At 44.8% G+C, this 60948-nt stretch overlaps 1 protein-coding gene across 2 annotated transcripts; it reads left to right on the forward strand.

Moving 5' to 3' along the window:
• The first annotated feature begins 20809 nt into the window (after window positions 1-20809).
• Window positions 20810-60239, forward strand: LOC146019766 (serine protease 27-like). Of its 2 annotated transcripts, XM_083152304.1 has the most exons (6): window positions 20810-20878; window positions 41686-41712; window positions 44923-45091; window positions 47711-47985; window positions 50085-50254; window positions 58874-60239. In XM_083152304.1, the coding sequence occupies exons 3-6, from the start codon at window positions 44970-44972 to the stop codon at window positions 59288-59290; spliced, it is 984 nt and encodes a 327-aa protein (XP_083008430.1). In that variant the 5' UTR covers window positions 20810-20878; window positions 41686-41712; window positions 44923-44969; the 3' UTR covers window positions 59291-60239. The 2 variants fall into 2 exon arrangements, with proteins under 2 accessions (XP_083008430.1, XP_083008431.1); XM_083152305.1 differs by lacking the exon at window positions 20810-20878 and having other exon boundaries at window positions 40547-41712.
• Window positions 60240-60948: the final 709 nt, after the last annotated feature.

The raw sequence follows: 60948 nt of genomic DNA on the forward strand, positions 1-60948 counted from the left end.
TCCATTTGAATGCCTAGTCATTGTTGACTATCTCAGACTGGTCGGGAGTAGCAGGAGAGCTAGCTCCATGTTTTGAACGATATATGTCTAAATACTTTACTGGAAGTCCGAATTCACAGGTTAGCCATAAGGTGCAAAAGTCACCTAAGGCTTTAATGGGTTCTGTCACTTGTGATAATTGTGTTGATGTTGTCTCCCCACGTTTGTCTTTTGTCCCCTGGTGTGCCCTCCCAACCCTTAGAAGTGTTAGTGCAGAGAGCATGTTTCAACTTATCCACGGTGCTCCATGTCCACTGTTAAAATAGGAACATGGAACATAGGGGGATTCAATTCCCCTATTAAAAGAAAGAAGGTGTTAATCTATCTGAAGAAGACGGGCATAGATGTAGCATTGTTGCAAGAATCGCATCTTAACGCAGTTGAGACCGCTAAGCTTAACACCCTAGGATGGACAGTAATAGCTAGCTCCATATATATACGTCAAAAGCTAGGGGTGTTGTAACCCTAATCAGAAGTTCTCTGCCCCACGTAATCCATTCTGTTATGTCGGACACTGAGGGTCGCCTTTGCATAGTTGATGTCACCATAGGGGTGCAAAGGATGATACTGTGTAATTTATATGCACCCAATAAGTATACGAAATCATTCTATTTAGACATTATAAATAAATTGACGACTCATAAGAACTCCTCATTAGTTATTGGAGGGGATTTTAATTTGGTTGCATCACCCACCTTGGACCGAAATACATCCCACAAGCGACGCTCGAACTTACCCAAAGTAGGAATACATACCTTCATAGATGACTTAAAGACCACAGATGTATGGAGGGCGTGTCACCCCGTGGAGCGGGAGTATACATGTTTATCTGCCGCCCATGGTACACTCTCTAGGCTAGACTTTCTGTTAATATCCGACCACTTATTCACAAGGGTGATTGACACAGCAATCGAGCCAATTTTGCTATCGGATCACGCCCTCTGCTGGGTTAAGATGGCAGCGAACCCTGACTCTGGCCCAACTCGCAGATGGTGTTTTCCGACACACCTTGCATCCTCGATCAAATTTCGTGAAATGCTGGAGGCAGCATGGGAAGATTATAAATTTCATAACTCAGAAACAGCACTAAACAACCCTATAATATACTGGCAGGCCGCCAAGACGGTCTTAACAGGAGTAATCTCATCCTATACAGCTGCCCTACACAAACAGTTAAACTCGGACTATATGACCGCTCAGGCGGAGGTATCTAGAGCATATCAGGACTTTATTAGATTCCCCTCCCAGACTGCTAGGGCCCATTATAACCAATGCAAATGTATCTTTGATAATATCCTAAGTAGGATGGAGTCTCGGTACTCATTCCACAAGGAGTCCAGATTTTTCAAGCATGGGAACAGAAGCAGTAAACTGCTTTCTGCCCTTCTGAAAGGCAAGCATCAGTCCTCTGTGATTAAAACCCTTAGGCAGGAAGACGGTAGGATGGTAAGAGCTAATGCTCAAATAGCAGAAGTGCTAAAGTCATATTACCAGACGTTATACTCTGAGCAGGAGCTGGATACGGCACAGAGAGACACTTTCTGGGATGATGTCCAACTTCCTAAGATGACGGACACCCAGGCGGCCTCACTGATTGCTCCAATATCTGTGGACGAGCTACAGCTCACTATTAAGGAGCTAAAGGCCGGCAAGGCGCCAGGGCCTGACGGATACACAAATGAGTTCTATAAGATTCTGTCCAAATCGATTGCGGAACCTTTGTCGAAAGCCTTTAATCTCATATTGGAAGGCCAAGAGCTACCGCTACACTTTAATTCCGCCATAATTAAAGTATTGCCTAAGCCAGGTAGAGATCCCGAGCTGCCAGGGTCTTACCGACCCATCTCGCTGCTTAACTCTGACTATAAGCTATTAACAAAAATAATTGCCAACCGCCTCAAATTATTGATGCCCTCATTGATACACCCGGATCAGACCGGGTTCATCTGGGGCAGACAATCGGTGGCTAACATACGTAAGCTACTGTTGGTGAAGCAGTGGCGGGAGCAGCGAGATGGGGAGGAGGATGACATAGTGATTTCCTTAGATGCGGAAAAAGCATTCGACCTGGTAGCTTGGGATCATCTCTTTAACACAGTACACAGATTTGGAGCAAACAAGGAGTTTGTAACTTTACTTAAAAACTTGTACCACAACCCAGCGACACAGGTCCTGGGTAATTCATATCTATCCCCCCCGTTTCACATTAAGAGAGGCACCAGACAGGGGTGCCCGCTGTCCCCTCTCTTGTTTGCTCTCGCGCTTGAACCTCTTGCCGTCTCCCTAAGGCAATCCACATTGTACAGGGGTGTTAAAATCAGAGGACAGGAATGTAAACTATCCATGTTTGCGGATGACATGTTATTATTTGTCTCCAATCCGACTACCTCGGTGCCAGCTATAACCCAACTATTAGATCAATTCGGATCTTTTGCTGGCTACAAAATTAATTATTCAAAATCTGAGATCCTCCCTCTAAAGGGACCAGTGCCGGGACTCCAAACACGATTACATACATGCCCAACTGTGTCAGCCTTCCATTTGGTCAAAAGTAAGCTGAAATATTTAGGGATTAATGTACCACTCTCCCTAGCTAACTTATATAAGGAAAATGTAACACCAAAGATTACCGCGGTCATACAGACCATTAGAAACTGGCAGTTGTTACCTCTCTCTTTGCTAGGCAGGGCGACGGTGATAAAATCTGTATTATTCCCAAAGATATCGTATGTATTACAAATGCTGCCTTTATCCCTTACTAGCTCAGACTTGAAAACTATAGAAAGGGCCTTTAGATCCTTTTTGTGGGCAGGCAAAAAACCCCGCATAGCTTACTCTAAGTTAAAACTGCCTAGAACGGAGGGTGGGCTGACAATTCCTGATCCTGGTACCTTTGGAAAAGCAATCCATTTTAAATATATTATGGACTGGATCTGGCAGAGGTCTGTATATGTGAATTATGAGCTGGAAATGGAAGCATTTCATCCCTTCTCCTCAGTAGCATTGTTGCACATGCCTAAGAAAGATATCCCACTACATATATCACATCATGTACTATTCAAAGAAACATACAGAGCATGGATGTGCACTAACAGGCGACTAAGGAGAAACCCCTCAGTGTCTAGGCATACGACGATATGGGGAAACCCTGGCTTTCTACCTGCTTTTAATAACACTTTGTTCGGTCAGTGGCGATCGGCTGGCATTAGTGCTATCAGGGATGTCTTTGATCCAGGAGGCAAACTAATGAGCTTCCAGACCTTAAAGGAAAAATTGAATCTTTCCACGAAACACCATTTTTTGTACATTCAAATTAGGCACTTTATTTCAAGCATGCCCAAAGCATTCGAGACGATGGGATCACAAGACCCAATTGAAAGCTTGATCGCCTTAACCCGCACTGTTCCCTTTAAAGTAAAATATTATTACAGCTACGTTAATAAGCTTCCTGTCCACAAAATATGGGGAAGATCATACAGGGCCTGGAAAGAAGACATCCCTGACCTCAATAGCATAGAAGATATGCTTAGATTTATAAATACGGGCACGAAGGCTTTGTTTTCTGCATCGTTACAGGAAACATATGTTAAAATGCTAAACAGAGCCTTTGTGTCGCAGGCCCAGAGGGCACACATGGTGCAGGATGCCTCGCAGAGTTGCCCAAAATGCAAAATAAAGATAGCAAATTTTTTCCATAATGTGTGGAAATGTGGCAAAGTAGCCCTTTTTTGGAACAAAGTGATTCAATTCATCAATAAAACCTTTCACATTTCTCTGGTGAGGCTCCCTCAGGCATGTTTGTTACTCAACTTTAAAGGGTGGGACTTGGGTCCCAGACAGAAAGAAATTGAAAGGGTACTGCCAGTCATTTTAGTTGTTGCTCAAAAATGTATACTACTTCATTGGATTAACAAGTCTACCCCTAGGCTATCTGACCTAACGAATATGATATTGAGAATAATTTATTACGAGAGGCAAGCCATTATGCCAGATGTTGAAAGCGGGGTTATTACCTTTTACAAAAAGTGGGGAATATATTTAGAATCACTAGATGAATCCGTCCGACAACATATCCTACGCCTTTTTGATAACACCACTTGGGCCCTTCTACGTAAAAGTAACACTGGCAAATAGGAGAAACTTCTGAGATGCGGTACTTACCAATTCTGGCTTACGATGCCAAACCATGTGATAGGATGGCTGGCACACGACACATCTATCATATATGTTAAATGTATGTTTCATGATTTTTACGTCTTATACAACATGTGTAATTAAGCTCTCTCATAATGTAATATAACACTAGTATGAAGATCAAGATGTAACCCCCCCTATAGGTTATTGTCTTTTCCCTTTGTCATGTTTTGTCGTATTGCATTGTAAACGTACTTACGTACACAGGTTTTTGCAAGTTTGACAGTAGAAATATTACTGTACACTCCATATCTCAATTTTGTATTTCTGCCGATTATATATGGTTGCAAGGCTTTGGAAAACTCTTATTACGCCATGAGAAACTCAAGATATCGCTATCTCTGTAACTGTCTGTTCCCACCTAAGATGTTTATACAATCATTGTACGCAAAATGATATGGAATTATTGTATACTTCTAACAAAAATTTTTAATAAACAGTTATTGAAAAAAAAAAAGAATGAAGAAATCTGCTCCCCCAACCTAGAGGTATTGTCTCTGCAGGCAAATGGAACAGAAAGCCTATCCACTGCAACAGAAGATAATGCCGATCAAAACCGAATAGATATAGGCAGAAAGATGAACATAGCTAGCAGCAGGAGAAGCACAAACACAACTTTAAGAGATATGTGTGCAAATGCTAGGAGCTTAGGAAATAAAATCCCAGAACTAATTGCAATAATGACAAGGGATGAACTGGATATTGTGGCTATTACAGAGACATGGTGCAATGAAAATCATGACTGGGACATAGCTATACCAGGATATACTTTATTTAGGAAGGACAGAATGGGAAAAATTGGAGGAGGGGTTGCAATATATGTGAAAAAATATATAAAGACTACCTTAATACAAAGTATTGAAGAAAAAACGGAGGCCCTTTGGGTGACCATAGAAACAGGGGAGAAGGCGAACTAGACAAGAGCCTATTGCAGGACATCAATAAAATGGCATTAAAAGGAGAGGTGATAATCATGGGAGACTTTAATCTACCTGATGTAAACTGGGAGCTGCCTGTTGCAAGTTCCACCAGAAGTAGGGACATGCTGAATTCCTTGCAAGGAGCATCCCTCCAGCAATTGGTGAGGGAGTCCACTCGTAAGGACGCAATATTAGACTTAATACTTACAAATGGTGACAGAATATCTGACATAAATGTGGGTGAAAATCTGGGATCCAGTGACCATCAAGCAGTATGGTTCAAAATAAAGACAGAGACTGACTCATCGCACACAAAAACAAAGGTTAGGAAGGCTGATTTTGTAGAGATGGGAAACTCTGTAAGGGATTCTTTGGCAGAGTGGAAGAACTTGGAAGGAGTGCAGGATAAGTGGGAAAAATTAAAAAGTGCAATTCTAAAAGCAACAGAACTTTGTGTCAAAAGAGTTAGGAAAAACACAAGAAAAAGAAAGCCATTGTGGTTTGCAAAAGAAGTAGCAAGTATTGTGAAAGCAAAAAAGTTGGCCTTTAAGAAATTTAAGCAGACGCAGAAGAATGAGGACAAAGAGGTGTATCTTGTTAGACAGAAGGAGGTTAAGAAGGTAATCAGATGTGCAAAAGCACAGGCTGAAGAGAAAATGGCCCAGTCAGTGGGTAAAGGGGGGAAAACTTTTTTTAGGTATATAAGTGAAAGGAGAAAAACAAAAAGTGGAATAATTAGACTGAAGACAGAGAGTGGAAGTTTTCTTGAGGGGGACAATGTAATAGCAGATAATATTAATAATTATTTTTGCTCAGTATTCACTGCTGAAAGAGAGGGGAAGGGGCCACAGTTAAGTTGCAAGTATAGTCAGAAAACTGAGGGAGAGACAAGTACATTTACAGAGGAGAAAGTCCTCACAGAACTCTCAAAACTGAAAGTGGATAAATCAACGGGGCCAGATGGGATACATCCAAGGATACTAAAAGAGCTTAAAGGGGAGCTGGTAAAACCAATAACAGAATTATTCAACCAGTCACTAGCTACTGGAGTAATCCCAGAGGACTGGAAAACAGCGAATGTAGTCCCACTGCACAAAAGTGGAAGCAAGGAAGAGGTAAGCAACTATCGACCAGTGAGCCTTACATCAGTAGTAGGGAAATTGATGGAAACACTCTTAAAACAAAGAGTTGTAGAATATCTCAAAACCAGCAATTTACAGGATCCAAAACAGCATGGGTTTACTGGGGGAAGATCATGTCAAACAAATCTTATTGACTTTTTTGACTGGGTGACTAAAGTAATAGATCAAGGTGGGGCTGTAGATGTAGCTTATCTAGACTTTAGTAAAGCTTTTGACACTGTCCCACATCGCAGACTGTTAAATAAACTTGAAAGCTTGGGATTGGATTCTAAGATAGTTGAATGGATAAGAGCGTGGTTGCAGGACAGAAAACAGAGAGTTGTAGTAAACGGAGTACAGTCAAAGGAGGGAAAGGTTACAAGTGGAGTACCCCAGGGATCTGTACTTGGACCGGTGCTTTTTAATATCTTTATTGGTGATATTGCAAATGGAATTGAGGGTAAAATGTGCCTTTTTGCAGATGACACAAAGGTATGCAACAGGGTAGACACACCAGGAGGGGTAAAACAAATGATTGAGGATCTAGGCAGATTAGAGAAATGGTCAAGAGAATGGCAACTACAGTTTAATGCCAAAAAATGCAAAATCATGCACTTGGGTCTCAGAAATCCAAAGACTCAATATAGTATAAATGGCACTATAATGGAAACTACTGAGGAAGAGAGGGATCTAGGTGTCACTATTTCCGGGGACTTAAAAGCAGGTAGGCAATGTAACAAAGCAATGAAGAAGGCAAGTCAGATGCTTGGTTGCATAGGGAGAGGTATCAGCAGTAGAAAGAAAGAAGTAATAATGCCACTGTATAGGTCATTGGTACGACCTCACCTAGAGTATTGTGTTCAGTTCTGGAGGCCATATCTCCAGAAGGATATAAATACATTAGAGACTGTACAAAGAAGAGCAACTAAAATGGTGCATGGCCTACATCACAAAACGTACCAGGAAAGACTAAAAGATCTTAATATGTATACTTTAGAACAGAGAAGGGAAAGGGGGGACATGATAGAAACTTTCAAATATATCAAGGGCTTTAACAAGGTACAGGTGGGAGACATTCTTCACAGGAAGAGGAGCAACAGAACACGAGGACATGCACTGAAACTAGAGGGAGGAAGATTCAGGGGAAATGCGAGGAAGAATTTTTTCACAGAAAGAGTAGTAGATAAGTGGAATAGCCTCCCAACAGAGGTGGTAGACGCAAATACAGTAGTACAATTTAAACATGCTTGGGATAAGCATATTGATATCCTTACAAAAAAATAAGGATCAAATATGGTTTGAGGTAACATGTTTAAAAAAAGGGGCAGACTAGATGGGCCAAGTGGTTCTTATCTGCCGTCAAATTCTATGTTTCTATGTTTCTATAATGTATTGTGAGATGGTTGGTAATAATCACAGAGCTCAGAAATCCCACTGCTGAGAGTCAATGATGTGTAAGATTAGATAAGTGGACTCGTATTTAATTCCATACAACTGTTTGCAGTACACTTCTTGCTTTTGCAATGTATTGCAAGAAAAATGGTAATTATGACAGAGCTGAGCAATACCACTGATGAGAGTCAAATCATACATACATGCCTACATACAGTGGTGGGCAGAGCCCTCAGCCGGGACGACTGTTTAGGATGGCCACGGCGAAACCCTACACTCACTCTATTGGCCTTCTCGGGCAGGTGACCATAGTCTGCGGTATGCTGGGCTTCTCCTGTAGTTGCCGCATTCAAAGGAGCGAGATAAGCCCACTCCGACCCCGACGCAACCAGGTTTTAAGATGTTACAAGTCTACGGCTACCGTCAGAGATAGGACCAAGAGGAAATACTAGCTAACAGGCACTAACTGGACAGGACATCCTGGCTAACGGCACCAGGCCAAGGATGGGAAGTATGACCAAGTCAAAGGCACTGGACAAACCAATAACGGGGTGCCACCAAACAGATACACGCCAAAACAAACAGTGGATACACTTAAACTGACGGTACCCCAAAACAGGCATGAACCTACAGCTGTGGGACTCTCCGAATCCTGGAGAGTAGGACTAAAATAATAACTAAAACAAAGGATAAAGGGCAGCTTGCCCACAGAAATAAAGAAGATAAGGAACCAGGCTCCACTGGAGCACTTACGTGACCGGACAGTACACACCGGCAACACAGGATGGAATTGTGCACGCCAGGAGTGACTTGGCAGGACTGGACAGCAATAACGCTGACCAGGACCGAACTGGATCAAGACTGGCCAGGACAGGATAATGACTGGACCAAGACAGGACCGTGACTGGACCAAGACAAGACTGAGACTGGACCAGGAGAGGACTGGACACAGACTGCACCATGATAGTAACTGGACGATGACTGGACCAAGACTGTAGCAGGACGAGAATCCAACAGGACCAGGACCTGACAGGAAAGGGACAGCAGAGTGCAGCAAACACTCTGCATGGAAACAATATCACCGGCGGAGCTGATTAATGCTGAATCCTCAGGACTCGGCCCACCTGTCCTAATGGCTCTCAGGTGGCCGAGGGCGCGCTCCCCGGCAGCCCCTGTTACCAGGCAACTGCAGCCACAGCAGCCTGAATGTCAGCGCTGCTTACAACTTGATGGAAAATAGAAAATTGCAAATGTGTAGACATTGGACGATCAAGCCATATAGTGGTGTTATTGTTTATTAAACGTTCACCTAACTTGCTGGAAAAACACAATGTTACTGAATTTCTTTTGGAAGCTCGGAGCAGATCTCAGTGCTGCCCAAATCATCCGCTGCTCCTTGGCTATACGTATTTAAATACCCATCAACCAATAATGTAAAATCATCTAACATGACATCCAACATTGCTAGGCACAGAGCCAAGTGGTGTAAGACTTCCAGAGCCAATTCTTTCAGTAAATGTGTAGACATTGGACAATCAAGCCATATATTGAGGTTATCATTTATAAAAGTTTGCTTGTAAGTCAAGAATGAAACTTGTGAAGACGGCATGTTGAGATGTCGAGTCAAACATTCCTTAAGTGAACACGTATGATTAGGAAGGAATCCCCGGTACCAAATTCTGGCATTCCCATGGTAATGTCCCAATGACACGGATGCCAAAGGTGGGCAGCTGCCCGCCTGCATCCCGCACAGGGTGCTGGCAGATGTAAGACACCAGAGGTGTCTTACATCCTCGAGCGCTGTAGAAATCATGCCATGGTCGGTGACCATCAAATAATTTCCTCCCCACACAAGCTGCAAATGCTAAACATTAGGGGTGTGCTCCGGGCACTTTTCATGTTCCGTGAAACACGTTTTGGGTCTGTATCTCGGGCATTGTTTTGGATCTGGATCTGTTCCAAAACATCACCATTTTTGTGTTTCGTGTTTTGTGTTTCATGTTTTGGTATCTGATTTTTTTGTTAAAAAAGCATAAAAACAGCAAAGCAAAAGTTAGTAGAGGTTGGGACATTAACCATCGAGGCACCTTCTTCCCATTACATCGTTGGTAAATCATTGGTAAATTAAAGTAGATATCAAAATCTGAATAGTCCTGTAAAAAAATAACACGCAGTACAGCATCAGCTGCCAGCAGTTTGGACAAACATCTAACATTTCCATCACCAACACCTCATCATCCGCCTCCTTCACAATGATCGGAGGTAATCCTTCCACAAAATTAGTTTGTGGGGCCCCAAACAAACCAAACACTTCAGCCACAAAAAATGTAGCCCTTGCCACTGAAGTGATTGGTTTGTTAAACTGTGCAAGTACTTTTTAATATCCAACATAAGGGTGGAACAATCCCTTCTTGCGTCACTTTTCTTTTTATTATGAGCTGTGTTTGAGGTTGGGGGGTACTGGTAATGAGGTTTTAGCATAGACAACATTTTTATTGGTTATAGCTCATTACTAATTTGCAATGTGTGTGCATTTCTGCTGCTGCTTTGATGCTTAGTTTAGCCAGCCCTCAGCATACATTGGTGAACAACATTGTTAGCTGTGAGGTGGAAAAATTGGCTGAAAATGACTGGAGATGAATGCTATTGAAGTTAGTAATCCTGCAGGAACAAAAGCAGGCCCATTTAAAAAAAAAAAAAAAAAGTCAAGATCCGACCATAACCAAAGAATCTGACAGTGGCTTTGCCCAAGGGGAAAATATCAAAACAGTGCAGTTGTGTCAAAAGCAAAGCACAGGGTCTGGCCGCTTCTCTAAGCCAATCGACAGTAAACAGAGCTGGATCCGGAAAATGCCATAATTGGCGGTTACAGAACCTGAGTCACGTACGATTACTGGATATGTCACATGAATTCAGGCCGAGACTGTTCTAACTGTGACTAATTAATTCTCCACCAAATGCTAGATGGCCTGACCTGCGTCTGACCCATGTATACGTGCTGCATTCGCAGGACACACTGAGGAGTAGTATGGGGCTTATACCCTCACGTCTTTGTCCTCTCCCGAAGGCTAGCCACACTTGGCTTCGGCACGCTCCTATCTTACTGGCTGGAAACTAAAGAGAAGGTTGGTGGAAGAAGAATAAAGTCCCCCGATTCAGACCGGTTCGCCAGGCTGCGTGTGTTTGCAGCCTAGCCGAATGCCCCCGACCATCATATGATTTTTCCAGCCTTTGGTCTAATAAGTAATCTATACTCAGATGGCCACTGATCTCCAAATTCGGGATGGGCGCTGACGTTATGTGATGTCATTGCCACGTCTGCATTAGCAGGGGAATGTCCAGCATTTTTATGGGGACCCCCTGCTGCTGCCCCCTTTCATCAACTTACTGAGCGAACGGCTTTGCCAGTGTGAAACTCGCTGTTACCGTTTGCCCCCAGGGTTTGCGCAGGCTTATATTTGCAAATGCGCAAACCCCGAACATCGGGGATGGGGACAAATTTGGGTCGGAATCAGCCCCTAAATCTCTCTGGAGGAGGAATAAGTGACAAACTCCAGCTACATCATGTCACTGTGTGTCCACTGATCTGAGAGAGGTCACATTGTGCCACGGACATGAGCCTTACATTGTGCCACGGACATGAGCGTTACATTGTGCCACGGACATGATCGTTATATTGTGCCACGGACATGAGCCTTACATTGTGCCATGGACATGAGCGTTACATTGTGCCACGGACATGAGCGTTACATTGTGCCACGGACATGAGCGTTACATTGTGCCATGGACATGAGCGTTACATTGTGCCAAGGACATGAGCGTTACATTGTGCCACGGACATGAGCGTTACATTGTGCCACAGACATGAGCGTTACATTGTGCCACAGACATGAGCGTTACATTGTGCCACAGACATGAGCGTTACTTTGTGCCACGGACATGAGCGTTACTTTGTGCCACGGACATGAGCATTACATTGTGCCACGGACATGAGCCTCACATTGTGCCACGGACATGAGCGTTACATTGTGCCACAGACATAAGCGTTACATTGTGCCACGGACATGAGAGTTACATTGTGCCACGGACATGAGAGTTACAGTGTGCCACAGACATGAGCGTTACATTGTGCCACGGACATGAGCGTTACATTGTGCCACAGACATGAGGGTTACATTGTGCCACGGACATGAGCCTTACATTGTGCCACAGACAGGAGCGTTACATTGTGCCACAGACATGAGCGTTACATTGTGCCACAGACATGAGCCTTACATTGTGCCACGGACATGAGCCTTACATTGTGCCACAGACATGAGCGGTACATTGTGCCACGGACATGAGCGTTGCATTGTGCCACAGACATGAGCGTTACATTGTGCCACAGACATGAGCGTTACATTGTGCCACAGACATGAGCCTTACATTGTGCCATGGACATGAGCCTTACATTGTGCCACAGACATGAGCGGTACATTGTGCCACGGACATGAGCGTTGCATTGTGCCACGGACATGAGTGTTACATTGTGCCACAGACATGAGCGTTACATTGTGCCACAGACATGAGCGTTACATTGTGCCACAGACATTGTGCCACAGACAGGAGCGTTACATTGTGCCACAGACATGAGCGTTACATTGTGCCACAGACATGAGCCTTACATTGTGCCATGGACATGAGCCTTACATTGTGCCACAGACATGAGCGGTACATTGTGCCACGGACATGAGCGTTGCATTGTGCCACAGACATGAGCGTTACATTGTGCCACAGACATGAGCGTTACATTGTGCCACAGACATGAGCCTTACATTGTGCCATGGACATGAGCCTTACATTGTGCCACAGACATGAGCGGTACATTGTGCCACGGACATGAGCGTTGCATTGTGCCACGGACATGAGTGTTACATTGTGCCATAGACATGAGCGTTACATTGAGCCACAGACATGAGCGTTACATTGTGCCACAGACATGAGCGTTACATTGTGCCACGGACATGAGCCTTACAGTTTGCCACAGACATGAGCGTTACATTGTGCCACGGACATGAGCGTTACATTGTGCCACAGACATGAGGGTTACATTGTGCCACAGACATGAGCGTTAGATTGTGCCACAGACATGAGCGTTACATTGTGCCACAGACATGAGCGTTACATTGTGCCACAGACATGAGCTTTACATTGTGCTACGGACATGAGCCTCACATTGTGCCACGGACATGAGCGTTACATTGTGCCACAGACATGAGCCTTACAGTGTGCCACAGACATGAGCGTTACATTGTGCCACAGACATGAGCGTTAAATTGTGCCACAGACATGAGGGTTACATTGTGCCACAGACATGAGTGTTACATTGTGCCACAGACATGAGTGTTACATTGTGCCACAGACATGAGCCTCACATTGTGCCACGGACATGAGCGTTACATTGTGCCACGGACATGAGCCTCACATTGTGCCACAGACATGAGCGCTAGATTGTGCCACGGACATGAGCGTTACATTGTGCCACAGACATGATCGTTACATTGTGCCACGGACATGAGCGTTACATTGTGCCACAGATATTAGCCTTACAGTGTGCCACAGACATCAGCGTTACATTGTGCCACAGACATGAGCCTCACAGTGTGCCACAGACATGAGCATTACATTGTGCCACGGACATGAGCGTTACATTGTGCCACGGCCATGATGGTTACATTGTGCCACAGACATGAGCCTCACAGTGTGCCACAGACATGAGCATTACATTGTGCCACGGACATGAGCGTTACATTGTGCCACGGCCATGATGGTTACATTGTGCCACAGACATGAGCCTCACAGTGTGCCACAGACATGAGCATTACATTGTGCCACGGACATGAGCGTTACATTGTGCCACGGCCATGATGGTTACATTGTGCCACAGACATGAGCGTTACATTTTGCCACAGACATGAGCGTTACATTGTGCCACAGACATGAGCGTTACATTGTGCCACAGACATGAGCGTTACATTGTGCCTTGGACATGAGCGTTACATTGTGCCACGGACATGAGCCTTACATTGTGCCACGGACATGACCGTTACATTGTGCCACAGACATGAGCGTTACATTGTGCCACAGACATGAGCCTTACATTGTGCCACAGACATGAGCGTTACATTGAGCCACGGACATGAGCATTACATTGTGCCACGGACATGAGCCTCACATTGTGCCACAGACATGAGCGCTAGATTGTGCCACGGACATGAGCGTTACATTGTGCCACAGACATGATCGTTACATTGTGCCACGGACATGAGCGTTACATTGTGCCACAGACATTAGCCTTACAGTGTGCCACAGACATCAGCGTTACATTGTGCCACAGACATGAGCCTTACAGTGTGCCACAGACATGAGCATTACATTGTGCCACGGACATGAGCGTTACATTGTGCCACGGCCATGATGGTTACATTGTGCCACAGACATGAGTGTTACATTGTGCCACAGACATGAGCGTTACATTGTGCCACAGACATGAGCGTTACATTGTGCCACAGACATGAGCGTTACATTGTGCCACGGACATGAGCGTTACATTGTGCCACGGACATGAGCCTTACATTGTGCCACGGACATGACCGTTACATTGTGCCATGGTCATGAGCCTTACATTGTGCCACAGACATGTGCCTTACATTGTGCCACAGACATGAGCGTTACATTGTGCCACGGACATGAGCCTTACATTGTGCCACAGACATGAGCGTTACATTGAGCCACGGACATGAGCATTACATGAGCATTACATTGTGCCACAGACATGAGCGTTACATTGTGCCACAGACATGAGCGTTACATTGTGCCACAGACATGAGCGTTACATTGTGCCACGGACATGAGCGTTACATTGTGCCACGGACATGAGCGTTACATTGTGCCACAGTCATGAGCCTCACATTGTGCCACAGGCATGAACGTTACATCGTGCCACGGACATGAGCCTTACATTGTGCCACAGACATGAGCGTTACATTGTGCCATGGACATGATCGTTACATTGTGCCACGGACATGAGCGTTACATTGTGCCACAGACATGAGCGTTACATTGTGCCACAGTCATGAGCCTCACATTGTGCCACAGGCATGAGCGTTACATCGTGCCACAGACATGAGCGTTACATTGTGTCACAGACATGAGCAATACATTGTGCCACAGACATGAGCGTTACATTGTGCCACGGACATGAGCGTTACATTGTGCCACAGACATGAGCATTACATTGTGCCACAGACATGAGCGTTACATTGTGCCACAGACATGAGCGTTACATTGTGCCACAGACATGAGCGTTACATTGTGCCACAGACATGAGCGTTACATTGTGCCACAGACATGAGCGTTACATTGTGCCACAGACATGAGCCTTACATTGTGCCACGGACATGAGCGCTACATTGTGCCACAGACATGAGCGTTACATTGAGCCACGGACATGAGCGTTACATTGAGCCACAGACATGAGCGTTACATTGAGCCACGGACATGAGCGTTACATTGAGCCACGGACATGAGCGTTACATTGTGCCACAGACATGAGCGTTACATTGTGCCACAGACATGAGCGTTACATTGTGCCACTGTCATGAGCCTTACATTGTGCCACGGACATGAGCGTTACATTGTGCCACGGACATGATCGTTACATTGTGCCACGGACATGAGCCTTACATTGTGCCACATACATGAGCGTTACATTAATGAGTCTATGTTACGTGTTGCTCATGTAATGCCGTCAGACGTGTTCTCCTCTGTTATTGTATGTTACATTCATCGTTTCACATTTATAGGTTTTAAATGTCAATTTTTACAGTTTTGCTCTTTAGTTCCACGTCATCATGAATGACGTTCCTCCCTGCACCTCCGGCCCCGGCTCACGCCTATCCTGGATATCTGCCCTGCGGGATAATTGGATTTCCCCAGTTTGGAGGCCATGAACATGTTCATAGTGCAGTGATGGACAGGTCCTGATTAGTATATGCTGAGATGTATAGTACAACATTGTGCCACTGTACAAATAGGGAGTCAGTGGGCCAGAGGATGGCCTGGGAGCCACACACAACAGATTTATCACCACATAGGTCATGAGCATTACATTGTGCCACTGTACAAATAGGGAGTCATTGGGCCAGAGGATGGCCTGGGAGCCACACACAACAGATTTATCACCACATAGGTCATGAGCATTACATTGTGCCACTGTACAAATGTGCTGACGCATTTCATAGGGAGTCAGTGGGCCAGAGGATGGCCTGGGAGCCACACGCAACAGATTTATCACCACATAGGTCCCATCCTATATATCGGGGCATCACTTCTAGGGATGAGCTCATCTCCCAATGTTCAGCTTCAGCAATTACTGTTTGTGCTGAAACATTCACACTTTACACCCTGGTTCATATAGAGACCTACCCCCCCCCCCCCCCCATATATATTAATTACAGTTTTTACCTACAGTACATGCTCATTGCTAGGGGTTTCATGCTTGTTGCCATTGGTTTCTTACTCATTGTCAAGGATTCTTGCTCGTTGTCAGGGTTTCTTTGCTTGTGGTTTTGAGGAGTTGAAGAAAAATTAATAATGACCTTCGACTCCATATTTCTTATAAATTATGTGATGTGATTTATTTAGACAGACAGGGAGACTGGGCATCGTTCAAGGTGGTATCATGGCCCTTCCCATCTCAGCTCTCACCCAGCTCAGCACAGCTCAGCCCAGCTCAGTTGTGCTGCTGAATGCATACAGGGAGGTCGGACGTGATCGTATGTACTGACGTCCGACCTCCCTGATCCGGTCCTATGCGCACGGGACCGCGCATCAGATCGGATCAGATATCACACACCTGCGATTTTGGGCCGATTTCACCCGGTTATCGGCCCAAAGTGCCGAAATCGGATAAAATCGGCCCAAAATCGCATAGTGTATGGGGGCCTTAAGCCTGGATATATAATACAGTATAGGAATGAATACCACATGTTCAAAAGAAGCAGTTCAAGCCAAGTGTCTCATTTAAACCATATGGACTAAGCGTGTTTAGTATAAAGATCCACCTAGATTCTTTTTGTTATCAAATTTTTGATCTGTTGCCTCCTCGTAACCAGTGGAGGCACATGGTCAACTATAATATGTTTTAATGCTGTGGGTGAATGACCCACCTGGGCATAATGTTGTGTGTGTGTGTATATATATATATATACACACATATATATGTTTCGGATTTTAATCCGTTATCAAGGTGAGAACACAGACAATGAGACAAAGCACTTACATTTAACAGTGTGGACCGGGATCAACCTCGCGCTGCCCTCTCTGTCACTCACTACTCCGAGCCCCGACTTCCTGTTTGGTCATCTGACTCAGCCTGGTGGGCTGACGTCATTGGGATTTCCATAGGACGCGTCTGTTGCTAGGAGACAGCGGTGCTAGAGCCGGGACAGCAGCTCAGATGCGGCCAGTTACTGAACACCTAAAAGAGAAGTGAACACCATTAAGTTAATCACACCAGGGGAACGAAAGGACAAGGAGGGTGGGAGAGAGAGGGACAAGGGAAGTGGGGGAACGGTACAAAGACTGTCAACACGTCATGGGCACCATAAAAACATCACAAAAGAAAAAAAGAAAAAATATCACAAAAGAAAAAACAAGCAAGAAGGCAAAAAACAGCATGTGTCGACTATGAGCAGGTCGGCACTTAGTTGCATCAGGGAAGGGTCAAAAAAACATGTTAAATGTCAGTTGTTCGTTGAGACCTCTTGGATTAACGGTGTCAAGTCTAAATATCCATTGCGTCTCAATTTGTAGTAGTCTCTTTCCTCTGTCGCCACCTCTCATGTCGTCAGGGACATGGTCGATGATGGTGTATCTTAAGTTTGCAAGGCTGTGCTTGGCAGCTAAGAAATGCTTGGCGACGGGCTGTTCAACAGGTTTATTAAGCAAAGCAGCACGTATAGCAGTCCGATGGAGGGCAATCCGTTCTTTGAACGTCCTGATTGTCTTTCCCACATATCCTAAACCGCACGGACAAGTTATAAGGTATACCACGAATGATGTAGAACAAGTGAGTACGTGCTTGATCGGTATCGAGCGTCCAGAATGTGGATGGGTGAAGGACTTGCAGGCTATCAGCGAGCTACAAGTGGTGCAGCCAGAACATCGATAGCATCCTGCTGCTTTACGAGTGGTACCCATCGGAAGTCTGTTGGAGATATCGGTGCGGACCACCATATCACGTATATTGCGCCCCCGGGTGGAGCACGGCATGAGGCGAACATTTTTGAGGGTTTTAAGATCCCTGTCTTGTTGGATAACCGGCCACAGGCTCTTAGAGGTGTCTCGAATGTGTCCATCTGCGGTGTTGTAAGATCGTACCCACCCAAGGGTATTTTCAGGGAACCCTTTGGCTTTGTTTTGCTGGAGGAGTTCACATCTAGGGATCATGTCCACTTTACTTCTGGCATGTTTAAATATAGTGGGAGAGTAGCTCCTGGCAGAAAACTTTGCTTCCATATTATCCAAATCTTTAGGCAGTCGATCTTCTGAGCTGGTTATGCGTTTTACCCGCAGGAGTTGCGAAAATGGCAGTCCTCTTATCAATGCGGGCGGATGGTGACTGTGTGCTAGCAGCAAAGTGTTGCGATCAGTCGCTTTGGAATAGATAGAGGTGACCAACTTTCCGTTCTCAACCGAGATACAGACGTCTAAGTAGTTGATAGATGTTTGGCTCATCGAGTACGTGAACTTTATAGGGCAGTCCAATACATTGACATCTTTGATGGCCTGGGACAATTCGAGATCAGTGCCCGTCCAGAGCAACAGGACATCATCGATGTATCGGGTGTAGAATAGGATCCTGTTGGCCAGTGGAGTATCCAGGAACAGGGTCTTTTCAGTCTGTGCCATGTATGCGTTAGCATATGAAGGTGCGACTGGCGATCCCATCGCGCAGCCTGTGCGCTGTTGAAAGTATTGGCTGTTGAACAGGAAAAAGTTGCGGTGTAGAATGAGGAATAGCAAAGACATAATCAAGTTGAGGGGAGGTCCTTTGTAGTTCACATCATTCTCAAGTAGTTTTATAGTAGCCTCCATACCTTCTTTGTGGGGGATACTGGTGTAGAGACTGCATATATCCATGGTCACCAACCAGGTCCCTGTCGGCAGGGTCTCAAGATCTTTGAGTTTGTTTAATAATGCAGTAGTATCCTGTAAGTAGGTAGATGTATTTTGGACCGCTGGCTGCAAGAAAAAGTCTAAGAAGGATGAGGTATTACTGAATAACGAGTTGCGGGCAGATATGATGGGTCTGCCGGGTGGGGACCTAAGATTCTTGTGAATCTTAGGCAGGCAATACAACAATGGCACTCGTGGAGTGTCAGTCACAAGCCAGTCTCTGACTGATGTGGGCAACTCTTTGTTAGCAACTGCTTCATTCAGGATCAGGTCCAGTTCAGCTTTGTAGATACTCGTGGGGTCACGACTGAGGCGTTCATAGGTGTCCGTGTGGAGCTGGGAGTACACTTCAGTTTTGTACTGGTTAATGTCCCAGGTGACGATACCTCCCCCCTTGTCGGCAGGGAGTATCATGATGTCATCGTATGATCGCAAATTCTGGAGAGCTGTCCATTCATTTTTAGTCAAGTTGGAAAATTTTGTGGAATCTTCACTATTTTGCAGTGTGACCACTGGATTCTAGGATCCTTGTGAAGCTGTGTATGGTCTGGTTGGATGAAGCAGGGTCAAACCTGGATTTGTTCTTAAAATGATCATAGATAGACGGGGGCTGGTTGGGAGACATGGACTCTGAGTGACTGAAAAATTCTTTCAGCCTGAGTTTTCTGTTCAGTTTAATATTTTCAATTTTCCAATCAAAAGGTTTGAATTTGTTTGTCGGCACAAAGGACAGTCCTTTGTTCAATACGGCCACTTCTGTGGTCGTTAGCGTGCGGTTGGAAATATTAAAAGTTACGTCCTCTTGCCTCGTACTAGATTTTGCGAGGCAATGATTTTGTCCACCTCTTCTGGTGGGTCTTTGTCTTTTTCCCGGACCGCACGGGTCCTGACGCCTGTTTAAGGGCGCTGGTAGTTTTTTTGACGCCGGATTTTTAGCACCGGCTTCACCAGCTGAGGAGGCAGCATCGCTAGAAGATTCTCTATCAGTGGATGTGCGGTTGCCCCGTCGTTTATATCTGCGATCTTTATTCAGTTGTCTATGTGGTCCAGAGACCCACCTATAGACATTTTGTTCAGAATAGTCCCGGTTAACGCTGTGGAATTTATTCTTTTTAAAGGCTATGAGTTCCTTCTTGAAAGTAGCCAGTTGTATATTCATTTTGGACAGCCAGTCGGTGTCATGGTCCTGGGTTAGTTTGTCCAGATGTAAGTCCTCGTAATCAGTAATACGTTTGCGCATACTGTCCATTTCCCTCGCCGCCTCGTTGATGACAAGAGTCATCAGATCAAATGAGCAGGTATTCAGGATGGCACACCATTTCCTGCAAAACTCTTGGTTGTAGCGGCCTATGGTGGGGGTATTTCGAACACGAAATCCTCTGGGGATCTTTTTTTCTCTATAATACTCAGAAAGAGTCACCCCATGTAAAAGAAATTCAACTTCTTTTTTCTTTAATTTGTAGAGGTTATTGTAGATATCTTCAGTAGATAGGTCCCCGTTAATCCAAGAGGTCTCAACGAACAACTGACATTTAACATGTTTTTTTGACCCTTCCCTGATGCAACTAAGTGCCGACCTGCTCATAGTCGACACATGCTGTTTTTTGCCTTCTTGCTTGTTTTTTCTTTTGTGATATTTTTTCTTTTTTTCTTTTGTGATGTTTTTATGGTGCCCATGACGTGTTGACAGTCTTTGTACCGTTCCCCCACTTCCCTTGTCCCTCTCTCTCCCACCCTCCTTGTCCTTTCGTTCCCCTGGTGTGATTAACTTAATGGTGTTCACTTCTCTTTTAGGTGTTCAGTAACTGGCCGCATCTGAGCTGCTGTCCCGGCTCTAGCACCGCTGTCTCCTAGCAACAGACGCGTCCTATGGAAATCCCAATGACGTCAGCCCACCAGGCTGAGTCAGATGACCAAACAGGAAGTCGGGGCTCGGAGTAGTGAGTGACAGAGAGGGCAGCGCGAGGTTGATCCCGGTCCACACTGTTTAATGTAAGTGCTTTGTCTCATTGTCTGTGTTCTCACCTTGATAACGGATTAAAATCCGAAACGTCGGTACCCCCTTGTGTTGTCTGCCTCCCACTGCTATATATATATATATATATATATATATATATATATATATATATATATATATATATATATATATGTAGTGCATAGCTTATGTTAACCATTTCCCTAGATGATTAGTGACAGGTGTGTTGGTAGCTGCTCACCTATAAAAGCACAGTCTGCTGTGAGCTTCAGACCAGATACCATGCCTGGAATCAAACATTGATGTGATAGCTATGTGTATTGTAGCCATATTGAGCGATAGTGTTAGGACCTGCAGAAAAGTGGGGTCCCGTGAAGGGGGCTGCAGGCTTAAATGCATTGATCAGTTCATGAACCAAGTCTCCACTATTTATTATCAGTTAATTTAGTGTGTGCAGAGCCCATCCAATGTCTGTTTAAACAATGTGGTCACAAGCCATAGGGCACCCCAAAACTAGGAAAGGTGAGTGCCGATGTTAAGTGTATATATATATATATATATATATATATAAAAAAAGGGTACCCCTATCTGCGCACGCTACTAGAAATAGAGCAGTTCAGAGGGCTAAGGCTAAGATATATATATAATGGTTTCGGGGGCGGCACTCCAAGCGTGCAAACACTGTCCGTGAACGCAGAATGAGCCGGTGCCCTCCACTGACAGCCCTAAGCTGTCAATATTTGCGCATCTTTGTGGGGTCGGCGGCACTCGGAAATGAACACGCACACACCAGGTTGTGATACCAACGTTTCGAAGCACGCTTAACGCACCTTGATAAAGAAGCCGCCGTGCTTCGAAACGTTGGTATCACAACCTGGTGTGTGCGTGTTCATTTCCGAGTGCCGCCGACCCCACAAAGACGCGTATATATATATATAAATGTCCGAAATGGCACAGCACAGCCGATAACAAAAGTAACCTTTGCCCGGTGCCAGCTGTAAGCCCTAGGTAGGGCTAATATAATATACTCACGCTGCCTTAGGAAGCAGCTACAGCAGCACCCGGGATTCAAAAGACGAAGATAGGCAGGTACACTTGCAACGTTTCGATTTTATTCATAAAATCGTCATCAGGCATAAAAAACAGACACTTACAGTACACCTTATATCCCCAAACCCTAAGTGAGCGTCCACTTACGTTTCCCGCGTCTGGTGCCGCTCTCCGTGCAGCGCGAATCCTGGCTGCGTCATCTCCCTGCGTGCAGTGAACGTGAGGCATTCCATCCGTCACCACGGCAACCGGCGCACGGCAGTGACAAACTCACACGTGTGTCCAGACATCCAATGGATGCCCTTCCCCACGAAAAGAGTCAATACCGTGTCCGCTGCCATGGTTACTGGACAGACGCCCACAGACACCGCTGACAGGAAGAGATAGCACAAACCAAGTAACACTGTGCCGGGCGTGCTAGTGATCCCAGGCGGGACGCAAGTGCAGGCAATAACAGAAAAAAAATAAAAATGGCAAAAATGGCGGAATACACATATTATAAAATACAAATACAATAATACAATTAATGTACATAATGCGTATAAAGGATTCATGTAAATACAGCGCCAGACAATCAAGAGCATCTCAAAGAAAAGAATCAGAACACCAGACAAAAAAATTGAATTGGATAATATATGTCAAAAAGGGGCAAATACAATATAAATAAAGGAAAAAGATTACAACCATCAAAAAGTTATAATCAACCGCATAGATAATAATATTTAATATTTTATAAGAATGCATGCAGACCAAGGTGGTCATTAAGACCGTGGGGAGACATAGTCCTTAGTCTAAATATCCACCTCGACTCACATCTCAGGAGAGCCAATGACCTATCACCTCCACGAAGTCTTTGAGGGATATGATCTATAATGATATAGCGTAAGTTGGCCATGCTGTGGCCAGCCTGTGCAAAATGCCTTGCAACAGGCTGGTCACTGGACCCTGAAAGCAAAGCTGCCCGGATGGCAGATCGATGTCCTGCCATTCGATCCCGTAAGTTTCGGTCAGTCTTTCCTACATAATGTAGTCCACAGGGACAAGAAATTAAATAAACAATAAATTTGGTGGTACATGTCAACCTGTGGCGGATGCTGTATCTCTTGCCACTGAAGGGATGTACAAAGCTTTCTCCAGGGGTCATGTTCCTGCAAGTAGTGCAGTTGAGGCATCTGTAACAGCCATTGCGCCGACCCAAAAAGCCCGAAGAGGAGGGCTTATCCGGTGTGGGCGCAATGTCTGTCTTAACTACCCAATCACGAATATTTTTACCGCGTGTATAGCAAGGCATAATGGCAGTATTGATTAAGCCCAAATCACGGTCAGAGCTCAAGAGGGGCCAATGTTTTTTGGCCACTTGTCAGATAACACCACTACAAGGATTGTAGTGGTTCACCCACGGCATCTTTTTATTAACAGTGTGGTCCTGTTTGGTTTTAGGAGTGAGCAATGAGGACCTAGGGATGGCCAATGCCTTGCTTTTTGCTTTTTGAAGCAAATCAAGGTCATACCCCCTTACCAAAAATTTGCTGATCATAATATCTATTTGATGGGAAGCTTCAGACTGGCTGCTACAGATCCTACATGCCCGCAAAAATTGGGAGAAAGGCAATCCAAATTTTAATGGCTTGGGGTGAAAGCTATCCGCATGTAGGATAGTGTTGCGATCAGTTTCCTTGCAGAATAAGGATGTGGAAATACATCCATCATCCAGACCCACTGCCACGTCCAAGAAATTAACCAAATTCGCGTCAATGTTAAACGTAAACTTTAAAGGGGAAGATGTCCCATTGTGTGCAACAATAAATTCCTCAAACTCATTTTTAGTACCCGTCCAAATATACATATATATATATATTGCTGAGCAATATATCTCCTTAAGAGTGGTATTGAGCACTCTTTGGTGTCCGACTGTTTATGGCCAAAAATAGGTGGTTGTCCCTCCGTGCAGTTTGAGTGCACACCCCCGTGTACGCTCAGATATACACCCAGTTTTGCCCAGTTTTCTGGCCTCTCCCCTAAAAACGCCCACATCATGCCCACTGTCACCGTGCGATTGCGGATAGGATTTTTTGCTCGGGACAGTCCGTTCGTGTGCGGGGTGCTGACGCCGCACATGCGCATAGCGAATGGTACGCATGCGCAGTTGAAAAAGACCTCTGGACCGTGCGAACGCGATCCTCCTGCATCAACCAGAATAACCCCCTATGCTACTATGTTTCTGAAGAGAGAAAAAAAAACCACTATTTTATTTAAAAAAATGTAAGTGTTCCTATTAATATAAATGTGCTTCTCCTGTAGTTCCGTACAGTCCACCAATGCTCTCAAGCCTTCAGGGTCTCTCTCCGTTTATCTCTCCTTATCACCCTTGCATTTATCTCTTGTAAAGGCTTAATACATCTGCCGCATTATTCCATCCTTAACTATATTTAACAGACAACATTTCGGGGTAAGGATAGTCTCGTTTATTCCCAGATTCACTAGGGTCGATTTAACCTTGTCCCAAAATCCCTGTACTACCCGACACCCCCATACCAAATGTTACTATGTTACTATGATCATGCTCAGTGCTCAATGACCTACTCCCTCTCGATCAGCTTGCGTATGGCCAGTGATAATAAAGCCTCAGAACCGCCTGGCGCCTGTGTACTACCATCCATACGCATTGCACAGACTATTGATAATCACCTGGCCTGCGAGTTCACTGCTGTGCGGTCATACCTGAATAACCCCCAATGTCACGTGTGGGGGGACATGACATGACTCTGCCATGAACCTGCAGGTCCCCTTTAGAGAATGTTTCCCTGCCTGGGGTAGAAACAGTATGTGACATCTTGCACGCTCCGTCTCTGCCTGGGGCGACTCCTGACAAGCACTCTGGTCTAACCAGGGGATTTGGGAGAAAAAAAGCCATTAACATTTCTATTTAGACATTGTTTTTATCTGTAGCAAAAGCCCAAGAAACAGGATTAACCTAAAACCAGTGTGAAATGTACTATACAGGGCCATTATCATGCAAATATAACCAGATCACCCTGGATGGAAATTCTAGCTCTCCGGATATTCCAGCACATGGGGAAACTCTGCAGTAATATGTTGGGGCGTATTTACTAAGGTGAGAGTTCTGCTGGGATGTTCCGCCTAGCAACCAATCAGATTCAATCTAGCATCTTCTATCTAGAAGGTGGTAAATAAATAAGAATTAGAATCTATTGGTTGCTATGGGAAACAACTACGAGTGACAGTCATTGTATTGTACATTACTGATAGAACAATGCGAGACGGCCATTCCGGCTAACATATTTCCTGGGCTGATTGTAAGGTTGGATTAGTTTCACCCCAAAATGAGAGAATAAACTGTAAATTTAATAAAGCTGCATTTTAGGAGTAAAGAATACATTTAAAGTAAAGTTCATTTAATATTAGGGTTTGTAACAAAAAGATAGGTCAGAAATTACAACGTCCCAAACTTCACCATCACAGTGCATGTTTTCAGGATATCCATATTTTAGTTCAAGTGGCTTAATTAATACCTCAGTCAATTTAATGTAAGCATCTGTTTTCAAGCATGGACCTGTATTGGAGAGAGGAAACAACGAAGCACGTGTTGGGTTTTCACCATTTTTTTTTTTAAATTGAGGGCCAGATGCACTAAGCTTCAAAAGTGATAAAATGGAGAGTGATAAACCACCAACCAATCAGCACCTCTCTGACATTTTTCAAACACAGCCTGTAACATGGCAGGTAGAAGATGATTGGCTGGCTGTTTATCACTCTCCATTTAATCACTTTTGAAGCTTGATACATCTGTGGGAGTGGGGGGTACAGATAAAAAGAAAGAAAGGGGTAGGGAGGGATAGGTAATGGTACATTTGCATAGTACAGCAAGAAAAATGTATACATTAGTGTAACAGTCCTGTTTTCTTCAGCAATGTGGGTTGTATTAGTATGCTGTATATACAGCTTTACTGGGAATGTATTTTTTTATAATCCAGCCAAGGTGTCCATATCCCGGTTGAGGAAAATGATGGGAGTAAGGTAAAGGTATGGCAGCTGTTTCAAATTCAAAATGTGAATGATTGAGCAGCGTCCTTTATTTCAGTTAAGCTGTGTACGGACAGGGGCGATAGAGGCTGAAATCGCTGAAAAAATTGCCAGTGATGGGAGTGTGCCCTGGCGAAAAATCGCCGGGTGCGCACTGTCGTTTTCAGCCCCATTCTAATTGCAAGCTCCTGCGACCAGCTGATTACCTCTACGGCACCGCCGGCAGAGGTTCCCTTTCATCAGTGACCATCTCTGGTCGCTGATGAAAAGGAGAAACTGAGCAATATATCTCCCCATGTGTACGGGGCTTTAAGCAAGGTATATTGGTAGTCCTCCAGTTGCATGCTGGGAGATGTGTAGTTTAAAACAATAAATGACCTATTTAGGGGTTAAAGGGTGGGGGGTTATCAGGGCCAGTCCACCACTAGGCAGCTTTAGAAATTTGCCTGGGGAGCTGGCCACTGGAGGGCAGCAGTTGGGAGCATTCCCCCCCCCCTGGATGGAGGTCAGTGGAGCCGGGGGCAAATCTTCCCCACGTGGAACGACTCGGCTGCCACCAACGCACCCCCCCCCTTCCCTCGTGCAGTGACTCGTCGGCCGTCGCCACATCACCTGCCCCCCAACCGTGGAGCAGGTGAGCGCCTGGGCGTTATACTACCTCTAAGGTTAGGGGTGGAATTGAGTTCTACCTCTAACACAGCCCTGATCTGTAATTACAACTAAAAAGCCTGTCCCGGTGGCTCCTACTTCTGGCACGGCATATGTGATGTCATGCCATGAAGTGGAGCAGGCTCTGTGCTTGCTGAAGACAGGTGAGAGGGGGCTGCAGGGACTCAGAGGTGGGGAAGCTGCTGGAGGGACTCAGGACATGGAGCTGCTGAGGGACATGGACAGTGAACTGCAGGAGGGACACAGGGCATGGAGCTGCTGAGGGACACAGGGCATGGAGCTGCTGAGGGACATGGACAGTGAGCTGCTGGAGTGACACAGGGCATGGAGCTGCTGAAGGACACAGGGCATGGAGCTGCTGAGGGACACAGGGCATGGAGCTGCTGAGGAACATGAACAGTGAACTGCAGGAGGGACACAGGGCATGGAGCTGCCGAGGGACATGGACAGTGAGCTGCTGGAGGGACACAGGGCATGGAGCTGCTGAGGGACATGGACAGTGAGCTGCTGGAGGGACACAGGACCTAAATCGTCTGCCTTACGGAAGGGGTTCAAACAGGTTGTGGCCAGGGTGTAGCTTGTCCGCCAAGATCTTTCCTGCACGCTTATTGACCCTGGCTTGGTATAGTTTTTGGACAGTGGGGAGCTCCACCCCAATGATCTTTTCTGACATCCTCACCACTCTTTGCAACCTTCGTCTGTCATTCTCGTTTGCTCCTCCGAACCAGATTGTGATCGAGGAGCAAAGGACAGACTCTACTATGGCAGTGTAGAAGATGAGCAGCAGCTCCTGCGGGATGTTGAATTTCTTGAGTTGCCTCAGGAAGAACAACCGCTGCTGAGCCTTCTTGACAGTTGTAATGATGTTGGGACCCCATTTGAGGTCGCAGGAAATCTTTGTTCCTAGGAATTTGAAGGAGTCGACCCTCTACACTACTCTGTTGAGGGTCGACTCCTTCAAATTCCTAGGAACAAAGATTTCCTGCGACCTCAAGTGGGGTCCCAACATCATGGACAATGAGCTGCTGGAGGGACACATTGCATGGAGCTACTGAGGGACACAGGGCATGGTGCTGCTGAGGGACATGGACAGTGAGCTGCTGGAGGGACACAGGGCATGGAGCTGCTGAGGGACACAGGGCATGGAGCTGCTGGAGTGACAGAGATATATGTGTATAAGCAGCACAACTGTGGACATTATGTGTATAAGGGGCACTACTTTGTGATTTAATATGAATTAAGGGCACTACATGTGGTGTAATGTGTGTGTGATCTTGCTATTGTGTGTTTAGGGCACCCATTCCCTGGCACTGGTCTCAACATTATACCACACACTGTAAGGCCCATTGCACATTTTAGCGAACTTTGTATTACCAATAACACTTAAAGCCACAAGCCCTAATGCCACATAAGGCCACACGATGCCCATTACATACTATATAACAAACTGTAATGCCGATCCGGAGGAAGTAGAGTACAGTATGCCGGGAAGGGAAACAGGACCTGGAGGAGGTAGAGTACAGTATACAGAGAAGGGGAACAGGACTCGGCAGAGGTACAGTAGAGTACAGTATCCCGGGAAGGGGAACAGGACCCGGAGGAGGTAGAGTACTGTATGCCGGGAAGGGGAACAGGACCCGGCAGAGGTAGAGTACAGTATGCTGGGAAGGGGAACAGGACCCGGGGGAGGTAGAGTACAGTATGCTGGGAAGGGGAACAGGACCCTGAGGAGGTAGAGTACAGTATGCAGGGAAGGGGAACAGGACCCGGAAGAGGTAGAGTACAGTATGTTGCGAAGGGGAACAGGACCCGGCAGAGGTAGAGTACAGTATGCCGGGAAGGGGAACAGGACCCAGAGGAGGTAGAGTACTGTATGCTGGGAAGGGGAACAGGAGCCGGCAGAGGTAGAGTACAGTATGCCGGGAAGGGGAACAGGACCCATAGGAGGTAAAGTACAGTATGCCGGGAAGGGGAACAGGACCCAGAGGAGGTAGAGTACAGTATGCCGGGAAGGGGAACAGGACCCAGAGGAGGTAGAGTACTGTATGCTTGGAAGGGGAACTGGACCCGGAGGAGGTAGAGTACAGTATGCCGGGAAGGGGTACAGGTCCCGGCGGAAGTAGAGTACAGTATGCTGGGAAGGGGAACAGGACCCATAGGAGGTAGAGTTCAAGAAAAAATTAGGTTGAGGTACAACCAATCAGGCGCAAACACTAAAACCTCACCCTTAGAATAAGGTAATATATAAAAAAATGGACGGCTGCTCCCAATTAACAAATTGGATGGTTTGCTAGAGTGGAACAATAAACATACGGATGTATGTGAATAAAAACATGCATCCAGAGAGAGCCACACAATTGGAAATAGTTCAAAGCACTCACCTCTCTGCTGGTTCTGCCACACTCACATATCTCCTGGTCCTGCCAATACCCACTTCTCTGCTGGTTCTGCCACACTCACCACTCTACTGTTCTGCCACACTCACATATCTCCTGATCCTGCCACACTCACCTCTCTACTGATTCTGTTACACTCACATATATCCTGGTCCTTCCCCACCCACCTCTCTGCTGGTTCTGCCACACTCACCTCTCTACTGGTTCTGCCACACTCACCTCTCTGCTGGTTCTGCCACACTCACATATCTCCTGGTCCTGCCAATACCCACCTCTCTGCTGGTTCTGCCACACTCACCACTCTACTGTTCTGCCACACTCACATATCTCCTGATCCTGCCACACTCACCTCTCTACTGATTCTGCTACACTCACATATATCCTGGTCCTGCCCCACCCACCTCTCTGCTGGTTCTGCCACACTCACCTCTCTACTGGTTCTGCCACACTCACCTCTCTGCTGGTTCTGCCACACTCACATATCTCCTGGTCCTGCCAATACCCACCTCTCTGCTGGTTCTGCCACACTCACCACTCTACTGTTCTGCCACACTCACATATCTCCTGATCCTGCCACACTCCCCTCTCTACTGATTCTGCTACACTCACATATATCCTGGTCCTGCCCCACCCACCTCTCTGCTGGTTCTGCCACACTCACCTCTCTACTGGTTCTGCCACACTCACATATCTCCTGGTCCTGCCACACTCACCTCTCTACTGATTCTGTTACACTCACATATATCCTGGTCCTTCCCCACCCACCTCTCTGCTGGTTCTGCCACACTCACCTCTCTACTGGTTCTGCCACACTCACCTCTCTGCTGGTTCTGCCACACTCACATATCTCCTGGTCCTGCCAATACCCACCTCTCTGCTGGTTCTGCAACACTCACCACTCTACTGTTCTGCCACACTCACATATCTCCTGATCCTGCCACACTCACCTCTCTACTGATTCTGCTACACTCACATATATCCTGGTCCTGCCCCACCCACCTCTCTGCTGGTTCTGCCACACTCACCTCTCTACTGGTTCTGCCACACTCACCTCTCTGCTGGTTCTGCCACACTCACATATCTCCTGGTCCTGCCAATACCCACCTCTCTGCTGGTTCTGCCACACTCACCACTCTACTGTTCTGCCACACTCACATATCTCCTGATCCTGCCACACTCCCCTCTCTACTGATTCTGCTACACTCACATATATCCTGGTCCTGCCCCACCCACCTCTCTGCTGGTTCTGCCACACTCACCTCTCTACTGGTTCTGCCACACTCACATATCTCCTGGTCCTGCCACACTCACCTCTCTACTGATTCTGCCACACTCACATATATCCTGGTCCTGCCACACCCACCTCTCTGCTGGTTCTGCCACACTCACATATATCCTGGTTCTGCCACACTCACATATCTCCTGGTCCTGCCACACTCACCTCTCTACTGGTTCTGCCACACTCACATATCTCCTGGTCCTGCCACACTCACCTCTCTACTGATTCTGCCACACTCACATATATCCTGGTCCTGCCCTACCCACCTCTCTGCTGATTCTGCCACACTCACCTCTCTACTGTTCTGCCCCACTCACATATCTCCTGATCCTGCCACACTTACCTCTCTACTGATTCTGCTACACTCACATATATCCTGGTCCTGCCCCACCCACCTCTCTGCTGTTTCTGCCACACTCACCTGTCTACTGGTTCTGCCACACTCACATATCTCCTGGTCCTGCCACACTCACTTCTACTGGTTCTGCCACACTCACATATATCCTGGTCCTGTCACACCCACCTCTCTGCTGGTTCTGCTACACTCACATATCTCCTGGTCCTGCCACACTCACCTCTCTGCTGGTTCTGCCCCACTCACATATCTCCTGGTCCTGCCACACTCACCTCTCTGCTGGTTCTGCCACACTCATTTCTCTTCTGGTTCTGCCACACTCACCTCTCTGTTGGTTCTGCCACACTCACATATCTCCTGGTCCTGCCAATACCCACCTCTCTGCTGGTTCTGCCACACTCACCACTCTACTGTTCTGCCACACTCACATATCTCCTGATCCTGCCACACTCACCTCTCTACTGATTCTGCTACACTCACATATATCCTGGTCCTGCCCCACCGACCTCTCTGCTAGTTCTGCCACACTCAACTGTCTACTGGTTCTGCCACACTCACCTCTCTGCTGGTTCTGCCACACTCACATATCTCCTGGTCCTGCCAATACCCACTTCTCTGCTGGTTCTGCCACACTCACCACTCTACTGTTCTGCCACACTCACATATCTCCTGATCCTGCCACACTCACCTCTCTACTGATTCTGTTACACTCACATATATCCTGGTCCTGCCCCACCCACCTCTCTGCTGGTTCTGCCACACTCACCTCTCTACTGGTTCTGCCACACTCACCTCTCTGCTGGTTCTGCCACACTCACATATCTCCTGGTCCTGCCAATACCCACCTCTCTGCTGGTTCTGCCACACTCACCACTCTACTGTTCTGCCACACTCACATATCTCCTGATCCTGCCACACTCACCTCTCTACTGATTCTGCTACACTCACATATATCCTGGTCCTGCCCCACTCACATATATCCTGGTCCTGCCCCACCCACCTCTCTGCTGGTTCTGCCACACTCACCTCTCTACTGGTTCTGCCACACTCACATATCTCCTGGTCCTGCCACACTCACCTCTCTACTGATTCTGCCACACTCACATATATCCTGGTCCTGCCACACCCACCTCTCTGCTGGTTCTGCCACACTCACATATATCCTGGTTCTGCCACACTCACATATCTCCTGGTCCTGCCACACTCACCTCTCTACTGGTTCTGCCACACTCACATATCTCCTGGTCCTGCCACACTCACCTCTCTACTGATTCTGCCACACTCACATATATCCTGGTTCTGCCACACTCACATATCTCCTGGTCCTGCCACACTCACCTCTCTACTGGTTCTGCCACACTCACATATCTCCTGGTCCTGCCACACTCACCTCTCTACTGATTCTGCCACACTCACATATATCCTGGTCCTGCCCTACCCACCTCTCTGCTGATTCTGCCACACTCACCTCTCTACTGTTCTGCCACACTCACATATCTCCTGATCCTGCCACACTTACCTCTCTACTGATTCTGCTACACTCACATATATCCTGGTCCTGCCCCACCCACCTCTCTGCTGGTTCTGCCACACTCACCTCTACTGGTTCTGCCACACTCACATATATCCTGGTCCTGTCACACCCACCTCTCTGCTGGTTCTGCTACACTCACATATCTCCTGGTCCTGCCACACTCACCTCTCTGCTGGTTCTGACCCACTCACATATCTCCTGGTCCTGCCACACTCACCTCTCTGCTGGTTCTGCCACACTCATTTCTCTTCTGGTTCTGCCACACTCACCTCTCTGTTGGTTCTGCCACACTCACATATCTCCTGGTCCTGCCAATACCCACCTCTCTGCTGGTTCTGCCACACTCACCACTCTACTGTTCTGCCACACTCACATATCTCCTGATCCTGCCACACTCACCTCTCTACTGATTCTGCTACACTCACATATATCCTGGTCCTGCCCCACCGACCTCTCTGCTAGTTCTGCCACACTCAGCTCCCTGCTGGTTCTGCCACACTCACCTCTCTACTGGTTCTGCCACACTCACCTCTCTGCTGGTTCTGCCACGCTCACATATCTCCTGGTCTTGCCACACTCACCTCTCTGCTTGTTCTGCCACACTCACCTCTCTGCTTGTTCTGCCACACTCACCTGTCTGCTGGTTATGCCACAACATATCTCCTGATGTCATTCTCGGCGGACTCACACACCTGCGGCTCCTCAGTCCGTTGGAGCGGGTTAGTGTTTTTGTGGTTTTTTAACCCCCTTGATGCCTACCACGGACTGAAGAGGACGTGATCTTTACTGGAGGTGGCAAGTATCATTTTGGTTTTTGTTTAGTTTCACGGCGGCAGCATAGCCGCCCGCTACTTCCGGGTTCATCGCTCGGAAAAGTATCTAAAATAAAGTCCATGCCAGCGTGAATTGCTTCATACCCCCACTATCCACGTTGGCATGGAGTTGATTTTATATAGCGTGGCGAGCGTAGCGAGCCCATAGCGTGGGCGAGCGAATCGAGCCCCGCAAGGGGACACAGACGCTGCTGCGACTGAGACGCTGCCGCCAGGAAACTAAACAAGCAGCATAACTTTTTTCACAGGTACTACTGGAGAAGAGGATCGAACATATGTGATCAAGATCAGCGAGCATGTATGATGGTGTATGTATGTAATAAAGTTCTACTTTATTCAGTGCGTGTGTGTTTATTTGGGTATTGGTCCTGTTGAGGAACTACAAGTCGTAGTGAGCCCATTAATGTCCCGCATGCTGGGAATTGTGGTTTGCAAGTCCCTGCTTGTGAGGGAAGCTTGCTGGGACTTGTTGTTCTACCCGGCACCCACCGCCCGAATGACCCCTCCATAAAATACTAACACTGAGACTCTGCGTCTTTGTAAATTCTCAGAGTTCTCAGGCCATATTTTCGCCAATCCCATTCATACCCGTTTGTACATCAGATCGGCCTTCGTGGTAAATTTCCCTCCAAGTGTTATTATTGTTGTTCCTTTCACATCAGAGATTCTGGAACATTCAACACAAACTAATATAATATACATGTGGTGAAATTTACAAAGATGAGAGTTTGATTTCGCATGAGATGTTGCTACAGTACGGGCAACCAATCAGAAATTACTTTTCATTTATTTAGCACCTCATAGAAGGGATTCAGTATTGAATCCCGGCCAGGGGCGTAGCTAAGGGTTCATGGGCCCTGGTGCGAAAGGTCAGCTTGGGGCCCCCCTACATACAACAAAATTAAAATCTCTGTCTGTTTATATTTTAATACTCTATTTGTAATCTCCCATATGTATTTCGCTTCAAAATATGGCTGATTCCTCATACCTGTAAATCAATTCTATTGATTTTATTTATTTTTCCCTTTTTTCCCCCAGATAGCTAAACACCCAGCAGAAATACAGGAAAAAAGTATTTATGAATTTAATAGTCTCAAGTGTTTTCTGGATGGAGCAAAAAGGAAGTTTAATGGACACAGAAGATGCTCATAAGCTGCAGGATAGATTTTCTTTCTTCCTTTACTCTGGCACACACCATTCATAAAGTAAAAGTATTCAAATTTATGGAAAAGATCAAATATTAAAGATGTGGTTAGGAAGCAGTAACTACTGTGTCGCCAAGCTGCGGACATCGCAACTTACCGAGGCAGCTCCTGAGATGCCGTCCTTAGCCCCACCGAACGTCCTACGCCCCCCCCCCCCCGGGAGGGTACGTGCCAGAGCCGTGTGACGTCAGCGAGACGCACGCTGGCCGGGCCCGCAAAGCACCACTGGGAACGGGTGCTGTTCACTACCCTCATCCAGGACGGCCGGACAGTGGCGGGGGTTGGGCCCCCCTGGCTCAGGGGCCCGGTCGCAGGTGCGACCGCTGCGACCCCTGTAGCTACGCCACTGATCCCGGCGGTCGGGATCCCGGCGCTCAGAATCCCGACGCCGGAATACCGACAGCCGAAATGCCGACAAGGGGGGGACGTGGATCTCCCCCCCTTGCGGGCTCGCTGCGCTCGCCACGCAGCGGGCCCGGTGCCTCGCTACGCTCGGCACACTAATTTATTCTCCCTCCGTGGACACCCCAGGAGGGAGAATGTGTCGGCATTTCGGCGGTCGGGATTCCGGCGTCGGGATTCTGAATGCCGGGATCCCGACCACCGGGATTTTAACTTCATCCCCATAGAAGATAATATATAGCATCTGATTGGTTTCCCATAGCAACATCCTATGTGAAATAGAACTCCAATCTTAGTAAATTCCCCCATTGAGGAATAATAAACAGATTCTTAGGGATATCTAGCTTAAGGTCACTTTTATTCTATGTCTATCGATTTTCGGTCAATGTTTATCGATTTTGTGATTCCGGGACTAAAAACACATTTAGAGACAGATGCGTTTTTATCGATTTTTTTAAATGTTAGTAAATGTGTGTTTTAGCCCTGGAAGCCCAACATAAATTGAAATAATAATAATAATAATAATAATAATAATAATAATAATTATTATAATAATTATCTATATAATAAGTTGAAGAGTGTGTGTGCGTGCGTGTGTGCGTGCGTCTGTTGCATTGTGGGCACACCGTGGCACTCAGAGCCACCAAATTCGGCAACAAGGTACCTTTGGACCTGGTGGTGTGCAGCTCGAAGCCGTTTTTGGGAAATTTCACTTAGAAATTTAAAAAACACCAAGGTTCAATTTGCCTTAATTAATGATCTGGAGATAAGATCGACGATCTGGGAAACTGAAGACATAGGAACAACACCACACCTGAGTTCATTTAGTATGAATTCAAACACATTCTAGCATTATGGTGAAGGCTTTCAACAATAGGGAATAATTGGGGAAATACATACACCACACATCACACACACACACATACACATTGTACCCACACACATCACACACACAGTACACCATATACGCACACACAGCACACTACACACACATATAGTGTATACGTAGCACACCACACACACTTACACATTGGACAGATACACACAACACACACACATACATAACACACCACAAGCAGTACAACACACACCCATATACACTACAACACACCCAAAAACACACACAAACACACAGAACACACACACATACTTATACCCCTTTTACACCAAAAAAACCCTGGATCTGACATGGCATTTGGAACACGGATCCAAGCCAAGTTGGATCCGGGATTTGCACCATTTACACTGTGGTGCCTACCTGCAGTGTAGACGGAGGTGGCGCTTGAAGATGACATCATCTCCAAGCGCTGGGACCGCGATCTCCCCTGCCAGGACCGCTGATCATCGCCCTGGGGGCAATCCCAGCACCAAAGTAAGCTGCCCCGTGCACCCCCTGTCTGCGAGGTGAATGGATGCCGCACACAGACATCCATTCACCTCCTCCCTGACTCCGCTGCTGTCTGCAGAGTACAGCAGCGAAGGCTGTGTGTGACCCCCGTCCAACCTCCATACTGACCACAGGATGCTGCAGTCTGGAGGTTGGGCTTCCCCCATTGATGTAAACAGGAGCCGGGTCAGATGAATGTGACAGGTAGCAGGTGGGAGGAATGTGACATGTAGCGTGACATAGAGGTGCATGTCCCGGCGTCACTTCACCATCTCTGTCCCTGCATCACCCCGCCATCTCTGTCCCTGCATCACCCCGCCATCTCTGTCCATGCATCACCCCGCCATCTCTGTCCCTGCATCATCCTGCCATCTCTGTCCATGCGTCACCCCGCCATCTCTGTCCCTGCGTCACCCCGCCATCTCTGTCCATGCGTCACCCCGCCATCTCTGTCCATGCGTCACCCCGCCAGCTCTGTCCCTGCATCATCCCGCCATCTCTGTCCCTGCATCACCCCGCCATCTCTGTCCCTGCATCACCCCACCATCTCTGTCCCTGCATCACCCCGCCATCTCTGTCCCTGCGTCACCCCGCCATCTCTGTCCCTGCGTCACCCCGCCATCTCTGTCCCTGCGCCACCCCGCCATCTCTGTCCCTGCGTCACCCCGCCATCTCTGTCCCTGCATCACCCCGCCATCTCTGTCCCTGCATCACCCCGCCATCTCTGTCCCTGCATCACCCCGCCATCTCTGTCCCTGCATCATCCCGCCATCTATGTCCCTGCATCACCTCACCTTCTCTGTCCCTGCACCACCCCGCCTTCTCTGTCCCTGCACCACCCCGCCATCTGTGTCCCTGCATCACCCCGCCATCTCTGTCCCTGCATCACCCCGCCATCTCTGTCCCTGCGTCACCCTGCCATCTCTGTCCCTGCATCACCCAACCATCTCTGTCCCTGCATTACCCCGCCATCTGTGTCCCTGCATCACCCCGCCATCTCTGTCCCTGTGTCACCCCGCTATCTCTGTCCCTGCATCACCCCACCATCTCTGTCCCTGCGTCACCCCACCATCTCTGTCCCTGCATCACCCCGCCATCTCTGTCCCTGCATCACCCCTCCATCTCTGTCCCTGCATCACCCCGCCATCTCTGTCCCTGCATCACCCTGCCATCTCTGTCCCTGCGTCACCCCGCCATCTCTGTCCCTGCATCACCCCACCATCTCTGTCCCTGTGTAACCCCGCCATCTCTGTCCCTGCATCACCCCGCCATCTCTGTCCCTGCATCACCCTGCCATCTCTGTCCCTGCATCACCCCACCATCTCTGTCCCTGTGTAACCCCGCCATCTCTGTCCCTGCATCACCCCGCCATCTCTGTCCCTGCATCACCCTGCCATCTCTGTCCCTGCATCACCCCTCCATCTCTGTCCCTGCATCACCCCGCCATCTCTGTCCCTGCATCAACCCGCCAAATCTGTCCCTGCATCACCCCGCCATCTCTGTCCCTGCGTCACCCCGCCATCTCTGTCCCTGTGTCACCCCGCCATCTCTGTCCCTGTATCACCCCACCATCTCTGTCCCTGCATCACTTCTCCATCTCTGTCCCTGCGTCACCCCGCCATCTCTGTCCCTGCATCACCCCGCCATCTCTGTCCCTGCATCACCCCGCCATCTCTGTCCATGCGTCACCCCACCATCTCTGTCCCTGCATCACCCCACCATCTCTGTCCCTGCATCACCTCACCTTCTCTGTCCCTGTGTCACCCCGCCATCTCTGTCCCTGCATCACCCCGCCATCTCTGTCCCTGCATCACCCCGCCATCTCTGTCCCTGCATCACTCCGCCATCTCTGTCCCTGTATCACCCCAACGTCTTTGTCCATGCGTCACCCCACCATCTCTGTCCCTGCGTCACCCCACCATCTCTGTCCCTGCGTCACCCCGCCATCTCTGTCCCTGCATCACCCCAAAATCTCTGTCCCTGCATCACCCCAACGTCTCTGTCCCTGCGTCACCCCACCGTCTCTGTCCCTGCGTTACCCCGCCATCTCTGTCCCTGCGTCACCCCACCATCTCTGTCCCTGCATCACCGCACCATCTCTGTCCCTGCATCACCCCACCATCTCTGTCCCTGCATCACCCCACCATCTCTGTCCCTGCATCACCCCACCATCTCTGTCCCTGTATCACCCCGCCATCTCTGTCCCTGCGTCACCCCACCATCTCTGTCCCTGCATGACCCCGCCATCTCGGTCCCTGCATCACCCCACCATCTCTGTCCCTGAGTCACCCCACCATCTCTGTCCCTGAGTCACCCCACCATCTCTGTCCCTGCGTCACCCCACCATCTCTGTCCCTGCGTTACCCCGCCATCTCTGTCCCTGAGTCACCCCGCCATCTCTGTCCCTGAGTCACCCCGCCATCTCTGTCCCTGAGTCACCCCGCCATCTCTGTCCCTGAGTCACCCCGCCATCTCTGTCCCTGCGTCACCCCACCATCTCTGTCCCTTCATCACCCCGCCATCTCTGCCCCTGTATCACCCTACTGTCTCTGTCCCTGCATCACCCCGCCATCTCTGTCCCTGTGTCACCCCACCATCTCTGTCCCTGCATCACCCCACCGTCTCTGCCCCTCTATCACCCTACTGTCTCTGTCTATGCATCACCCTGCCAAGTGGCATAATGTAAATTTTGGCTCAATCCAGGTGGCATAATGTGAATTTTGGCTCAATCCGGGAGGCATAATGTAATTTTTTGCTCAATCCGTGTGGCATAAAGTGAATTTTGGCTCTTTCTGTGTGGCATGATGTGAATTTTGGCTCAATCCGTGAGGCATGATGTGAATTTGGGCTTATTCCAGATGGCATGATGTGAATTTTGCCTCAATCCATGTTGTATAACGTGAATTTTGGCTCAATTTATGTAGCATAATGGGAATTTTGGCTCTTTCCGGGTGGCATAATGTGAACTTTTTTGCAAAAATAAATGCATCATAGGTGCTAAATCTCATGAGTGGATGTGGAATTCATCAACACACACAAGCTATCAAGTCAGGACCGGTGCGTTTCAAACAACAACAACACCCCTGATCTCATTGCTGGCATTGAGTATCAACGCAAACACATTCTAACATTATGGTGGAGGTTTTAATAAATTACAATCTTAAGCCATAAATGCAGCATAAGACATTTTACAGCAATTTTGGAAATGTAAAAAAAAAAACCAAGGTTGTCCCGGGCAATGCCGGGCAGGTCAGCTAGTAAATAAATAAACTGGTCAACATCCTCCACAAATTGATCAACATCAACCCAAAATCACCCAACATTAACCAACATCTCCCTTCGGCCTCATCTACTGTATAATGGCCATGCATAATATGATGCCAGATTTGGGACTGTGTAACAGGGGACTGTAGAGAAGGCAGTGGCGGCAATAGCGTTAGTGACATCATGTGCAGCCAAGAGACTCCATGAGGGGCGTGGCTTCACAAAAAGGGGATGTGTCCTCATGGGAGTCTTGCCGACACAACTACAAGGTGGCATTGAGCAATGCTGTACTTGTGTATTTTGGCGGCGCCCCCGATCTCCATCGCGTGATGTTTTAATCGCATCGCATGCCATGCTCCCGATGGCATGCGATGCGATGCAACGCGATTTTTGCCCCATATGCGATGAAAGATTGTATAAGCACCCTAAAGGGTGCTTTTAAGCACCCTAATGGGTGCTTACAATGTTAAATGCACCCCCACGCCACCCCCCCACTATAAACGTGAACCCGAAGCGTGGCGAGCGGTGGCGGTACGCGTCCTCCGGCCTTTTCATACCCCCACTATCCACGTCGGCGTGGAGTTGAGAATAGAAAGTTTGTCGAGCGTAGCGAGCCACCGAGCCCGAAGCGTGGCGAGCGCAGCGAGCCCCGCGAGGGGACGTGGATACCTTCACAGGTATCGGAGTCCCCTCGCGGCCTTCACAGGTATCCGCGTCCCCTCGTGGGGCTCGGTGCGCTTGCCGCTCTTCGGGCTCAGTGGCTCGCTGCGCTCGCCACACTTTCTTTTCTCAACTCCACGCCGACGTGGATAGTGGGGGTATGAAAAGGTCGGAGGACGCGTACCGCCGCCCCTCGCGGGCTTGCTGCGCTCGCAACGCTTCGGGTTCACGTTTATAGTGGGGGTGGGGGGGTGGTGGGGGGGGGTGCATTTAACATTGTAAGCACCCATTAGGGTGCTTATACAATCTTTCATCGCATCGCATTGTATGGCATTGTATGCCATATACAATGTCATACAATTTTAAAATTGTATGGCATTGTACAATATCGCGTGATATAGCGTCGCATCGCATACCATCGCATGCCTTATGGTATGCGATGCGATGGGCGCCGCCAAACTACACAAGTACCAGCAATGCCACCCAATTACCTAATTCCAGGGGGTGTGCAAGCTTCCTCCGGGGGACTCTTCCAGCACTGCCACCTCTTTCTCTGTGATAGGAGCCAAGTGCTGCGCAATAATGTCACACTGCAGCACTTGGCTTCTGTTATTGTAGGGGAGGCAGCATCCCCCCCCCTTTGCGACTCCTCTTCTCACCCTGGGGTCCCCACACACCGGACACCCCATACTATATTACCATCATGGGGCACTGTGGCATACAGTGGTTTCTCTGTATCATGGTATGAGCTGGTAGGCACTACAGCATTTATTGCACTGTATAAAACCTCTGTATAATAATGTCGCCAGCATATAATATTCACTCTTTTATTGGTAAAATAAGTTTGTTGCCCTGGGGCCCCCATACACCATACATTGGCCCTGCTGAACAACTAGAAGATGTGATGTTAGGAGGAAGAGAGGACCCAGCCTGGAGGCTATCATCCCTGTGACCTGGAAATCAGTCACACAGAGGGGATGATGAGGAACCGGCTGGACAGCATTGTAGGCCTTTATAAGCCCTGTCCCCAGTGTATACTGTACATAGGACTCATCCAATGACATAGACCAGCAGCTGGAACACAAGATCTAGGGCAGAACCATGCAGAGACTCCTGCTCATCCTTCTCCTCAGCCAGGGTAAGTACCTACCTTACAATCTGACTAGCGGCACTGTATCGCGCACCTACAGTACTGCTTTATTTAGTCTGACGCTTATGATTGGGTTTATGCCCGGTGTATAAAACTGCGCCATGGGCATGAAGATTTAAGAAAAGTACAGTGCACCTTCTGCTCATAGGTCTTATGCTGCAGGTAACAATGGGTGGGATCTGATAGGATCCCTCTCAGGACAAAACGGGAAAAGGCATCTAAAAAGGGAGTTAGTGGTTCGTTACCCATTGGGCAAAATGAAACCGAACCCCCGAAAACTGTATTTTCCAAGGTTTGATAGCTAAATAGTTTTCACTGCATCCATATACTCTGCGTGTTCTGCATTTGTCTGGGATGATGTCTTAGTCATATAGTCATATTTATGACAGAGTCAATCTAATCCTGTGTCGTCGTCCCTCTCTCTCTCTCTCACACTCTCTCCCCTCATCTCTCTCTCTCTTCCCATCTCTCTCCCCTCATCTCTATCTCTCTCTCTCTCACTCACTCTCTCCCCTCATCTCTCTCTCTCTCTCTCACTCTCTCCCCTCATCTCTCTCTCTCTCTCTATCCGTCTCACACCTCTATTCCTTTCCCAGGATTCCAGGGCACACTAGCAAAGACAGGTAAAAACATTTTTTTTATTCCTTAGAATATTATTATTATTACTGTTGTAAACATTATTGTCTTGTATAATTAGCAGTTATTTGAACTAATTGGAGACATTGGCTGGGCTGTAATGAGAGCTGATTTTATCTGATGTCAGACATTATAACGTCCAGCTTTTTCCCAGAACTCTGTAGGTCGGATATAAATAAATAGAGCTGTTTTTTGGGGTGAGCTGTAATCGGTAACAATGTAAATCAATAATGAGTACACAACTACAGCACATTTGTAACAAATAAACTATTTTAAAATGATTTCTAGCCATAATAATAAAAATTGCTATTTCAGCACTTTGACTCCCTGAAATGCATCCTTTTGGCATCACTATGCACATTGTATGCACAAGCAGCGTCTGATGATTAAAATGATATGTAACCTGCCTATATTATGTACGGAATTGCAACTGGATCTGCTACAAAATATTAAGCTATACTGTTTTCCGGCCAAACACTGGGGCAGATGTATTAACCATGCTGCACGGAACGCTGTGTAACTGGGGGGGGGGTAACGTTATCTTAATGTAATATCAGCTAACGTGCGCTAAGGACAGCCCGCCGAGTAACGCTAAGCACACCTGCCCCCTGTAATCCTCCCAGCTGTTTATGGCTCGGGCGATGTATGACCAGCCTCCTAGGCCAGGCATGTCCAAACTATGGCCCTCCTGCTGTTGTGAAACTACAAGTGTCATCATGTCTTGCCACAGTTTTGCTATTAGGAATGCTAAAACTATGGCAAGGCATGCTGGGATGTGTAGTTTCACAACAGCTGGAGGGCCACAGTTTCTCCCATTAACCGCCACGACTGCTTTGCCAGCCAATAACTAGTGTTGTTCTATTTCCACTGCAGGGACTATGCCGGCTGCGGGGGAGAGAGCGCTGATGTGGTAGCGTATAAGGAGAGCTGTGGAGACAGGACACAGCGGCTCTCTTTATCGGCTACAGCGGGGTTAAAGCAGGCTTTTACGTGTGCCCACTTCTCGTTATAACATATTTTGGTACGCGGATATAGTTGCAATTACACACATAGTATACAGTTGGCATGTCTCTATCATTTTAAACAGCAGAAGCTGCTTGTGTGTCTGTTTCACATCCCGTTGATGCATTTGATGGGAAAAACAGCACAGCCCTGTACAGCACATATATTTTGGGTTGGGATCATTTGGTCTATTGCATTATGGTCGAAAGTCATTAGGTCGAATCCATTAGGTCGACATGCTAAAAGGTCGACATGACTCTAGGTCGACATGGGAAAAGGTCGACATGATTCTAGGTCGAAAGGTCATTAGTTCGACAGGTCATTAGTTCGACAAGGTCATTAGTTCGACATTGTCTATGTCGACATTCACACGGTCGACATGGGGTTTTTCACTGTTTTTTTTACCTGAATGTCAACACAGTCGACATGGACACAGTTTAAAGTGCACTGCATCCCCTCGCATCTCTCGCTGCGCTCGCAATGCGTCGGGCACGGTGCTTCGCTACGCTCGGCACACTATTTTATTCTCCCACCACGCCCTAGTGGATGGTAGGGCATGAAATACCGCCTGTCGGCACATGTTGGCTCAAAAAACATTGAAAAACTCCATGTCGACCTTGTGAATGTCGACATAGACAATGTCGAACTAATGACCTTGTCGAACTAATGACCTGTCGAACTAATGACCTTTCGAACTAGAATCATGTCGATCTTTTCCCATGTCGACCTAGAGTCATGTCGACCTTTTAGCATGTCGACCTAATGACTGTCGACCATAATGCAGTAGACCAAATGACCGCATCCCTATATTTTAGATTTTTGAGGTCAGAAATAAATATAAAAATGTTTATTTGTTACAAATGTGCTATAATTGTGTGTTTGGAAGTGAATTTGAACATTGCTGAATACAACTCACGCACACGCCCAGCTCTAATTACAGTGTATGCGACTTTACAGTTCCTATCACATCCGCTGAGTTGTATGGGGAAAATATCTGGTTCCAACCATTTACCGGCAGCTCGTATTCAGAAAATGTCTGGCTTTTGCGGAAAAATCGGACATTTCCCAAAATCAGACCGAAATCCGCTCAGATGACGTCCAGGCCCTACATGTCCACTCCTTAGTGCTGGAGACGTGGCAGGTTGTGGCAATGATGTATTCTCATCCATTAGACAGACGACAGTATGTTCCTCCTGAGAACCCAACTCTATGGGCGTTAATCGACCTCTATATCTCATTGCTGTGAGTGGCATTTTTTTATAACAAATGCATAGAGACCAAATTAACCTTGGGGTTAGAACTAAGAGTCTGATTCAGCCCTGCTCGCTGGGCTGCGTGTGTCCGGATCCCAGCGAGCAGGTTAACTCCGCTACCCTGGCAAATGCACCTCCCCTCGCCATCTGAGCCCCTGTGCAGGGTTGCGAATGGATGTGGATGGGTACACATCCGCTAGCACCCGCACAGAGGAGAAATCCATCGAATTCTCCCCGGTGCTGCAAGCCGTGGCGTGACCCACTCTGCTGCTGCATATATGGAAGGGAAATCGGGACAGGTGCTGACGTCATGCACCCACCCTGAACAGGCAAAGGTACACCTGCGTTCGCTTGGGCCCCCCCACCATTTCTATGGACTCACCCACTATTTTTGTGGGCACACCCAGGAAATCCTGAGGGACCACCTCACACCCCGCCTCCCCCCCCCGCACCTGCAAGTGCCTGTCTGAAGCCGGGGCCTATACATGCCCATAACTGACAATGCTCATGTTCAGATATAGGATAGGTGCCTAATTCAGACCTGTGCATGCAGGCCTGAATTAGCCCTCAATTCCTGGTTTTAGAGCCATCCCCCCTCCCTCCCATTCACAGGAATAAAGAAAAAAATATAACTTTACCCTTGTGGTCCCACACCCATCTTCCACATGCTTCCATACAGTGACTGGCTGTAGCTCCAACCATCCTCCAATCAGAAATGCTGATGGCCATGATTGGGTGTAATTCACATAATTTCGAACTGACGTCTAAAAAGCTTCAGAGGTACCAGCAGGGGAGGTAGATACCCCGGCTCTGCTCGAAGGCCCCTAGAACTATGGGGCCCTGGGCATCTGCCCAGTGGGTATATCCATTACAATGGCCCTGAGTCAGGCTCTGTATAGAGTATATCTCACATATATATCTGACCATCATTCCCTCCTGAAGGTGCCGCATGTGGGATTCCCGTGATTTCTGACCGCATTGTTGGAGGAATGGACTCCGCGAATGGACAATGGCCGTGGCAGGTCAGCCTGCAGCTGAATAACCTCCCCCTGTGCGGGGGATCCATCATCAGTGACTCCTGGGTGCTGACGGCAGCTCACTGCTTTGAGATGTAAGTGGATAGTCTTTGCTATGATATTATTATCATTTATTTATATGGCGCCACAAGGGTTCAGCAGCGCCTGACAATACATAGATGAGGTGACTACTACAGTGTATATGTTTATATGATTATGGGTTATTTATATGGTGCCACAAGGGTTCCGCAGCGCCTGACAATACATAGATGAGGGAATACTACGGTGTAGTAGGAGGTCGCTGCCTCCTCTAGCATCCTTAAGAACTGTCTGCTGTGAAGGGGGTGGCCATTTTACAAAGTACAGGAGGAGGAGTATAACTGGGAATCAGTGCAGACAGGCACTGCGTGTCAGGAACCAGGTTGAATGGTTCAGTCTTTTGTTTTCTGTTCAGTTTGTGTTTGGTATTTGACTCACTGGTAGCCTCCAGTGGTAGGTCTGTGCCATATCAGCTGAATATTCTGGGAGCTAATTATTTACTAGTCTGCGAGGTAATGAGCTCGTTAAGCACAAGCTTGGGATCTGCCTGTATCTCCACCAGGTGTAATTAATCACTTAAGCCCTTTATAGGGCAGGCTCTCCTGCAATACTCTGCCAGCGATAGCTTCCTGCTTCTAGTGTACAGTTCCCTTGATAAGCTTTCTGCCAGCTAACCCCGGTCCCTGGCTAGAGCGCCTGTGCCTAGTCCCCGGACTTTATCCAGTCCCAGTCCTGGTATCAGTGTTTTGCCATTGGTTTGTCTATAATCAAGCTGTTCTCAGCTCCAGTACACGGTCCAGTCCCACTGGTTATTCCCCATCTTGGGTCACGTAAGTGCTCCTGGTTATTTTCTATTTTGTTCTTTTGGAGAGCTGCCAAGCTCTTTTAGTTATTGGGCTGTTCAGCCCGTTGTTTAGTTTTTTGGGGGTTCAGCATTGCGCCCCGCCGTGGGCCAAGCCCATTTCCTCCCATTTTTACCTTTGTTTCCATTTGCTTGCCCTTTCTATGCATTTAATAGGCAGGGCCTCCCCCGTTCAGTCCTGGTTTTGTTTTGGGGATTCGCCTCTTAGCCTTGTCTCCTTTTTGTTTGGAGATTCCCCGTACTCTGTCTCTTGTGCTTGCGACTGGGTCGCATTCCCATCATTGGCCAGGTGCCGGCAGATAGGGGCATCTCTCAGTTAGGCCCGTTAGTTAGATCATCTTCTTGAGTTACCCCTGACGATCGCTCACCTTTTGTCCATCCATAAGACCTGGCTGCATCGAGGTTGAAGTGGGCCTAACTCGCTCCTTCGGACGCGGCGGCCACAGGTGAAGCCTAGTTCCCGCAGAGGTTTGTAATCTGCCCGGGGTACTCAATAGAGTCAGTGTAGGGTTCGCTGTGACCATTCTAACCAGCAGTCCTGGCTACGGGCTCATGCCTGACCTACAGCTCCCTGCCTCCAGTGGTTTCCCCCAGCGCCCAGGCGGCAACCATAACACTGCGAGCATCAGATTTGGCGGCGGCAATAGCTTCCACAGACTATGCGGCGCTCAAACTCCCCTAGCACCTTGAAAAAGCTGCTGATAGCAGCGAAACGCGTCGGTTACAGGCATACCCTGCCCTTTCCCTTATACGCTGCTTATCCTGACAACACCTGCAAACCACCTCAGTGCAATCAACGGGACATTCCCAGCATTTCCCTCATCCCAAGTTTCCACTCAGGCATGGCACAGCGTCTTGGAGGAAAGCCACCTCTATAAATCCTGCCTTTTTTAGATCAAGTGGACTTCACATCGCTTCCGATATTAAAGTAGCTGGGAGGTACGCCACCCCCATCCTGCACCTGGAGGAAGCATACTAAAGGGACACCAGTACTTACCGGGTCAATTCTTTTGGGCCCAAAGAGAAGGATTTTGCACTGAAAAAGGTGCCATTATCAACATTTACAATTATTCTGGACACAGCTGTCTCTCCCCTATCAAAATTATTTGTATTTTTATAATTATCTTACTGTGTTTTATGTATAATTAAATGCACACTATTTTTTTTTTAAAGCAATTGTTTATCCTGTCCTCAATTTAGCGCAGCCTCCACCTTGTATATTTAGGATCCCATTCATCTATGTTTGTAATGCACAGTCAATAGGTGGCCTACAACAGGTTGACATACAGTAGGTGGTCAAGAGGGAGACACAAGCTAAAGGCCGACATAGGAAAAAGGCTGACTTGAGTTTTTTACTGTTTTTTACTGTTTTGGTGTCAGTGTCAACAAGTGTCGGCATGAACCCTCATTTAGTGTTGCGCTACTTCTGTGCTCGCCCCATTTTATCATTCCCACTCAAGTCCACAGAGATTGTAAAGTATGGAACAAAATTGTGAGAAACTCATGTCCAACTTTTCATGGGTAAACCACTGTCATATCAAGCTTTGGCAATGATCACTCAGTGGGTAACGCTTGCCTGTGGCCCACACCCCAATGGCTTTTTCGGTGGTTTGCCCAAGAAAGGGCTTTGCAGCATCTTGCCGTTGGTGTTGATGGTGGGAGCAGGGAAGCACCAGACTGGCCCTTGGCCCTGTACCCAGGTTGACCCGCTGTTATTGATTTCTGGGTCTGCCCTGTCTTCCTCCTGCTCATTGGGGCAATGTATACCCACCTATTTTAGGGGTATCACATATTCTACCCTCTTCTATTGCAGGCCCATCGATGTCTCCGCTTATGGATTGTACTTTGGGGCATACCAGCTGTCGGACCTGAAGATCCCACAAACTGTGTACAGAAATGTGAAGCAGATCATCGTCAACCCCACCTTCACCGAAGAGGGATCCAGTGGGGACATCGCTCTAGTGCAGATGGATAAACCTCTCAGTTATACCCCGTACATCCTCCCCGTCTGCCTCCCCACACAGTCTGTGAACCTCACAGCGGGCACCATGTGCTGGGTGACGGGATGGGGGGCCGTTAAAGAAGGAGGTAATCTGTCTGTCATTGGAATACATCAGTTCATTGTAATATAGCCAGCTGTTGGTAGGGGATAAATATTGATGCCCGTGGTACTGACACTGGCACCTGAATTAGGGAAACTCGACAGGGGTCAGGTAACTATATTTACCTCCCCTCTGCACTCCAACCCTAACCCTTCCCCTCTACAGCTGATCACTTACCCCCCCTGCAGCCTGACCCTAACCCTATTCACTAGTGCATGACCAGGCCTAATGTAGCCCATACACTTATGAGATATTGCATACAATCATTCAATTTCGTCCACATATGTTGCATGCACATTTTAGGGAGCCTGCAATGCGATGCGCGTACCTGCCGGTCAAATGTTGTGTCGATAGATATTATATGCAGAAAAAGGAGAGGGTCACAATGTGACCAAGAAAAGGAAGAACAAAAAGGCTTTTTGGGGCACACTTTGAAAATGAGAATGAAGAAATTTAAAACATAACTTTTATTATCTATAATATGCTAAAAATAGGTACGTATGAATGAATTTGTTGAATCGATAGTAAATATCAAAATTGGTCAACAACAATTGTAATAATGAGACGGTCACAATGTTAACAGCTAAATAAGCAACATGGTAGAAAAAAACTCCACTACCTAATTGAGATGGTGGTCAAAATATGGTGAAGTATGTGCAAATACACAGGTTTAAATAACCATTATCATAATGTACATTTATTAGAGTGGAGCCTAAGAATAAAGGACGCTTGACACCTGCTGGTGTCGTTCCCGGTAATGATTGGAGAGAAAGATATGGAAAGGAAAGAGTGCTCCCTCTATTAGGCAGAGATGTGTCTGCTGTCCAAGTCTGTTTACGGCTGCTGGTATTCCCAATTGGTCTCCCAAATAAGTACTGACCAGACCATTCACTGCTTAGCTTCTGAGTGCGGGATGGAATTCAGGCGGACCAGTGATGTATGGCCGTATTAAACCACGGATGAGAGTACCACACTGTCTTTAGTGGGGAGCCAAGAAGTGCTTCTGCTTTTTGTCCAGCACAGTCAGAGTTACTCTGTTACAGATATGTATTGCAGGGAAATCAGAAGGTACATGGACAAATGAGAGAGTCACTGAAGATCATTGCTTAGAGAAAGATGGGTGGGTATCGCAGACCCTCCTTCTGCTATCTGCCATCAAACTGAAGTGTCAAATGGCAGGTGAGAGTGATGAGGGTCAAGGATAATTCCAGCCGGAAAAAGGAAGGAAAGATTGACTCAAACAAAGTTTGGAGTGTACCCTTTTCTCCACTGTGGAGTAGTAAGTCTGGTGTCAGGACTTGTGTGTCTGAGCACCTAATCTTACTGCAGGGATAATTTACTGAGGGAAATGTTACGTCCACAAACAAATGTTTATCAAAATCTTATGTGAACATCTGCTGGGAAAAGTTATTAATGGATGTTAATCTCAAAAAGATGGCACACAACAGTGAATGTAAAACATATCCTTGTAAATAGGAGAGAAAGGTGGTTATATTGAGCTATAAAATAAAAAATTATTACCACAGCAGTAATCACACTGATATCACATAGATTGTGCCAAACAGATTGCTTGGTGTGTAGGTATCTCAAAAATTGGCAAACAATATAGTCAATATCTTATGCAGAAATCTCATTACAGATAGATTGACACGAGATTCAATTATATTAAGGACATAGATTGTGCCAAACAGATTGCTTGGTGTGTAGGTATCTCAAAAATTTGTGAACGCCTCCTAATTGGACTGCCTGTCCTGTGGGTGACTAGCAGGTAGATGGTGTTAACATTCAGAGAAGAGAAAAGTTTCACTGCTTCATAAATAACATACAGTAGCTGATCACTTCACATTGGAGGCTATGGGGGAAATGTTTCAAGCAGTGAAAATACACATGGCTCCTGCATCACCAGAACAAGGGGAAACTCAGGTTTTCCTCTATAAATAGAGAGAAGATAAAGGATTATTTTATCCAGCTGAGATAGCGGAAATGCTGGAGAAGAGAGGTTTTGTGTTACTTGTGATGTTGGTGACCAGGGAAGAATCCCGGAATGAGACTCTTATAAAGTCGTTCTCTCCTTCTTCCCTACAGTCCCGCTCTCCTCCCCTCAGACCCTGCAGATGGTAGAGGTGGCTCTGATAAGCAACGCCAACTGCAACTCCATGTACCAGACCAGCATGGGCTTCGGCCCTGGCGTGCAACTGGTCCACAATGACATGGTCTGTGCCGGGTACCAGCAGGGGATCAAAGATTCGTGCCAGGTATGTGGTAATCGCTGTGTCACTGTATCACTATGGGACCCATTTATCAATCACTATTTGTGGCTATATCCCCGAAAACGGGTTAGCCGCAAATATTAAGTATTTAGGAGGCACCGCTGCCGGAATATCCGATCCTGCTTCGATCCCTCCTGTATCGCCGCCGGCCACATACCCTATAGATTTCTATGGGGGATGCGAAGCTGCCCGAAGTACCAACATCAGACAGCAGCACTTGTAACCTATGGGATACTGATCACACTGACGCTGGGGCAAAGGGGTCGGCGCTAACCATGCATGCGCAGACCACCCGGCTCCTTTCAGAGCCCTGTCCCTGCACCTAGAGGAATCGTACATGCAGGGGATGGGATCACTGTTACAATGCGATCCTGGGTGGTAATATTCTGCCCTGATCGCATTGTAAAGGTGATCATTGATAAATGGGCCCCTTAATATCACTGTATCACTGTATCACTGTATCACTGTATCACTATATTACTATATCACTGTATCACTATATCACTATATATCACTATATCACTATATCACTGTATCACTATATCACTGTATCACTATATCACTGTATCACTATATAACTATATATCACTGTATCACTATATCACTATATAACTATATATCACTGTATCACTATATCACTGTATCACTATATCACTGTATCACTATATAACTATATATCACTGTATCACTATATAACTATATATCACTGTATCACTATATAACTATATATCACTGTATCACTGTATCACTATATAACTATATAACTATATCACTGTATCACTGTATCACTATATAACTATATCACTATATCACTATATCACTGTATCACTATATATCACTGTATCTATATATCACTGTATCACTATATCACTGTATCACTATATCACTGTATCACTATATAGCTGTATCACTGTATCACTGTATCACTATATAGCTATATCACTGTATCACTGTATCACTGTATCACTATATCACTGTATCACTATATAGCTATATCACTATATCACTATATCACTGTATCACTATATCACTATATAACTATATATCACTGTATCACTATATCACTGTATCACTGTATCACTATATCACTGTATCACTATATCACTGTATCACTGTATCACTGTATCACTGTATCACTATATCACTATATCACTATATAACTGTATCACTGTATCACTGTATCACTGTATCACTATATCACTATATCACTGTATCACTGTATCACTGTGTCACTATATCACTGTATCACTATATAACTGTATCACTGTATCACTATATCACTGTATCACTGTATCACTATATCACTGTATCACTATATAACTATATATCACTATATCACTGTATCACTGTATCACTATATAACGATATATCACTGTATCACTATATAACTATATCCCTATATCACTGTATCACTATATCACTGTATCACTGTATCACTGTATCACTATATCACTGTATCACTGTATCACTGTATCACTATCACTATATAACTATATATCACTGTATCACTATATCACTGTATCACTATATAACTATATATCACTGTATCACTATATCCCTATATCACTGTATCACTATATAACTGTATCACTGTATCACTGTATCACTATATAGCTATATCACTGTATCACTATATCACTGTATCACTGTATCACTATATCACTGTATCACTGTATCACTATATCACTGTATCACTGTATCACTATATAACTATATATCACTGTATCACTGTATCACTATATCACTGTATCACTATATCACTGTATCACTATATAACTATATATCACTGTATCACTATATCACTGTATCACTGTATCACTATATAACTATATATCACTGTATCACTGTATCACTATATAACTATATTTCACTGTATTTCTATATCACTGTATCACTGTATCACTATATAACTATATATCACTGTATCACTGTATCACTATATCACTGTATCACTGTATCACTGTATCACTGTATCACTGTATCACTATATAACTATATATCACTATATCACTGTATCACTGTATCACTATATCACTATATATCACTGTATCACTGTATCACTATATCACTGTATCACTGTATCACTATATCACTGTATCACTATATCACTGTATCACTGTATCACTATCACTGTATCACTATATCACTGTATCACTATCACTATATAACTATATATCACTGTATCACTATATCACTGTATCACTATATAACTATATATCACTGTATCACTATATAACTATATCCCTATATCACTGTATCACTATATAACTGTATCACTGTATCACTGTATCACTATATAGCTATATCACTGTATCACTATATCACTGTATCACTGTATCACTATATCACTGTATCACTGTATCACTATATCACTGTATCACTGTATCACTATATAACTATATATCACTGTATCACTGTATCACTATATCACTGTATCACTATATCACTGTATCACTATATAACTATATATCACTGTATCACTATATCACTGTATCACTGTATCACTATATAACTATATATCACTGTATCACTGTATCACTATATAACTATATATCACTGTATTTCTATATCACTGTATCACTGTATCACTGTATCACTATATAACTATATATCACTGTATCACTGTATCACTATATCACTGTATCACTGTATCACTGTATCACTGTATCACTATATAACTATATATCACTATATCACTGTATCACTATATCACTATATATCACTATATCACTGTATCACTATATAACTATATATCACTGTATCACTATATCACTGTATCACTGTATCACTATATAACTATATATCACTGTATCACTATATCACTATATCACTGTATCACTATATAACTATGTATCACTGTATCACTATATAACTATATATCACTGTATCACTATATCACTATATCACTGTATCACTATATAACTATATCCCTATATCACTGTATCACTATATAACTATATATCACTATATCACTGTATCACTGTATCACTATATAACTATATCACTGTATCACTATATCACTGTATCACTATATCACTATCACTGTATCACTATATCACTGTATCACTGTATCACTGTATCCCTATATCACTGTTTCACTATCTCACTATCTCACTGTATCACTATATCACTGTATCACTATATAACTATATATCACTGTATCACTATATAACTATATATCACTGTATCACTATATAACTATATCCCTGTATCACTATATAACTATATATCACTGTATCACTATATCACTGTATCACTATATAACTATATCCCTATATCACTGTATCACTATATAACTATATATCACTGTATCACTATATCCCTGTATCACTATATCACTGTATCACTGTATCACTATATCACTGTATCACTATATCACTGTATCCCTATATCACTATATCACTATATCACTGTATCCCTATATCACTGTATCACTGTATCACTATATCACTGTATCACTATATCACTGTATCCCTATATCACTATATCACTATATCACTGTATCCCTATATCACTGTTTCACTATATCACTGTATCCCTATATCACTATATCACTATATCACTGTATCCCTATATCACTGTATCACTGTATCACTATATCACTGTATCCCTATATCACTATATCACTATATCACTGTATCCCTATATCACTGTTTCACTATCTCACTATATCACTGTATCACTATATCACTATATCACTGTATCACTATATAACTATATATCACTGTATCACTATATCACTGTATCACTTTATAACTATATCCCTATATAACTATATATCACTGTATCACTATATCACTGTATCACTATATCCCTATATCACTGTATCACTATATAACTATATATCACTATATCACTGTATCACTATATAACTATATCCCTATATCACTATATCACTGTATCACTATATCCCTATATCACTATATCCCTATATCACTGTATCACTATATCACTGTATCACTGTATCGCTATATCACTGTATCACTATATCCCTATATCACTGTATCACTATATCACTATATAGCTATATCACTGTATCACTATATCGCTATATCACTGTATCACTATATAACTATATCCCTATATCACTGTATCACTGTATCACTGTATCACTGTGTCACTATATCACTGTATCACTGTATCACTATATAACTATATATCACTGTATCACTGTATCACTATATCACTGTATCACTGTATCACTATATCACTGTATCACTATATAACTATATATCACTGTATCACTATATCACTGTATCACTATATCACTGTATCACTATATAACGATATATCACTGTATCACTATATCACTGTATCACTATATAACTGTATCACTATATAACTGTATCACTATATCACTGTATCACTGTATCACTATATCACTGTATCACTATATCACTGTATCACTGTATCACTATATAACTATATATCACTGTATCACTATATCACTGTATCACTGTATCACTATATAACTATATATCACTGTATCACTATATAACTATATCCCTATATCACTGTATCACTATATAACTGTATCACTATATCACTGTATCACTGTATCACTGTATCACTGTATCACTGTATCACTGTATCACTATATAGCTATATCACTGTATCACTATATCACTGTATCACTGTATCACTGTATCACTATATCACTGTATCACTGTATCACTATATAACTATATATCACTGTATCACTGTATCACTATATCACTGTATCACTGTATCACTATATCACTGTATCACTATATAACTATATATCACTGTATCACTATATCACTGTATCACTGTATCACTATATAACTATATATCACTGTATCACTGTATCACTATATAACTATATATCACTGTATTTCTATATCACTGTATCACTGTATCACTGTATCACTATATAACTATATATCACTGTATCACTGTATCACTATATAACTATATATCACTGTATTTCTATATCACTGTATCACTATATCACTGTATCACTATATAACTATATATCACTGTATCACTATATAACTATATATCACTGTATCACTATATCACTGTATCACTATATAACTATATATCACTATATCACTGTATCACTATATAACTATATCACTGTATCACTGTATCACTATATAACTATATATCACTGTATCACTATATAACTATATCCCTATATCACTGTATCACTATATAACTGTATCACTATATCACTGTATCACTGTATCACTGTATCACTGTATCACTGTATCACTGTATCACTATATAGCTATATCACTGTATCACTATATCACTGTATCACTGTATCACTGTATCACTATATCACTGTATCACTGTATCACTATATAACTATATATCACTGTATCACTGTATCACTATATCACTGTATCACTGTATCACTATATCACTGTATCACTATATAACTATATATCACTGTATCACTATATCACTGTATCACTGTATCACTATATAACTATATATCACTGTATCACTGTATCACTATATAACTATATATCACTGTATTTCTATATCACTGTATCACTGTATCACTGTATCACTATATAACTATATATCACTGTATCACTGTATCACTATATAACTATATATCACTGTATTTCTATATCACTGTATCACTATATCACTGTATCACTATATAACTATATATCACTGTATCACTATATAACTATATATCACTGTATCACTATATCACTGTATCACTATATAACTATATATCACTATATCACTGTATCACTATATAACTATATCACTGTATCACTGTATCACTATATATCACTGTATCACTGTATCACTGTATCACTATATCACTGTATCACTATATAACTATATATCACTGTATCACTATATCACTGTATCACTGTATCACTATATAACTATATATCACTGTATCACTATATCACTGTATCACTATATAACTATGTATCACTATATCACTGTATCACTGTATCACTATATAACTATATATCACTGTATCACTATATCACTATATCACTGTATCACTATATAACTATATCCCTATATCACTGTATCACTGTATCACTGTGTCACTATATCACTGTATCACTGTATCACTATATAACTATATATCACTGTATCACTGTATCACTATATCACTATCACTGTATCACTATATCACTGTATCACTATATAACGATATATCACTGTATCACTATATCACTGTATCACTATATAACTGTATCACTATATAACTGTATCACTATATCCCTATATCACTGTATCACTATATCACTGTATCACTATATCACTGTATCACTGTATCACTATATCACTGTATCACTGTATCACTATATAACTATATATCACTGTATCACTATATCACTGTATCACTATATCACTGTATCACTATATCACTGTATCACTGTATCACTATATAACTATATATCACTGTATCACTATATAACTATATCCCTATATCACTGTATCACTATATAACTGTATCACTATATCACTATATCACTGTATCACTGTATCACTGTATCACTATATCACTGTATCACTGTATCACTGTATCACTGTATCACTATATAGCTATATCACTGTATCACTATATCACTGTATCACTGTATCACTATATCACTGTATCACTGTATCACTATATAACTATATATCACTGTATCACTGTATCACTATATCACTGTATCACTATATCACTGTATCACTATATAACTATATATCACTGTATCACTATATCACTGTATCACTGTATCACTATATAACTATATATCACTGTATCACTATATAACTATATATCACTGTATTTCTATATCACTGTATCACTATATCACTGTATCACTATATAACTATATATCACTGTATCACTATATAACTATATATCACTGTATCACTATATCACTGTATCACTATATAACTATATATCACTATATCACTGTATCACTATATCACTGTATCACTGTATCACTATATATCACTGTATCACTGTATCACTGTATCACTATATCACTGTATCACTATATAACTATATATCACTGTATCACTATATCACTGTATCACTATATAACTATATATCACTGTATCACTATATCACTGTATCACTATATAACTATGTATCACTATATCACTGTATCACTGTATCACTATATAACTATATATCACTGTATCACTATATCACTATATCACTGTATCACTATATAACTATATCCCTATATCACTGTATCACTATATAACTATGTATCACTATATCACTGTATCACTATATAACTATATCACTGTATCACTATATCACTGTATCACTATATCACTATCACTGTATCACTATATCACTGTATCACTGTATCCCTATATCACTGTTTCACTATCTCACTATCTCACTGTATCACTATATAACTGTATCACTATATAACTGTATCACTATATCCCTATATCACTGTATCACTATATCACTGTATCACTGTATCCCTATATCACTGTATCACTATATCACTATATCCCTATATCACTGTATCACTATATAACTATATCACTGTATCACTATATAACTATATCCCTATATCACTGTATCACTGTATCACTGTATCACTATATCCCTATATCACTATATCCCTATATCACTGTATCACTATATCCCTATATCACTGTATCACTATATCCCTATATCACTGTATCGCTATATCACTGTATCACTATATCCCTATATCACTGTATCGCTATATCACTGTATCACTATATCACTATATCGCTATATCACTGTATCACTATATAACTATATCCCTATATCACTGTATCACTGTATAGCTATATCACTGTATCACTGTATCACTATATCCCTATATCACTGTATCACTATATCCCTATATCACTGTATCACTATATCACTATATCACTGTATCACTATATCCCTATATCACTGTATCCCTATATCACTATATCACTATATAGCTATATCACTATATCACTGTATGACTATATCACTATATCACTGTATCACTGTATCACTATATAGCTATATCACTGTATCACTATATCACTGTATCACTTTATGACTATATCCCTATATCACTGTATCACTGTATCACTATATCACTGTATCACTGTATCACTGTATCACTGTATCACTGTATCACTGTATCACTGTATCACTGTATCACTGTATCACTATATAGCTATATCACTATATCACTGTATGACTATATCACTATATCACTGTATCACTGTATCACTATATAGCTATATCACTATATCACTGTATCACTATATGACTATATCCCTATATCACTGTATCACTATATCACTGTATCACTATATGACTATATCCCTATATCACTATATAGCTGTATCACTGTATCACTGTATCACTATATAGCTATATCACTGTATCACTATATCACTATATAGCTATATCACTGTATCACTATAAATATGCCCCTATATCACTGAAGCCTCCCATAGTCTCAGGAAAAAGTTGACCAATGCGAACAAAAATCCTAAAACTGAAATTTTTGCATGCTCCAGATTGCGATACATTGCGCAGCTTGGTCCTGGGGGATGGGGGGGGGGGTGTGTGTGTAACACAGTCTTTGTAATTGTTGAATGAATATGATAGAATGTTCTCCATTATTTCAGGGTGACTCGGGTGGCCCCCTCGTGTGCAGTGTGAATGGGGTCTGGCTGCAGTACGGCATTGTCAGCTGGGGATTTGGATGCGCAGAGCCGGATCATCCAGGTGTCTACACTCGTACCCAGTATTACCAGTCCTGGCTGCAGCAGTATGTACCATCTTTGCCGTATAGCAATGGAGGAAACATTTCATCTCCAAATATAGTTACTCCCAATAGCACCTATTACACATCAAAATATACGTTGAACTACTCAGGTAGTGTTAGCACCGCCCTACAAGGTCAAAATGGGACAATGATGAATTCAACGGCCTTCACAAGTGGTCCAAAAGAGAGGCCATGGTCAGTAAGTGGAGCTCACTTCCATGCCGGGTCAATGGTCATGGTGATGCTGGTTGTCCTGGGTCTGGTGGTGGTTCTATGAGTGGCCCAACATCCCAAAGCTATGTGAGATACTCTTTCACATTCTATTACTAGAACTCACCTGAACAAACAGAACCTCTCATCTCTGTCATCGGTTATCTGAGGAGCCCCATGGTAAGCTCTATCATTAGAACTCACCTGAACAGACAGAAACTCTCATCTCTGTCCTCAGTTATCTGAGGAGCCCCATGGTAAGTTCCATCATTAGAGCTCATCTTCTCATGTCTGGGACGCATACCACCCCGTTTAGCCTCTCACCATCTAGAAGATGAATTGCACGACTCAACCTCAAAGACTCAACTGGACGCTATGATGAGCACCACACCCCAGGACTGCATCTAAGATGATTCTCAGCTAATGACACAAATCAAGCTCTTTATTGGACTTTAAAATACTGTGTTATTCCCTGTGGAGTTTGCAAAGCCTGGAAGGCTGGTCACCTTGTCTGGGCGGTGTATGAAGAAGAAAATGCAGGGAATCCAGCCTGATATGGGGTGCCCCCAATTATTGTGGTGATAACTGAGTTCCTATTAACTTTGGGTGTGGGATAATGGGCCAATAGTCGTGATTCTGATGGTCAGTATACAGACATCTGAATCCCGATTGCGGGGACTATGGCAAGTGCAATGAAGCCTCGTCTGCTCACCACAGGTTATATTTTCCCTCTATGGCGGTCGTGGCCCCCCATGAGGGAGAAAAGCCCATGTTAGTCAGGATCCTGACTGTGGGGCATTAAAACAGTTTGAATTACGATGTCAGAGTACTGTACGTCATCCAGCACCCTTACACTCTGCCTCACCTGTCTCTCTGTGTAACTGTGCAATGGCCGACGCCTTACCGAATTCTATTTGTATGTAGCTGTATTTAATGTAAATGCTGAGTTAGATGTGCATCTTTTGGTATGTACTTTGTGGTGCCATATAAATAAAAGATAATGGTAATAATAACAATTATAATATGCATTTGAAAAGTCACTTGGCTGCAGATGGATTGCCCACCTTTTTGGAAGGGTAGACAAGTATACATTAATGTAAGATGTTATTGGATTATGTTGAGCACTCCAAGAATGCTGCTTTCTTGTTATAAAAAATCTCACCCTTGAGATTTTGATAAGCAATGGGTAATTGGTGGTGGAATAACAAGAATGGGCGCTTCCTTTGTGGATGGACTTTTAAAAAAAAAAGAGGAAAAGAAAAAAAAAGTGAAAAAGAAGAAGAGAGAATCGCAAAGAAGAAAAGATAAAGAAGAGTGAATAAGAACTTCCCTGTATTGTTTCCTTTCTTTCCTTTAACGTTGTTGCACTGATTCTTTTTGTTCTTCAATTCACGTTATATGTAAAAAATCAAAAGAAGACAATGTGTGGAGCTGTTTCTTTCTCAAAAACGTCTGGTTTGTCAAGTACTTCTCATTTGGGGCGTACAAATAACAAAGTGGGTAAAGACATATAATGGTTTCTTTTCAACGGTCAATAGATGGGTGGCATACCCGTACTCACGATGATATGGTGGAGATTCCTCACATAAAGGTATCTTTTTCCAACGATATGGATATGTAAAATGCTTTCATTCATATATTTTCCAATTTAAGCATATACACCGTAATAAAAGAATAATAAAAATTAGTAAGAGATGGGTGGTGTCCCGGGTGGTCCAGAGAGCA

This window comes from Crinia signifera, chromosome 7 (assembly GCF_055691185.1).
Source record: "Crinia signifera chromosome 7, ASM5569118v1, whole genome shotgun sequence".
NCBI lineage: Eukaryota > Metazoa > Chordata > Amphibia > Anura > Myobatrachidae > Crinia > Crinia signifera.

Coding starts and splice junctions, on each gene's coding strand:
- LOC146019766 (XM_083152304.1), top strand. CDS start 44,970: ATGGACTCCGCGAATGGACAATGGCCGTGGCAGGTCAGCCTGCAGCTG. Junction 47,986..50,084: donor GGGGGCCGTTAAAGAAGGAG/GTAATCTGTCTG, acceptor TCTTCCCTACAG/TCCCGCTCTCCTCCCCTCAG. Junction 50,255..58,873: donor GGATCAAAGATTCGTGCCAG/GTATGTGGTAAT, acceptor CCATTATTTCAG/GGTGACTCGGGTGGCCCCCT.